Here is a 72,089-nt window from a genome sequence, read left to right as displayed (position 1 = left end):
GAGGAAGGACGTTATGCCAAGAAATGCCAATGATCACGGTCGTTTGGGTTAAAAGACAGGAGGTTGCCAGTGCAGGGCGACTGGTAACCGTGACACAGAGGAGGCCCCAGAAGCAAATCCAAATCTCACCAAACCCCAGAATTGCGCATGAGGTAAAATGGCTGTGTCAGTACTATCCCCAAGTGTGTTCCCGACTACAACAGCTGCAAGAGAGACAGAGGTATCAGTTACTTAATGCCCAGTGCGGAGGTCAAACGATGTACTCCTGGGAGGACAATTCCTTGGTCAGTAAAGATAGCCTCATCAGCCTAATCAGTGAAAGGTGCTCTATACAGTGCCATCTAGATGGACTCCTGGTAAAAGCACTGTGGGACACAGGAGCCCAAGCAAGCCTTTTAAATGAAGAATGGAGAAGGCGCTACCTGCCCCATACCTAACTTCGTTCGCTAAAAGAACTCTTAGGACCAGTGGAACTCCACGGCAAAGCTGTCAACCAGACCTAAATCCCTTTCATAGGCTGGATGGAAGTGATTTTCCAACTGAGGGCAACGAAGAACAGCAACACCATTGAGCTCTTGGTACCTTTTCTCGTGACCAGTGATTAGAACGTGGCAGAGGCTCCTATCCTGGGTTATAATGTAATCAGTAAGGTCATTACGAAACACAAGTTAGGGACACTGGTGGTAGATGCAATTGCCACATCGCTTTCCATACCCAACGCCATGGCGGAAAATGTGATTCATAGAGTAAAGAAAGCACAAAATACAATGGACCTAAAAGAAGTCAAGGTAGGCTGGCGCCCAACCATGGTGTGGTGTGGAGTCCAGGTAGAACCGGGAAGAAAAGTCCAGAAAAACTGTTCTTGCCAAAAGACTCCTCAGAACTTCCAGAAGGCCTAGTTCAAGGTGAGACTTTGCTTACGATTCCTACTGGTGGCTTTGCTTGAGTGACAGTACTGGTGATAAATACTACGAGACACAAAATTAGACTGGATCCAAAGACTGTGTTAGGTCACAATGAAACAGTTAAAACGGTATGTCCAGCCAGTGTGTGAGACCCGCCTAGGGGTCTACCGTGAATTCGGTCTCCCCACCAAGGAACAGGAGTTGCCCAGGGGAAGAAATTGCACGACCCACCTCAGAGTCCTTGGATCCCCCAGTACCCCTGGAACACTTGTGTGCTGAAGATCAAGCGGTATCAAAACAAATGCTGAGAGAAGAGTGTCATGCATTCTCCAAAGATGACTCTGATATAGGCTGTATCCCGTCGTTGCACTTGAAAATCAATTTGAAAGACACGACCCCAGTAACCAGAAGTTACACGTCTGTGCCGTAACCATTACACCGTGAAGTGAAAGAGTATTTACAAGACCTAATCAACAGAGGTTGGGTCCAAAAGTCAAAGTTGTCTTATTCCTCTCCTATTGTTTGTGTTAGGAAGAAGGACGGTACGTTGAGCCTCTGCTGTGATTACAGGGAACTAAACCGAAAGTCAGTACCTGATCGGCACCCGATGCCAAAGATCCAAGATATGCTGGATAGCCTATCAGGAAGTACCTGGTTCTCTGTCCTCTATCAGGGTAAAGCATGCCATCAAGGGTTTGTTGAACAGTTCAGTAGACCTTTGACAGCATTCATCACACTGTGGGGATTATACGAGTGGATCCGCATACCTTTTGGGCTCAGTTCAGCTTCAGAAGAATTCCAGAGGAGCATGGAAACATGTTTATAAGGATTGAGGGACGATATCTGCCAGTTGTACTTGGATGACAATGTGGTACACAGCAAAACCTTCCGGGAACATGTTGAACACGAGGACCGTATTACAGCGGTATCAACAACAAGGAGTTAAGTTGACCCCAAAGAAGTGTGAATTGTTCAAAAGGCAAGTCCGATTTCTAGGGAAAATTGTGTCCGGAGAAGGATATACCATGGACCCAGCAGAAATTGCTCCGGTACTGGCGTTAAAAGACAAGCGGCCCTCTACCGTTGGGGAGTTGAGGCAGATATTAAGATTCCTCTCCTACTATCGTACTTACGTTCGGAACTTCTCCAGGATTGCCGCCCCACTACACCTCCTCTTGGGGGGGATGACAGAGTCAACAACATCCACAGAGAAAAAGAAGAATGCTGGTGGGCCAGGGCTTAAAAGAAACAACGTTGTTTCATCCCAACAGCCAATTCTCTGGAAAGCAGACCACCAAGAGGTATTGGAAGATCTAGTAGACTACCTGGTAAAACCACCCATCTTGGGATATCCTGATTTCAACTTACCATTTGTTCTTCATTGTGACACTTCTTAAATAAGACTGGGAGCTGCCCAGTATCAGAATCATGGAAAATTGAGTCATCGGTTATGGTTCTAGAACTTTGACAGATGCCGAGAAGAATTACCATCTACATTCTGGAAAATTGGGGCTGCTGGCATTGAAATGGGCTATCTGTGAACAATTTAGAGATTGTCTCTACTACTGCATAGCATTTGAGGTATACACTGACAACAACCCTTTGACCCATGTCCTCACTACAGCCAAATTAAATTCAACAGATCAGCGATGGGTCGCTGACCTAGCCGACTTCAATTTCAGCATCAAGTACAGGGCAGGAAAATGTAATGAAGATGCTGACGGATTGTCGAGAATGCCACTAGAGCCTGAGGAGTTCATGGAAGAATGCTCGGAGGAAGTCAGTCTGGAAGCAATTGAGAGCACTACCCAACGCAGTACAAGCTTATCAGAAGGAAAACACACCATTGTGGTGTCCGTTGAGGTGGAAACCACCATAAGAGCGAGAGAACAAGATCACCCCCTGTCTATTCAACAACTACCAAAAGGGAAAATCCATAGAGCACAATGGGAAGATCAGATAATTGGTAGAATACTACATTATGTAGACCAAAATCGGTTTCCAAGTAAACGGGAGAGAGACAATGAGTCACCAGCAGTATCTGTTTTAGTTAAAGAATGGACGAAGCTCTACCTCAGTGAAGACGGTATCCTATATTGTAAAGGAGGAAAAAAAACATCAGTTGGTACTACCCAGAGTATTCCGTAGGTTGGTCTTCAAAGAACTCCATGAAAACATGGGACACCTGGGAGTAGAAAGGACAACAAATTTGATCCATGAACGTTTCTTCTGGCCGTACATGCAGAGAGATATTGAGAGGTACGTGACCAGGGAGTGTGGGTGTCTGAAAGATAAACGTCCCAACACATCAACCCGGGCACCTGTGGGCAACATCCAAACTACATATTCATTTGAGATGGTCTCATTAGACTTTCTACATCTCGAGACGTGCAAGGTTGGTTATGAATGCATCTTGGTGGTGATGGACCGTTTCACTCGATTTGCTCAAGCATATGCAACCATGAATAAATCAGGTCGAACAGCGGCAGAGAAGATCTTCAATGATTTTGCTTTGAGGTTTGGGTTCCATACGAGGTTACACCACAACCAAGGAAGAGAATTTGAGAATGAGCTCTTCGCCAAGCTAGGAAAGTACTGAAGAATTCAGAGATCCCACACAACGCCCTATCAGCCAGAGGGTAATGAACAAGTGCAACATTTTAAACAGACATTATTGTCGATGTTGCGCACTTTAACAGCTGATGAGAAGAAAGACTGGAAGAGTTCTCTGTCAAAAGTGGTACATGCCTAGTGTAATGGGTCTGGGAGGCGGAACCTCTGAGCTACTATACAAGGGGGCAGTCCTTGTAAGGGAGCGGGTGGCGACCAGGGAAGACGGGCAGGAGGTCACAGCAGGTGACCGGGACAGTCTCTGAGTGAACGGGCTGGAGGTCACGGTAAGTGACCGGGGCAGTCTCTGGATGAACGGGCTGATGGTCACGGCAAGTGACCGGGGCAGTCTCTGAATGAACGGGCAGATGGTCACGGCAAGTGACCGGGGCAGTCTCTGAATGAAGGGGCAGATGGTCACGGCAAGTGACCGGGGCAGTCTCTAGGTAAAGGGTTGGTACGACCTGTGGCGGCTGATGATAGATGTGAGCTCCCAGGTGAGCAGGCGAGAGTCTCTGGATGAACGGGTGGTCACAGCATGTGATGGCGGAGCCTCCAGGAAGACCAACAGACAGGCGGCAGATGAGCGCTCCCAGGTGAGCGGGCAGAAGTCTCTGGACAGGCGGGTGGTCACAGCACGTGACGGCGGAGCCTCCAGGTAGACTAGCAGGCAGGTAGCAGGTGTGTGCTCCCAGGTGAGCGGGCAAGCTGGTCCATAGACAGACTGACAGGAGTTGGAAGGCAGACCGTCGGACCTCAGGCAAGCAGGCAGGTGGCTGATGTGCGCTCCCAGGTGAGCGGGCAGGCTGGTCCTTAGACAGACTGACAGGAGTAGTAAGGCAGACCGTCGGACCTCAGACTAGCAGGCAGGTAGCAGATAATCAGGCAGGAATCTGGCAGGTAACTGGCAGGTAACTGGCAACGGGACCTGAGGGCTGAAGCAGAGTAGTGAACAGTGCAACAACATTGCTCGGGCACCTCCATTTTGGAGGAGGTGCCTTATATATGGTAAAGTCCTCCGGCCATTGGCTGGGGACTCCTTAGGATGGCGCGCGCGGCCCCTTTAAGAGGGAGGGAGGGCGCGCGCGCGCGCCCTAAGCACAGTGGCCGGGAAGGAGCGCGCGCTGCCAGCAGAGCGGGAGAGGGACGCCGGGCACGGAGCAGAGCGGTGAGGGGAACAGCGTCCCTGCCTAGCAGAGGGCAGGGACGCCGGCACTACAGTACCCCCCCCTTTAGGCCCCCCCTTTTTTAGGCCAGATAGAAATTTAGCTAGGATGAGAGGGGCATGGATGTTCTCCCGGGGCTCCCACGTTCTCTCCTCAGGACCAAACCCCTTCCAATCTACCAGAAAAAAGGTCTTTCCTCTTACCCTTTTGGTGGCAAGAATGTTCTCTACCTCAAACTCGTCCTCAGCAGAAACCGGAGCAGGAGGCGTACCTGTAGACTTGGAAAAAGAGTTAAGCACCACGGGTTTGAGGAGAGATACATGGAAGGAGTTAGGGATCCGTAAGTTGGCCGGGAGTTTCAATTTATAGGCCACCGGGTTGATCTGACTGATGACCTCCAGAGGACCGATGAACCGAGGCCCTAACTTGTAAGAAGGTATCTTGAGTCGAACATATTTAGATGAGAGCCAGACTTTATCTCCTGGACGAAATTGTGGAGGATCCAGGCGTTTTTTGTCAGCGTGTCTTTTCATACGCTCGGATGACAGAAGGAGTGCGGACCGGGTACTCTCCCATATGGAGGAAAATTTACTAACGAGAGATTCCGCAGCCGGGTTGTCCACAGAGGTGGAGACAGGAAAAGGAATCCGAGGATGCTGACCAAAGACTACAAAAAACGGGGATTTGGAGGAGGATTCGCTCTCGTGATTATTATAAGAGAACTCGGCCCATGGAAGGAGATCCACCCAGTCAGAATGGTGGGCATTAACGAAGTGCCGGAGGTAACTGGTCAGGTTCTGATTGATCCGCTCCACTTGACCATTGGACTGTGGGTGGTAAGCGGAAGAGAAGTCCAGGGTGACGTCTAGTAGTTTACAAGTGGCTCTCCAGAAACGTGAGGTGAACTGTACCCCACGATCCGACACGATGTGGAGGGGCAGGCCATGAAGACGGAAGATGTGGCGGATAAAGTCTTTAGCCAGCTCGGGTGCAGACGGAAGGCCTGGCAGGGGAATAAAGTGAGCCATCTTGGAAAAGCGGTCAGCGACCACCCAAATGACCGTACAACCGGCAGAGACGGGGAGATCAGTTATAAAGTCCATTGCTATATGCTGCCAGGGGGCAGCAGGTACAGGAAGCGGAAGGAGGCGTCCGGCTGGCAGATGTCTCGGGACTTTGTTGCGGGCGCAGGACACACAGGCAGAAACAAAGTCTATTATGTCCTTGTGCAGGGTAGGCCACCAATAGTGCCGGGCAATAAGCTGGAGGGTCTTTTTCTGACCGGCGTGGCCAGCTAGTTTAGACGAATGGCCCCAGTGTAGGATCCTCTCCCGATCAGGTACTGAAACAAACGTCTTACCGGGAGGGAGATGATTTAGACTCACGGGAGCCACCTGCATTACTCTGGCGGGATCGATGATATGTTTAGGTTCTTCCTCGAGATCGGACACCAGAAAGGATCGGGACAAGGCGTCTGCTTTGACGTTTTTGTCAGCCGTGCGAAAATGAAGAACAAAATCAAAGCGAGCAAAAAACAAGGACCACCGGGCTTGGCGCGGGTTAAGTCTCTGGGCATGCTGGAGGTAAGCCAAGTTCTTGTGGTCAGTGTAAATTATTACCGGATGAAGAGCCCCCTCGAGTAGGTAATGCCACTCCTCCAACGCCAGCTTGATGGCCAATAACTCTCGTTCTCCTAGGGAATAGTTGCGCTCAGAAGAGGAGAAGAGTTTGGAGAAGAAGCCACAAGTTACCATTCTCCCGGAAGATGATTTTTGAGTAAGTACCGCTCCGGCTCCAGAGGAGGAGGCGTCAACTTCCAGGAAGAACTGCTTGTTGCCGTCCGGGCGATGCAGCACCGGGGCGGAAAAGAAGGCCTGTTTTAGGGAAAGAAAGGCCTCCTCTGCTTCGGGCGGCCACTCTTTGGGATTAGTACCCTTACGGGTGAGCGCGGAAATTGGGGCAGTCCGGGAAGAGAAGTGCGGGATGAAGAGGCGGTAATAGTTGGCGAAGCCCAGGAACCGTTGAATAGCCTTCAACCCCTCTGGTCGGGGCCATTTCTCGATGGCAGACAGTTTCTCAGGATCCATTTGTAGGCCGGTCTGAGAGATAATGTAGCCCAGAAACGGAAGCGAGGTCTGCTCAAAGAGGCACTTCTCATATTTAGCGTAGAGATGGTTCTGCCTGAGCCTGAGCAGGACCTGACGAACATCCCTCCGGTGAGTCTGGAGATCCGGAGAGAAGACCAAGATGTCGTCCAGGTACACCACTACGCAGGAGTAGAGAAGGTCCCGGAAGATGTCATTGACCAACTCTTGAAAGACGGCAGGAGCGTTACAGAGGCCAAAGGGCATTACCAGATATTCATAGTGGCCGTCCCGGGTGTTGAATGCCGTCTTCCATTCATCCCCCTGACGGATACGAACCAGGTTGTACGCCCCACGGAGGTCCAGTTTGGTGAAGATTCTAGCCCTCCTCAGACGATCAAATAACTCCGGAATGAGCGGAAGGGGGTACTTATTCTTCACCGTGATCTGGTTAAGGCCTCTATAGTCTATACAGGGACGGAGAGAGCCGTCCTTCTTTTTGACGAAAAAGAAGCCTGCTCCCGCCGGGGAGGTAGATTTCCGGATGAATCCCCTGGCCAGATTCTCCTCAATATATTCGGACATCGACCGGGTCTCAGCAGCGGATAATGGATAAATACGCCCACGGGGAGGAGAAGTACCAGGTAACAGGTCGATAGGGCAGTCGTATGGTCTATGAGGGGGTAGTGTCTCTGCCTCCTTTTTATTAAAGACATCAGCATAAGACCAATAAGGAATCGGAAGTCCAGGTAGATTAGCTGGGGTAGGAGAAGGACGGACGGGATGAACGGGAACCAGACAGGTCTTATGGCAGCCCTGTCCCCAGCGAAGGACTTCTCCGGTCTGCCAGTCAAGAACGGGTGCATGTTTCTGGAGCCAAGGTAGGCCTAGCAAGAGGGCGTGAGAGAGTCCAGGCAGAACATGGAAGGAGATACTTTCAGAATGCAGCATTCCCACCTGCAGAGTAATGGATTCGGTGATGAGTTGGATGGGGCGTGGTAAGAGCCCCCCATCCACGGCAGCAACAGACAAGGGTAGAGCCAGAGGTTTGGTGGGGATGCGGTATTTCTCTACCAGGGACTGTGAAATAAGATTCCCGGCTGCTCCAGAGTCCAGTTGGGCTAGTTCGAAATAACGGTTCTCCCCGTAGACGATTGAAACTGACAACAGCAGGGATGGAGAGGATTTATTCTTGTCTAGGTGGACCTCTCTGAGCGAACCTAGACACAGGCGTTTCCCGACCTCTCCGGGCAGGCACGGATCCGGTGCTCCTTACTGCCACAGTAGAAGCAGGTCCCCTCGGCACGGCATAAATCCTGACGGGTCTTGACCATCTTGGTCTGGTCGACCTGCATAGGCTCAGGAGGGTGTACCTGGTTAGAGACAGAAGGAGTGACGGGTTTCTGAAAAGTAGGAGCTAGACGTGGTAACCTCCTCTCACGGGTGACCTCTCTGGCACGCTCCTGGAACCGTAGGTCAATCCGGGTGGCAAGAGTTATTAAGTCATCGAGAGTGGTAGGAATGTCCCGACCGGCAAGTTCATCTTTAATACGGCCGGACAGACCCTCCCAGAAGACGGAAACCAGAGCGTCGTTATCCCAGGCCAGCTCCGAGGCAAGGGTACGGAACCGTATGGCATATTGGCCCACGGTGAGACTTTCCTGACGGAGGCGCAGCAACGATGATGCGGATGAGGTCTTCCGTCCGGGTTCGTCGAAGACTTTCCGGAAAGCCGTGAGAAAAGCAGGCAAGTTGGACACCAGGGGGTCTCCTCTCTCCCATAGAGGATTTAGCCAGGCCAGGGCCTCCCCGGTGAGATGGGACATGATGAATGCAATTTTGGCTCGGTCGGAGTTAAACTGGTGGGACAATAGTTCAAAGTGCAGGGTGCACTGATTTATGAAGCCCCGAGCCTGGGCTGAGTCGCCTCCGAAGCGAGGAGGTGCAGAAAGCCGAGGTCCGGGGTAGGATATCATGGTGTTAGTGGACAGCGGAGCTGCCGGATTGCGAGACATGGCACTGGCGGAGGTTGTTGGTGGAGCAGTCAGAGTGTCCAGGCGAGTATTGACATTCCGCAGGTGACCCAGGATGGACTCCTGTTGGGACCTTTGACGGGACAGTTCATGACACAGGTCCGAGAGCGAGGGAGCTTGGGTGCCACCGGGTTCCATGGCCCGAGCAAACTGTAACGGGTCTGGGAGGCGGAACCTCTGAGCTACTATACAAGGGGGCAGTCCTTGTAAGGGAGCGGGTGGCGACCAGGGAAGACGGGCAGGAGGTCACAGCAGGTGACCGGGACAGTCTCTGAGTGAACGGGCTGGAGGTCACGGCAAGTGACCGGGGCAGTCTCTGGATGAACGGGCTGATGGTCACGGCAAGTGACCGGGGCAGTCTCTGAATGAACGGGCAGATGGTCACGGCAAGTGACCGGGGCAGTCTCTAGGTAAAGGGTTGGTACGACCTGTGGCGGCTGATGATAGACGTGAGCTCCCAGGTGAGCAGGCGAGAGTCTCTGGATGAACGGGTGGTCACAGCATGTGACGGCGGAGCCTCCAGGAAGACCAACAGACAGGCGGCAGATGAGCGCTCCCAGGTGAGCGGGCAGAAGTCTCTGGACAGGCGGGTGGTCACAGCACGTGACGGCAGAGCCTCCAGGTAGGCTAGCAGACAGGCAGCAGATGAGCGCTCCCAGGTGAGCGAGCAGGAGTCACTGGACAGGCAGGTGGTCACAGCACGTGACGGCGGAGCCTCCAGGTTGACTAGCAGGCAGGTAGCAGGTGTGTGCTCCCAGGTGAGCGGGCAAGCTGGTCCATAGACAGACTGACAGGAGTTGGAAGGCAGACCGTCGGACCTCAGGCAAGCAGGCAGGTGGCTGATGTGCGCTCCCAGGTGAGCGGGCAGGCTGGTCCTTAGACAGACTGACAGGAGTAGTAAGGCAGACCGTCGGACCTCAGACTAGCAGGCAGGTAGCAGATAATCAGGCAGGAATCTGGCAGGTAACTGGCAGGTAACTGGCAACGGGACCTGAGGGCTGAAGCAGAGTAGTGAACAGTGCAACAACATTGCTCGGGCACCTCCATTTTGGAGGAGGTGCCTTATATATGGTAAAGTCCTCTGGCCATTGGCCGGGGACTCCTTAGGACGGCGCGCGCGGCCCCTTTAAGAGGGAGGGAGGGCGCGCGCGCCCTAAGCACAGTGGCCGGGAAGGAGCGCGCGCTGCCAGCAGAGCGGGAGAGGGACGCCGGGCACGGAGCAGAGCGGTGAGGGGAACAGCGTCCCTGCCTAGCAGAGGGCAGGGACACCGGCACTACACCTAGAACTGTACAAAGAGCGATGCAGCGAGTTACTCACCCTTCTTCCTATTGTATGGACGATCGCCTAGACTGCCAATCGACATCATATTCGATACTCCGGTGTCAGAGACTTACAGAACGTATCCGGAGTACATTCGGAAGTGGAAGGAACGGATGGCAGAGGCATACAACATAGCGTCCAAAGTGGTTACGCAAGGACAGAGCAACAGTAAGGAGTACTATGATTGAAAATATTATGGAGCAGAATTGGCACCGGGAAGCCGGGTGCTAGTCAAGAACGTATGTAAGAAAGGTGGTCCAGGAAAACTTAGTTCGTACTGGGAAGACAAGGTGTATGTAGTCGTAAGGAGGAAAGCCGATGACAGCCCAGTGTATGAAATCCAATTGGAAACGGAAGACAACAAAACCAGAGTAGTCCATCGGAATTTATTACTACCCTGTGATTATCTCCCACCACAACAAGACTATTCCAGAAGTAGACCGACATCGTCCATGATCGACTAAGGGTCCACCACAGAATGAAGCTACGGAGGTGGATAGTGACCTTGAAAGTTCCGATGAAGAAGAACACACGGTTGTAATTCTCGGACCGGCGAGGCGAGGGATGTACCATCCTCAGGAAAGTGAACTAAATTCCGAGGCTCCAGAGTTTGTATCAAGGAGTACAGCTAAAGTCCAATTCAGATCTGATGATCGAACACCGGCCCCTGAAGAGACCAATTGACACTCAGGAGGAAAGGAGTTACCAGACCGTGCGGAAATAAGCCACTCAGGAAAAGTACAGGAACTTACAGAGGCAGCTCCAAGAGCATCTGAGGAAGCATGGGAAATGAGTATGACAGAAGAAACTTCTGTAACCAAAGAACCAGTGGTCTCTGAGGAACAACCCACCAGGAGGATGTCGACTCGAGAAGTGAGGAGGCTGGTGATGCTGACGTATGAGACACTTGATGAACCGAGTCAAGTGCCAAGGACTGTCGAGTGGAAACAAGTATCTCTGCCTGTGGACCAGGTAAGCCCATTTGAGTGGTATTTGTTAGAACCCTCCTGTTTGTTTTTTCCATCTTGTGTTTTGCGGTCATGTGACCATCTGCCTTTATATTCCAGCTCCGCCCTTTTGGCTGTGTTTGACTGTTTCTCTAGCCTGGTGCTTCGGTGCCTTTATCTGTCCGTTCGCTTGGTCCTTCTGGGACCTCTAGTACCTTTTGTCAGTTTGTCTTTTTGTGTTCTGCAACAACTTCTCTGTTTAGGAGGTGTCCCATTTTTGTCCCAGTCCTTAGTTCTTTTAGGGACCCATCCCTTAATGCTATAAGTCTTCGTTCAGACTAGTCGAGGACTAGGCGGGTCTGTTCGCTAGGAACAGGCAGCCCGCTACATCGTAGGGATTCAGCTTAGTCTTACTGTAGGGACAGCCTTCCCCTCTCTTTCCTTAGTTCATGTTGCACATCATAACAGTAAGTCCAGACCAAAAAAACTGAAAGGAAAGAAATCCAGGGATCAGTATGGTTTCCATCCAGGATTTGGCTCAACGCCTGCAGGGATTGTCTCTGGAGGTGGCCGAGCTTCAGCAACACGTGAGTAGCTGTTCTGGAGTGCATTTTGTTGAACCCAAGGTAGGACTGCCTGATGTTTTTATGGTAAACAGCAAGATTTTTTTTCCTTTAAAAATGCTTGTTTGTTATGTTTTTGTTTGAGACCAAGGTCCTCTGGGAATGAATCACAGCGCATTGGTTTTATTATGTCACTTTTGCGCAATGAACCACAGGGGTGGGCCTTTTCTCTCCAACCTAATGATCTACGTTTAAGGTCTGTAGAAAATTTTTTTTCTGCTATGGGTCTATTATATGATGATCCTGACTGAGTCTCATCTGCTGAGGCAGAACTCAGGTGTTTGAATCAGGGGTCAGGTGATGTTGAAAATTATTGTACACACTTCAGGAGATGGGCTTCAGAAGTCAAATGGAATAATCCTGCGTTGAAATGTTTATTTCTTGCTGGTCTGAGTGAAAGGGTTAAGGATTTGCTAATTGCATAACCCGCACCTGAGACTCTGCAGGATGCCATGCAGTTAGCTGTTTGTGTGGACAGGAGACTGAGGTCCAGGGTGAATGAGGTAAAGACTTCTGTAATGTCAGGTCCTAGTCCCCAGAAAATCTGCTCTGACGGCGGAGAACCGATGGAGGTGGGGGAGAAGTTGCTCTCCTCTTAGGAAAGAGACCGGATGTTCGCTGAGGGATTGTGTTTTTATTGTGGTAAAGCTGACCATTTGATTAAGTATTGTGAGCTTTGTTTAAGAAAAAAAAAAGTCAGTTACGCCCGTATAGCTTGTTTACGCTCTGCAGGAGTATTTCTTTCTGGGAGTACTACTTTGCAGCAAAATTTCATTGAATTTCAGGTATTTGTGGATTGTGGTTCAACACTTAATGTGATTGATAAAAGGTTTTTGGAAAACCTTAAATTGAAATCTAAACCTTTCTCATTACCTATTTCTGTGATTGCAATTGATAACACTCCCTTGAAATGTATTACTCATAAGGTTGCTGCATTTCCCCTCACTATCAATTGAGTTCACCAAGAAATTTTAGACTTGGTTGTATTGGATAATTTACCCTCTCCGGTTGTTCTTGGTTTGCCTTGGTTAAAACTGCACAATCCTTTACTGGACTGGTCTACTAATGTGATTAAGTCTTGGAGTCCAAAGTGCTATGATAAATGTTGTAATGGCCGCATTGTGGCTGTGGAATAAAGGGAATTACATGTATCTATTCAAGATTTTTGGAGGGTTTTCTCAGAGGAGGAGTTGCAAGTTTTACCTCCTCATAGGGATTATGATTGCGCCATTGAGTTTGTTCCTGGAGCTACTCTTCCCAAAAATCGCTTGTTTAATCAGACTATTCCTGAAAGAAAGGCCTTGGAGGAGTACATACTGACTAGCCTGGCTGCTGGTCACCTTAGACCTTTTAAGTCACCTGTGGCAGTTGGATTTTTCTTTGTTAAAAAAAAAGACGGGGATTTTCGTGAAATTACCATTCGCAATTCCTACCCATTGCCTTTAATTCCTGACTTGTTTAACTAGTTGGTGGGGGCCAAGTGGTTCTCTAAAATTGATCTCCGGGGGGCATACAATTTGTTACGAGTGAAGGAGGGTGATGAATGGAAAACTGCTTTTAACACTCCGGTAGGTCATTTTGAGAATCTGGTGATGCCTTTTGGTCTTACCAATGCACCTGCATTTTTTCAGAACCTTATTAATGACATCCTGAGACCTTTGATTGGTATGAATGTGGTTGTGTATTTGGATGACATTTTGATTTATTCACCAGATTTAGAGTCCCATTGACAGAGTGTACGTGAAGTTTTGCAGTTATTGAGTGATAATTCACTCTTTGCTAAGCTGGAGAAATGTGAGTTGCTGTGCAGAAAATTAGTTTTTTGGGCTACATTGTCTCCAGCGAGGGCTTTGAGATGGACCCGGTGAAGGTTTAGGCTGTGCAGGAATGGCCTAGGCCTATTGGTTTGAAATCTATACAGAGATTTTTGGGTTTTGTCAATTATTACAGAAAATTCATTAAGAATTTTTCTATAATTGTTAAGCCTCTGACCGATCTCACCAGGAAAGGTGTGAATACGGCCCAGTGGACTACTGAGGCCATTGAAGCATTTGAGTATCTCAAAGAGAGGTTCAGTTCTGCCCCTATTCTTATGCAGCCTGATGAGACCAAGTCTTTTTTGCTCGAGGTCGATGCTTCATCAGTGGGGGTTGGAGCAGTTTTGTCTCAGGAGAACAAGGGTGGAGTGCATCCTTGTGCCTTCTTTTCGAAAAAATTTTCGGAAACCGAACTGAATTATGATGTTGGAAATTGGGAGTTGCTGGCTATTAAACTCGCGTTTGAACATTGGCATCATTTTTTGGAAGGAGCTAGATTTCCTCTTCAGGTTTTCACAGATCATAAGAATTTGATCTATCTGGATGCTGCCAAGCGCTTGAATGCCCGTCAAGCTAGGTGGGCACTTTTTTTTTCTCGGTTTCATTTTTCTGTTACCTATATCCCTGGTACTAAGAATGTTAAAGCCGATGCTTTATCTCGCAGCTTCTCTCCTACGGTCGGTGCCGAGGAGGAGGAGAGCATTTTACAGAAAGGAATTGTGCTGGCGGCATTGGACTCTGTTTTGGAGAATGGGATTCTGAAAGCTCAAGATGAGGCTCCATCTAACACTCCCCATTGAAGGTTGTTCGTGCCTAGAGCCTTTAGGAGAGATTTGTTTGTGGAGTGTCATGAGTCTCGGCTGGCAGGTCATCCAGGAATTTCGGAGACTAAGAGACTTATCAGTCGCAGTTTTTGGTGGCCTGGATGGCAGAAGGAAGTCATCAAGTGGGTGCGTCAATGTACTGTGTGTGCTAGGTCAAAGGCTTCACATACTCCTGCTGCAGGGTTGCTTTGCCCTCTAGAGGATCCTAGTGCGCCTTGGACGCATCTCACTATGGATTTTATTACTGATCTTCCTGTGTCCGAGGGTTTTACTGCCATCTGGGTGGTTGTGGACCGTTTTAGTAAGATGTGGCATTTGGTTCCATTCATTAAGTTGCCCTGTGCCAAGACACTCGCTAAGGCGTTTGTTAAGGAGATTGTCAAGCTCCATGGCCTTCCCACGGATATTGTTTCTGATAGAGGACCTCAGTTTGTGGCTCGCTTTTGGCGTGCTTTTTGTGACAGGTTGGGAGTCCATTTGTCATTTTCGTCTGGTCATCATCCTGAGTCTAATGGACAGACTGAAAGAAAGAACCAGGATGTTGAACAGTTTTTGCATTGTTTTGTGGCGGACAATCAAGAGGTGTGGTCTGAGTTTCTGCCTCTTGCAGAATTTGCTCTTAACAATCATACATCCTCCTCTGCTGGGTGTTCTCCTTTTTTTGTTGTGCTGGGAGACATCCGTCTTTTGGTTCGTTCTCCAAATTGGGGTCGGCGGTGCCGGAGGAGGAGAATTTTTCCGGTGATTTGGAGAGCGTTTGGACTAATGTACGTTGTAACGTGCAAGAGGCTAACAAGAAGTCCAAGAAGTATTTTGACAGAAAACGTAAGGAGGTTTTGTTTTCTGTGGGTGACATGGTTTGGTTGTCCTCGAAGAACCTGCGGTTTAGGATTCCCTCTAAAAAACTGGGTACTAAGTTTGTGGGTCCATTTAAAGTGCTTCAGGTTGTTAACCCATCTGCTGTTAGGTTGGATGTCCCTACTTCCTGGAAGATTAATCCTGTTTTTCACGTTTCCTTGTTGAAAAAGGCTGTTGTATCTGATAGGGATGCCACTGTCACAGTTCCTCCTGTGGTGGAAGACGGCGAATATGAAATTTCTCGTATCTTGAATTCTAGATGGCATAGAGGGAAATTACAGTATCTTGTCTCCTGGAAGGGTTTCGGTCCCGAAGACAATTCCCGGGTAAGGACGGATGATGTCTCTGCTCCTAGGCTTGTTAAAGCTTTCCACAAGAGGTTTCCGGATAGGCCTGGGCCTGGAGGATTCGGAGGATCCTCATAAAAGAGAGGGTACTGTTAGAACCCTCCTGTTTGTTTTTTCCATCCTCTGTTTTGTGGTCACGTGACCATCTGCCTTTATATTCCAGCTCCGCCCTTTGGCTGTGCTGGACTTCAGTGTTTGACTGTTTCTCTAGCCTGGTGCTTCGGTGCCTTTCTCTGTCAGTTCACTTGGTCCTTCTGGGACCTCTAGTACCTTTTGTCAGTTTGTCTTTTTGTGTTCTGCAACAACTTCTCTGTTTAGGAGGTGTCCCATTTTTGCCCCAGTCCTTAGTTCTTTTAGGGACCCCTCCCTTAATGCTATAGGTCTTTGTTCAGACTAGCCGAATACTAGGCGGGTCTGTTTGCTAGGAACAGGCAGCCCGCTACATCGTAGGGATTCAGCTTAGTCTTACTGTAGGGACAGCCTTCCCCTATTTTTCCTTAGTTCATGTTGCAGATCATAACAGTATTCACAACCAAGAGGCAGTATGGAAGATGTTGCCTGGTGGAAAGACTTGTTTTCATGCTTTGATTTTCCTTAAAAGAGTTTGTAAAAACAAAGAACTGTTAAAGCATAGAGCGAGACAGCTGGTTGAAGACATACGAAAAGTTCCAGCTGAAGAGATGCTGATTGTTTTAATTGTGTTAATTGTTTATTTCTTACAGGCATCCTACAAGAAAAAGGTTGTAAGATTCGGTTGTTATCAATGTTTATGAACGTTATACCAATTTCACAATGCCAATTTGTATATAAAGTTATCCAACTTTCACCACTGTCTCAGAATTGGTCAGATCGACCAATTAAGACGAATGTCGAGGACGACATTCAAAAAGGAGGGAAGAGTGTGACATGCAGAAGTAGTGCTGTTGCAGAGTGTGACATGCAGAAGTAGTGCTGTTGCTTTAAAAGCATTCAGCAACTATTAGAAGTAACACAAGCACAGGAGACAGAAATTGTGCTCCAGAAGCATCCAGCAACTAGAGGAGTTAACACAGTCACAAGAGAAGGGGAGTGTTTTAGCAGAGCCCCAGGGGGATTGTGGGGAAGTTGTTTACTGTCTGGCTGAAGCCAAATAGAAAGGTAGTGTGTTATCTGTATCTCACAGAAGTGCCCCTGCAAGCAAAAAGGATTCAAGTCAGGAGTGAAGCTAAGCACAGGTCAGGTAGAGTTCCTGAACTAGCACTAGTGCAGAATATTGTCAGAAAGAAAGATAAGGACTGGAAGAAATGGTGACACAGGGATCATCTCCCTCAGCAAACCCTCCCCACTCCTCCATCTCACTGTGCTGTAAAGAATGCTGTGTTCATTAATGCGCATGTGCATTAGAACTGTGCTGTCCTGTACTACTGGGAAGACTTTGAATAGCTGTGCTGCTAAGGAAACTGTACTGGAGTCTGTTGCTCATAAGACTTAACTTGCACTGGCCATGCGTCTTCTTATTAAATGCTACTGTTCTACCGTTTATGAGGACTCTTGTCAAGTGTGTCTGGTCAGCAAGTGAAACAACCTACGTGTCTGTGCCTAAGGGTCAATACCCCTGTGTGCCTGAGAGAAGCTGCAGCATATGGTCTATGGTTGCTCTGAGTAACGGTTCCCCCAGGATTCCAAAGAATTCATGAACCCCGTCTCGCCCTATCTGAACCTAGCGGCGTGCGTGTAAAAGCTGTCTAGCATGAACTGCGCGCTTGAGATCTCCCCACAGTGGCTCAATGATATTGAGGTCAGGAGACTGAGATGGCCACTCCAGAATCTTCACTTTGTTCTGCTGTAGCCAATGACAGGTCGATTTGGCCTTGTGTTTTGAATCATTCTCATGTTGGAATGTCCAAGTACGTCCTATTCGCAGCTTCCGGGCTGATGAGTGTAAATTTGCCTCCAATATTTGCTGATAACGTGCTGCATTCATCTTTCCTTCAATATTTACCAAGTTTCCTGTGCCTTTGTAGCTCACACATTGTAGCATCGGCGTCTCTGCCTCCTGCCGGGCAGAGACGCCGTTCCCCTCACCGCCGGGGTCCAGGTCCGGCGTCTTCCCGCTCCCCTGCTGCTGTGGTGTGCACCATGTGCAGATTCCCGGGCACTGTGCTTAGGGCACGCACTCCCTCCCTTTTAAAGGGGCCACGCGCGCCGTCCTATAGAGTCCCCGGCCAATAGCCGGAAGACTTCCCCTATATGAGGCACCTCCTCCAAAATGGAGGTGCCTGTGAAAGGTTGTTGTTCCGTTTGCTTAACACTAGCTCCAGCCCTCAGGTCCCGCTGCCTGTCAGTCCTGCCTGCCAGCCTGTCTGTCAGTCCAAGCCTCCAGACTGGCTAACAGTTCTGTCCTCCAGTCTGTCTACAGTTGTGTCTGTCAGCCTGCTTAATTGGAGCACCTGTCCGTTACCTGTTGTGCCCACCAGCCGGCCTACCTGGAGCACCTGCCTGTTACCTGTCGTGCCCGCCAGCCAGCCTACCCAGAGCACCTGCCAGTTACGTGCTGTGCCCGCCTGCTTGCCTACCTGGAGCACCCGTCTGGCTATCGGCCGAACCAGCCTGCTTATCTACCCATACCACCCGTCAGCCTTCCTGCCATGCTTATCCGTTGTACCGGTCAGTTCCTGCCATCTGACTCGTGGGAGTCACCTGCTCTCACACAAGGCCGGTCCCAGAGTGGCACCTGGTCCACCTGTCCGGTCCCTCCCTGGTTCACGGAGTATACTAAGCCGCCGTGTGACCTCGGTCGGGCCGAGTAGGCCCTTAGTCACGCCCCTCTGGTCCTTCCTTGCATCGAAAGCACAGAGGTTCCACCATCAGGAGTTGTAACAGTTTGCACAGGCCATGGAACCCGGTGGCCCCCAGGCTCCTTCACTCTCTGATCTGTATCAGGAGGTCTCACGTCAGAGATCTCAACAGGAAACTATCCTGTCCTATCTGCGGACTGTCAACTCCCGCCTGGACACGCTGTCCACCCCGTCTGTGTCCGTCTCTAGCCAAGCGGCACCCGCTCCGGTGGCACCTCATCCCACTGACGCTATGGCACCCGGCTCTGGACCCTGGCTCTCTGCGCCTCCACTCTTTGGTGGTGACCCCGACTTATGTCGGGGCTTCTTGAATCAGTGCACGCTGCACATTTAACTCCTGGCACATCAGTTCCCCTCCGACCGGGCCAAGGTGGCGTTCATCATGTCTTACCTCACCGGGGAGGCATTGGCATTACTACACCCTCTGTGGGAAAGAGGGGATCCCCTGGTGTCCGATCTTCTGGCTTTCCTCGCTGCCTTCCGCAAGGTCTTCGATGATCCCGGACAAAAAGCTTCTACTGCCTCCTCACTTCTCCATCTCCGCCAAGGGAGTCTCTCCGTGGGCCAGTATGCCATATGTTTCCGAACCCTCGCATCTGAGCTTGCCTGGAACAACGAGGCCCTGGTGTCCACCTTCTGGGTGGGTCTTTCCGGACGGATCAAGGATGAGCTAGCCGGTCGTGACATCCCTTCCAACCTGGACGACCTGGTGTCATTAGCTACCCAGATTGACATCCGTTTTCTAGAACGTGCTACGGAGACTACCCGGGAGAGAAGATTTCTGCGTCTCGCTCCTGTATTCCAAAAGCCAGCCTCGCAACCAGCAATTCCCTGGGCATGTTCGCCTGAGCCCATGCAAATTGACTAAACCAAGATGGTCAAGTCTCACCAGGAGACGTGCCGAGCCGAGGGGAGTTGCTTCTACTGTGGCAGTAAAGAGCATCTGATCCGTTCCTGCTCAGTGAGGCCGGGAAACTCCGGTGTCTAGGACCACTCAGAGAGGTCATCCTAGGCAAGAGTAAATCCTCTCCGTCCTTGACTCTGTCTGTTTATATTTCCAGTGGTGAGACCCGCTTCTTCGAGATTGCCCATCTGGATTCCAGAGGCACTGGGAATCTCATTCAACAGGCTGTTGTGGAGCGGTATCAGATTCCTACTGTACGTCTGGCTGAACCGTTGGCGGTTGCCTCCGTGGATGGGAGGCTTCTTCCGGAGACCATCTTGCTCGTCACAGAGCCTGTAACCCTTCAGGTGGGAATGCTGCACTCGGAGAAGATCTCCTTTCATGTGCTGTGCGGTCTCTCTCACCCCCTCTCGCTTGGTCTACCCTGGTTACAAAGACATGAGCCTGTCCTGAATTGGAGATCTGGTGAAGTGCTCCATTGGGGTCAGGAATGCCATGAGTCAGGTCTGGTTCCAGTTCGTCCAGCTCGACCCCCGTCTACTCCGGCTAATCTACCTGGTCTGCCGGCACCCTACTGGTCCTATGCGGACGTCTTTGACAGAAAGGAAGCAGAGACACTACCACCTCATAGGCCGTATGATTGCCCCATCGACCTGGTACCTGGTGCTTCTCCTCCTCGTGGGCGTATCTACCCCTTGTTGCTGGCTGACACCCGGGCCATGTCTGAGTGCATAGAGGAGAATCTTGCTAGGGGATTTATCCAGAAATCCAGTTCTCCGGCTGGAGCAGGATCCTTCTTCGTCAAGAAGAAAGACGGCTCTCTACGTCCCTGTATCGATTACAGCGGTCTTAACTAGATTACCATAAAAAATAAGTACCCCCTGCCTCTCATCTCGGAGCTGTTCGACCATCTTAAAGGCGCGTAGATCTTCACCAAGCTCGATCTTCGTGGGGCGCACAATTTGGTCCGGATCCGCCAGGGAGACGAGTGGAAGACAGCATTCAACACCTGGGACGGTCACTACGAATACCACGTAATGCCCTTTGGTCTCTGTAATGCTCCAGCCGTCTTCCAGGAGCTGGTTAACGACATCTTCCGTGATCTCCTGTATTCTTGCATGGTGGTGTACCTGGATGATATCTTGGTCTTCTTTCCGGATCTGCCCTCTCATCAGAGGGATGTTCGTCAGGTTCTGCTAAGGCTCCGGCAGAATCGCCTATACGTCAAAATTTGAGAAATGCCTCTTTGAGCAGACCTCTCTACCGTTCTTGGGCTATATTATCTCCGAGACTGGTCAGCAGATGGATCCCGAGAAGGTCTCTGCCGTCTTAAAGTGTCCCCGACCGGAGGGGTTGAAGGTGATTCAGCGATTCCTGGGCTTCACAAATTATTACCGCATCTTCATTCCTCATTTCTCCTCCCGGACTGCTCCCATCTCCGCGCTCACCCGTAAAGGAGCAAATCCCAGGGAATGGACTTCTGAAGCAGAGGAGGCCTTCGTCTCCCTAAAACAAGCCTTCTCCTCCTCTCCTGTGCTACACCGTCCGGACTGCAACAAGCAGTTCTTCCTGGAGGTTGATGCATCCTCCTCCGGAGCCGGAGCGGTGCTCAGACAGAAATCCTCGTCCGGGAGAATGGTAACCTGCGGCTTCTTCTCCAAGCTCTTCTCCTCGTCCGAGCGCAACTGCTCCATAGGAGATCGTGAGCTGTTGGTCATCAAATTAGCGCTGGAGGAGTGGCGCTACTTGCTGGAGGGGGCTCTGCACCTGGTGGTCATCTATACTGACCACAAAAACCTCGCTTATTTGCAGAACACCCAAAGATTAAATCAGCGTCAGGCCAGGTGGTCTCTATTCTTTGCTCAATTCTGCTTCACTCTGCATTACCGCCCGGCGGACAAGAACATTAAAGCTGACGCTCTATCCCGCTCATTCCTGTCTTCCGACTAAGAGGAGGAGCCTCTACATATCATTGACCCCTCCAAAGTAATGACTGTGGCTCCGTTTGACCTGTCTCATCTTCCACCCGGTAAGACCTTTGTAGCGGTTCTGGATCGTAAGAAGGTTCTACTCTGGGTCCATTCATCCATACTAGCCAGTCATGCTGGCCAGAGGAAGACCTTTCTGCTCATCGCCCGACATTACTGGTGGCCTTCCCTGTGCGAGGATGTTGCGAACTTCGTCGCGGCTTGTTCCTCCTGTGCCCGTAACAAGGTTCCCAGGCACCTTCCATCCGGCCGTCTCCTTCCTCTCCCCGTGCCTTCCGCTTCGTGGCAACACATTGCAATGGACTTCATTATGGATCTCCCTATTTCTGCCGGATGTACTGTCATTTGGGTGGTCGCTGACCACTTTTCTAAAATGGCCCACTTCATCCCTCTGCCTGGTCTTCTGTCTGCATCTGTGCTGGCTAAGGACTTCATCCATCACATCTTTCGTCTTCACGGTCTACCCCTCCACATTGTGTCTGATCGCGGGGTTCAGTTCACTTCGCGATTCTGGAGAGCTACGTGTAAGCTGCTGGATGTCTCCTTGGATTTCTCCTCCGCTTATCATCCTCAATCCAATGGTCAAGTGGAACGTATCAACCAGGTCCTTACCAGCTTTCTTCGGCACTTTCTCAACGCTCACCATAACAATTGGGCTGAGCTCCTGCCCTGGGCCGAGTTCTCCAACAACAACCATGAGAGCGAGTCTTCTTATAAATCCCCGTTCTTTGTGGTCTACGGTTAACACCCCAGGATTTCGTTTCCCATGTCCTCTTCAGTGGACAATCCTGCCGCGGAGTCTCTGGTCAGCGCATTTTTGCCTATTTAGGAAGACACTAGATCTGCACTTCTTCAGTCCTCCTAGCGGATGAAAAAGCATGCTGATAAGAGACATCTAGATCTGCCTCAATTCTGTCCGGGGGACAAGGTCTGGCTTTCCCCCAAATATTTTTGTGGCGCCCCTGAGGGTTCGACCGCCACAGGAATGCTGCACTTCTCTAATGGAGTGTGGTGTTCCTCCTCTGAGGTAAGCCCGGTGTAATGGTTGTGACCTAACCTTTTGCATCCAACACCACATCTCCACCAGAGGGAGCTAGTATGCACTAGGTGCTGCTCCCCTGGTTACAGGGAGACTGGGGAACACAAAGTGGTAGGAACCAGTTAGTGGGTGTGGGTGGTGGAACAACTAGTTAGTGACACTTCAAATTTGATATTTAATAGAATACCATCTTTGATCTTGGTTCTATCTTGGTTCTTCTCTGGTCCTTCTTGCTAATCTTAAGTCATAGGATTTAGTTGGTCGTGCTGTGCTGTCAAAATACTGTGTGTAATGTGACTTCCCTTCAGGAGCGCAGATCCTGTGTGGGCCTGCACCACAAAGGGACACAGCCCTCGTACCCCGATCTTCGGACGAGAGGTAGGTTGCAGACAAGGAATGTCTCAACCCGGCCAAGGACCAGGATCAAGAAGGCCCGGGAGCTTTAGAGTGTGGCTCCCTAGCAAATGGGTCCCGGGGAGGATGCAGACGGAGCGGAGCACGCCACCTGTCCTCGCCTACCTGATCTATTCAGAGGGATTCTGGCTGCAAGAGGGGTACCGGCCCCCGACACCCGACCTTCTACTCCACGTCCAGGACGGGAAAGCCCGGTTAGGCCCTGAGGATCCCACCGGGCGTCGGATGGAGAGGAATTGCCACCCGAGCCCTACACCTGAGAGGAGCTCAGAGGGAGACCCGGCCTATCTACACACGCACAGACGGGAAAGGGTGAAGTCTGTAGTGCAGGAACACTCTGGTGTAGGGTCGCTGCCGAACACTGGACTTCCTCGGAGGTAGTCGGACCCCCGTCCCTGGTGGCCGCAGGACTCCGCGAGGAGCAGGGAGTTGCCTTCCCGCTAACATCTCTGAGTGAGTAAAGCCTTGGAAGTTCACCCCTATGGCCTCTGGACTGTTCATTACGCGCCATACCACGCGACTCGGTGCCCGTACTCCCCGCGCTACTGTTAAAGACGGGAGGGGATCTCACTTCTTCTCAGGTAGACAAAAGAGATTACCTATATAGATATCCTATAGGAATGACGCTTCAAATAAGACACTCACTACAGACTGTCTCAAGAGAAATGATATTGTTTATTTTAAGATGTAATGTAATTATATACCCCAATCAACGTGGGTTGTGCTTCGATACATGCGTATGAGATTATGTAAATAATATGTTGTCCTTGGCGTAAAATAATTAAATAACAGCTGCTTGTCAATACATCTGCAGGATATTCATGATGTATGATACTCCCAACCTTCTTTTCTCTCTGATAATCCTGAATACAGTCCAGGTCATGGTGAACTTAGGGAGTTTCCTGGTGGTGATATATTGGGACTTTATTTTGTGTACAGACATAGGACAAGTATGATAATTATAAACCAATGAGCCAATTCTTATAAAGGTCATGAGAACACTACAAGAAAACAGAACAAACAAAAGTATTGCTACATAAGGATTATCTGACTGAAAAACAAGTCTTCTTAAAGGCAATGATTTGAAGCTGAACCATTATTTTAACAATTCCCCTCTTTTTTTATCATCTTGTCATAATGTCTGTCCCTCGTGTCCCTACCTAAATTCTAGGCCTGCAAATTAACCCTACTTCACGACATCACGGGGCTTACCCTCCGTATGTAGTGGGATGCCAGTCCTGCTGTGCATCCGTTCAAATTAATTTGTTATCAGACCCACTGTCCCTTACTTTCCCTACCATTTTCTGAGTATAGTTGCTATATGTATAGAGGGATTGTCAGGTATATGTCTACCTTAATATAATAGATTGCTGTGTATATACAACTATAGGTTATATGTTCGGTATCTTGAGTAAATAGTAGCAGAGAGTTCAGCATCTATCAGGTTCCATCCTCTGCTGGTAGGATTTGTTTTTCAGACCAATGGTTTTGCGCAGAACATACAATCCGATAAGTCTGCTGCAGTCAGCTTGTTGCAGAAGATGCATTCTCGCTGTGCTGTGGTTATTATTGTAGTCAGGACTTGGGTTTGTTTCACTTCAGTGTCTGTATCAATTTTATGTTGGGATTTACCTGGAAAACACTTACAATTAGAAGCAAGAAATTTCTTTATCATTATTACAAAAAGTTTTATGATTATTGCAACTACCACTATTACAAACACAGCCTGGATCAAGAAGTGTATGACCCCACTTATCCATCCTCCAATTCCCCTAAATAAATTTAAAGGATTCATCCAAGCGAGCCACTCGGGTAGTGGTAAATTATCCAAGGCATTTGCCTTCCGCACACCTTCCTTGATCCGCTGTGCTTGTTTTATGTCATGTGTAACTTGCATTAAACCAGTGGGATTTATAAAATGGCAACATGCTGGACCTACTACCTGACAGAAACCTCCTTGTGAGGCAGTAAGATAGTCCAGCACCATAGAATGTTGATTGGTTATCATTATCAGTTGTTTCATGTAGGCAGATTCTACATTGATTGCATCAAATAAATAATCAGTTATATTATCAAAAACGTCCCCCAGTTCTTCTATCATCTGGGCATTTCTCATTGTGCCAAAGGTTACCCCCAAGGGACCAGTTAAAACCATTCCTGCCTTGAGATACCAAGGTGTTCCCATGAGATGTTTTCTTGGTGGGGGAGTTATACTTCTTTTTGCAAGCATATGGTTGGGCACATTTTTGTAGGGAAAGTCCTTATCTTCCCAAACCCATGTGGCAGGCTCTAATCTAGCCAATCTGCCAGGCAGAGACCCCGTTCCCCTCACCGCCATGGTCCAGGTCCAGCGTCTTCTCGTTGCCCTGCTGCTGTGGCGTGCACCGCACGCAGCTTCCCGGGCACTGTGCTTAGGGTGTGCACGCTCGCTCCCTCTTAAAGGGGCCGCACGCGCCGTCCTATACAATACCCGGCCAATAGCCAGAGAACTTCCCCTATATAAGGCACCTCCTCCAAAATGGAGGTGCCTGTGCAAGGTTGCTGTTCCGTGTGCTAAACACTAGCTCCAGCCCTCAGGTACCGCTGCCTGTCAATCCTGCCTGCCAGCCTGTCTGTCAGTCCAACCCGCCAGACTGGCTAACAGTTCTGTCCTCCAGTCTGTCTACAGTTGTGTCCGCCAGCCTGCTTACCTGGAGCACCTGTCCGTTACCTGTTGTGCCCGCCAGCCGGCCTACGTGGAACACCTGCCTGTTACCTGTCGTGCCCGCCAGCCAGCCTACCCGGAGCACCTGCCAGTTACCTGCCGTGCCCGCCTGCTTGCCTACCCGGAGCACCCGTCTGCCTTCCTGCCATGCTTATCCACTGTACTGGTCAGTTCCTGCCATCTGACCCATGGGAGTCACCTGCTCTCACACAAGGTCGGTCCCAGAGTGGCACCTGGTCCACCTGCCCAGTCCCTCCCTGGTTCATGGAGTCGACTAAGCCGCCTTGTGACCTTGGTCGGGCCGAGTAGGCACTTAGTCATGCCCCTCTGGTCCCTCCTTGCACCGAAGCACAGAAGTTCCACCATCCGGACTCGTAACACACATCCCCAAAACATCAGCAATCCACCTCCGTGCTTTACTGTAGGAATGTTGTTCCTTTCATCATAAGCCTTGTTGACCTCTCTCCAAATGTAACGTTTATGGTTGTGGACAAAAAAATCTATTTTGGTGTCATCACTCCAAATTACCTTGTTCCAGAAGTTTTGAGGTTTGTCTTTGTGCTGTTTGGCATATTGTAGGCGAGATACTTTGTGGCATTTGAGCAGTAATGGCTTACTTCTGGAGACTTGACCACGCAGCCCATTTTTCTTCAAGTGCCTCCTTATTGTGCATCTTGCAACAGTCACACCGCTAGTTTTCAGAGTCCTGAATTTCAGCTGATGTTATTTGTGGATTTTTCTTTGCATCCCGAACAATTTTCCTGGCAGTTGTGGCCGAAATTATTGCTGGTCTATCTGACCATGGTTTGGTTTTTACAGAGCCCCTGATTTTCCATTTCTTAATCACAGTTTGAATGCTGCTGACTGGCATTATCAATTCCTTGAATATTTTTTTGTATCCCTTTCCTGTGTTATACAGTGCAACTACCTTTTCCCGTAGATCCGTTGACAATTCTTTTGCTTTCCCCATGACTCGCAATCCAGAAACGTCAGTGGCTGGATGAAAGATGCAAGAGTCTGTCTGGATCCCAGAAACTCACTCAGCTTTTATGCACACACACTGACTACAAGCAATCAGGTCACAGGTGAGGATGTTACCTTTAGTAGCCATTCAAACCCATTTTTGTCAAATTCTGTGCATGTTATCATGCCAAAATCATTCGGGTAAGTGAACTTTTGATCAGGGTCATTTGGATGTTTTTAGTCATTAAGATTTAAAAAGAGAAAACACAGTAGTTTGACAATAAATGGCACCCAACCAAAAACCATGAGTGGAGAAAAAGTTTTTTAGTTATCATTCATATTCTCTGAAACAAGGCTAAGAAAGGAAACATTCTGCCGTGGTATGTGAACTTTTAAGCACAACTGTGGACAGAAATATAAAACATATCTGGTTCTGCAAAGAAGGTGAAGAAAAAATGAAAACGCAAAAATGAAAAGTGGCCATGTCGTAAAGGGGTTAAGTTTTTTTTTTTCTTCACCGGTTGAGAGATGAACTTAGCGCAATAAACTGGAACGATATCCTGAGATATAAAACTACACAAAGCAAATAAGAGACATTTATTAGCATCCTGAATAGCACCTGTACACAATATATACCATATGGGAATAAACATGCTAGAAATAGGAGGAAACCACTATGGCTAAATAGAGCTGTAAGGGGCGCAATAAGTGACATGACAAAAAGAAAGCAGTTAGAGAACTAAAGCAAGTAGGTAGTGATGAGGCATTAATTAAATACAGAAAATTAAATAAATTCTGTAAAAACCAAATCAAGGCAGCAAAGATTGAGACAGACAAATTTAAGACACCCTCTTGTAGAACCCCAACTACGCTGTTAATACACAAACTTTGGTGGGCAGTGAGGAAATTACAGGGGATACAAGGGATCTCACAATTTACATCACTGTTGGAAACGCCATGGCTCCCTAACCTATATAAATTGGAAGGGTTTAAAAATTGGAGTCTAAAAGGACTAGAAAGATTCACTCATGTTTTAGCGGGAGATTCACTCAAGGAGTTTTCACAGATACAAAATGAATATGGACATCCCAACACCGAATTTTATAAGTACCTTCAGTTACGACATGCATATCAGGCAGAGAGTCTTGTCCTAAGTAACGGAGTTCCTCAAAATGCTATAAACAGAGAATGGCTAGCTCACATAATTCTGGGGGGCTAATCTCATTGCTTTATAGGGGTCTGCTGAACCTAGTATTAGCAAAACACCCCATAAGATCAAAAGAAAAATGGGAGGGCATGATAGGCCCTATTGAAGAGGGGCTGTGGTCTGAAATACTGGAAAGAGTTCCCCAGTTATCTCTGAGTGAGTCCCATAGAATCTTCCACTTACAGGTGCTGCACCAGTCATATAGAACACCCCAATTTCTCCACGATATAGGGCTTCGACCAGACTCCCTATGTGCTAGATGTAAAACATCCCCGGCTAACATGCTTCACATGATGTGGACCTGCCCTGCTCTGGAAAACTTCTGGAGGGATATAATAGCGATCATTGATAGAACATACTCAGTGGATTCAGATCCCTCACCATTAGTATGTATACTGGGATATATAGAAGATCTGAGCACTGACGAACATGGCAAAATAGCGGTGGCCCGCATGTTATACATGGCTAGGAAACTAATAGCCCAACATTGGTTATTAGAGCAGGCGCCCATGGTGATGGAATTTATAAATAAGATTAATTGGTTATTAGATCTGGAAAAAAGTATATATCTGAAAAGGAAGGCCATCTCCAAATTTGAAAAAATATGGGCTCCATGGATTGACGGCTCCAGCCTAGCATCCAGAGAACTGCATAGATTTCGACTTGGTCTGCTATGATTGGTGTATAGATTACTTGACAGGTGCAAAATCCTACATTGGACTTCTTTAGGCACGTATACAACTGCTCCAAAGCAAGAGTTAGATACCCCTTAATACAATTGTGACTATTTATACTGTAAGATTGTTAATTTGCTGTGGACAGAACTGTGGAACATTTAACTCAAAATGTTTTGTTTGAAAGGGCGATGTGTTGTGGGGGGAGGGACAGAATAGGGACTGGGTCCCTTCTTTGGTTGGATTGTTTTATTTGTTTCGCTGTTGTGTTACAAAAAAAGTTTTCACAATAAAAAATATTTGATTTAAAAAAAAGATTGAGACAGAGAGAATCATTGCCAGAGAAAGTAAAAATAATCCCAAAATATTCTTTAACTACATAAATAGTAAGAAACTAAAAAATGATAGTGTTGGCCCCCTTAAAAATAGTCTGGGTGAAATGGTGGATGAGGATGAGGAAAAAACCAATATGTTAAATGATTTTTTTTCAATAGTATTTACACAAGAAAATCGCATGACAGAAAACATGATCAGTGATAACAAAAATTCTCCATTAATTGTCACTTGCTTAACCCAGCAGGGTGTACGGCGGCGTCTAAAAATCACTAAAGTTGACAAATCCCCGGGCCCGGATGGGATACACCCGCGAGTACTGCAGGAATTAAGTAAAGTCATAGACAATTATTTTTAATTTTTTAAGATTCCATAATAACAGGGTCTGTACCACAGGACTGGCGTATAGCAAATGTGGTGCCAATATTCAAAAAGGGGACAAAAACTGAACCTGGAAATTATAGGCCAGTAAGCTTAACCTCTACTGTGGGTAAAATCATGGAGAGTTTCCTAAGAGATGCTATACTACAGTATCTGAAGAAGAATAACCTCATGACCCAATCTCAACATGGGTTTACGAGGAACCGTTCCTGTCAAACTAATCTGATCAGCTTTTATGAAGAGGTAAGTTCCGGACTGGACCAAGGAAATGCAGTGGATGTTGTGTATATGGACTTTTCAAAAGCTTCTGATAGTTCAACACAAAAGGTTGATACCTAAAATGAGAACAATGGGGATAGGGGAAAATATTTTTAAGTGGGTTAAGAACTGGCTCAGTGATAGGAAACAAAGGGTGGTTAATAATGAAACGCACTCAGACTGGGTCACAGTTAACAGTGGGGTACCACAGGGGTCAGTATTGGGCCCGCTTCTTTTCAACATATTTTTTAATGACCTTGTAGGGGGCATACAGAGTAGTATTTCATTATTTGCAGATGACACTAAACTCTGCAGGGTAATCAATACAGAGGAGGACAATTTTATATTACAGGAGGATCTATGTAAACTAGAAGTTTGGGCTGATAAATGGCAAATGAGCTTTAATAGGGATAAATGTAAGGTAATGCACTTGGGCAGAGGAAATAAAATGTATAATTATTTGCTTAATTGTAAAATACTGGGCAAAACTGTAACTGAAAAAGACCTGGGTGTATTGGTGGACGACAAGCTCACGTTTAGTGGCCAGTGTCAGGCAGCTGCTGCAAAGGCAAATAAAATAATGGGATGCATTAAAAGAGGCATAGATGCTCATGAGGAGAACATAATTTTACCTCTATACAAGTCACTAGTGCGACCACACTTAGAATACTGTGTACAGTTCTGATCTCCGGTGTATAAGAAAGACATAGCTGAACTAGAGAGGGTGCAGAGAAGAGCGACCAAGGTTATTAGAGGACTGGGGGGTCTGCAATACCAAGACAGGTTATTACACTTGGGGTTATTTACTGTGGAAAAACGAAGGCTTAGGGGTGATCTTATTACTATGTACAAGTATATGAGGGGACAGTACAAAGACCTTTCTACTGATCTTTTTACTCTGAGGCCAGAGAGGGGGACAAGGGGGCATCTTCTACGTCTGGAGGAAAGAAGGTTTAATCATAATCACAGACGCGGATTCTTTACTGTAAGAGCAGTGAGACTAAGGAACTCTCTGCCGCATGATGTTGTAATGAGTGATTCACTATTAAAATTTAAGAAGGGCATGGATGCCTTTCTTGAAAAGTATAATATTACAGGTTATATATACTAGATTCCTTGATAGGGCTTTGATCCAGGGAACTAGTCTGATTGCCGTATGTGGAGTCAGGAAGGAATTTTTTTCCCCAATGTGGAGCTTAGTGTTTGCCACATGGTTTTTTCTTGCCTTACTCTGGATCAACATGTTAGGCTATGGGGTGAACTAGATGGACTTAGTCTTCCTTCAACCTTAAAAACTATGTTACTAAATACATTTAGAACCTATCCACAATTTTATAATTTCTCATTTTGTTGTTTTGTCATATGAATCCTCTTCATGCAAAATAAAAATGTGAAAATGTTCAGATGAAGATTAACCTCTTTCTGACGTGAGGCGTAATAATATGTCCCTGTGCCTTAATGACCAGGTATGTATTACTACGTCTTAGCAATCACCCCCACACAGAGACTGTACGGACTCGAGCGCCGCTGGTTGTCAGCTGATTCTGACACCTGGCACTCAGTGCCAGGAGCGGTGCCCACACTGCACCCGTCACTTAAAGTCCCTAAATGCTGTAATCGTTGCGATCGCAGCATTTAGCGAGCGAGCAGAGGGACAAAAGCTCCCCCTGCTCTTGGATCAGATCATTGCCATAGTGACCCAATGTCGTCCGGGTCACCAGGCACCAGCAAGTTAGTTAGCTCATGTGCAGTGCATGATCTAAGGCCACGGCCCCACTATCAGTATTTGGTCAATATTTTTTCTCAGGAGTGGGAACCAAAACCAGGTGAGGAACAATTAGAGAAAAGGTGTAATAGAAATATGTCACCAATTCTGCATTTATCACCCCCTACTCCTGATTTTGGCTCCCACTCCTGAGAAAAAATACTGGCCGAATACTGATAGTGGGGCCGTGGCCTAACATGCTTGCTTGCAGTGCAGCGCTGACAGCCCGCATAGCACAGGGATGCTCCTGGATCCCAATGCTATAGAAGTAATCAGCCTTCAAAAAATGAAAGTCCCATAGTGGGACAAAGTAAAAAAGTGACAGAAAGTGAAAAAAAGTGGAAAAATAATTGTAAAGATGTAAAAAAAAAATATATATATATATATATATATTTTACCCATAAAAAAAATTCCAAAATGGGGTCACTTGAGGGGGAATTCTGCTCTTCTGGCTCTTAAGGTCTCTGTATATAGATTCTGAATACTATTCTAGGAAAATATGCGCTCCAGGAGGCAAATAGAGCTTCGTCCCTCCCGAGTCTTGCCCTGTTGCTAAGCAATACTGTACAGCCACATATGGGGAATTTCTACATTCAGCAGAAATTGTGTGACACATTTTGGTGCCATTTTTACCTATTTTCCAGTGTGAAAATGTAAAATATGGAGCTAAAACAAAACTTTGGTGGTAAAAATGTAATTATTCTTTCTTCATCGCTCAATGGTGTAAAATTCTGTGAGGCACATGTTGTGTCAACATGCTCACTGCACCCCTAGATGAATTCATTGAGAGGTATAGTTTGTAAAATGGGATCTCTTATGGGAGGTTCTGCTGTTCTGGCACCTTAGGAGCTCTGCTAATGTGACATGGCACCATCAAACCAGCCCAGCAAAATATGAAGTCCAATATGACGCTTCTTCCCTTCTGAGCTTGCACTGTGCCTCAAAAGTAGTTTTCAACCACATATGGGGTATCAGTGTACTCAGGAGAAATTGCACAACACATTTTGGGGTCTTCTATCCTTGTGAAAATGAAAATATTGGGGGCTAAAACAACATTTTTGTGGGGAAAGTATATATTTTTTCATTTTTACAGATCCATGTTGTAAAATTCTGTGAAGTACCTGTGGGTTCAAGGTGCTCACTACACATCTAAATAAATTCCTTGAGGGGTCTAGTTTCCAAAATGGGGTCACTTGTGGGGGATTTTCACTGTTTAGGCACATCAGGGGCTCTCCAAACGCGATATGACACCCGCAGACCATTCAAAGTCTGCATTCCAAAATGTCACTCCTTCCTTTCTGAGCCCTGCCGTGCGCCCAAACAGTAGTTTTCCCCCACAAATGGCGTATCTCCGTGCTCAGGAGAAATCGCACAACAAATTTTGGGGTCCACTTTCTCCTGTTACCCTTGTGAAAATAAAAAAATTGGGGCTAAAAGATCATTTTGTGGAAACAAATATGATTTTTTTTATTTTCACAGTGCTACATTATAAACTTTTGTGAAACACTTGGGGGCTCAAAGTGCTCACCACACATCTTGATAAGTTCCTTAAGGGGTCTAGTTTCCAAAATGGGGTCACTTGTGGGGGGGTTTCCACTGTTTAAGCACATCAGGGGCTCTCCAAAGGCGACATGGCGTCCGCTAATTATTCAAATTTTACATTCAAAAAAGTCAAATGGCGCTCCTTCCCTTCCGAGCCCAACCGTGCGCCCAAACAGTGGTTTTCTCCCACATATGGAGTATTGGTGTGCTCAGAAGAAATTGCACTACAAATTTCGGGGCCCATTTTTCCTGTTACTGTTGCGAAAATAGAAAAATTAGGTCTAAAGTAAAATTTTTGTGAAAAAAAGTTAAATGTTCATTTTTCCTTTCATATTTCATTATTTGCTGTGAACCACCTGATAGGTTAATAAACTTCTTGAATGTGGTTTTGAGCACCTTGAGGGGTGCAGTTTTTAAAATGATGTCACTTTTGGGTATTTTCTGTTATACAGACCCCTCAAAGTGACTTCAACTGTGATGTGGTCCCTAAAAAAATGGTTTTGTAAATTTGGTCAGAAAAATGAGAAATCTCTGGTCAACTTTTAACCCTTATAATTTCCTAAGAAAAAAATTTTGGTTCCAAAATTGTGCTGATTTAAAGTAGATATGTGGGAAATGTTATTTATTAATCATTTTGTGTGATATATCTTTCTGATTTAAGGGCATGAAAATTCAAAGTTTGAAAATTTCTAAATTTTCTAAATTTTCACCAAATTTCAGATTTTTTCACAAATAAGCACCAGTCATATCAAATAGATGTTACCACTATCATGAAGTACAATATGTCAAGAAAAAAACATTCTCAGAATCAGTGGGACCCATTGAAGCGTTCCAGAGTTATAACCTCATAAAGTGACACTGGTCAGAATTGTAAAACTTCGCCTTGTCATTAATGTGCAAACAGCCTTCGGGGGTAAAGGGGTTAATGTAGCACATATTATAATCTATAAAAGTAACTTGTTCGCTTTCATTAAGGTGGAGCATTTTACGCTAATTGAATAGTGTCTGACCATCGTGACTAAATCCAGGTCATACAACCTATCAGGAACAATATCTAGGGACCTTTCATCTCAGAGCAGAGATGTTTCTGTTCTTTGAGTCGTGCGCTGTTTACTTTCATGTTTTATTTCTCCTGCTATGTTTCCATTCACATGTAGCCTCACAATAGACGTTTTGTTTCGGCTTGATTTTTGGTGTTATACACAAGCAGTGAGTCATACCCCTACTGTCATCACTTGCCGTGCCATTTCGTTCTGCACCAAGTCATCTAGTTGGTCTTTTATGTTTTATTACAGGAAATGGGGAGTCTAATGTAAAGGCTGGATTTTCATGAAAGGATGTTTGTCAGAGCAAAAAACACTTAATCTATATATAAAAATGTGTATGGTAGTATATAGTCCTGCCATAGGTAAGATACTCACATACACATAACGCACTGTACGTAGGAAACAAATACAGTACATTCATATTACGGACAAAGGTACATTACAGTTATGTACACATTACACATATATACATATTACATGTGACATAATTAAAACATGCCAGAAAACCCGCTATGTGTGTGAACATACCCTTGAAAGAAAACATATTTTCTTACCGTAAATCTTGCTTCCTTTAGTCTGAAGCAGCAACATCAATGGGAATTTTATCCTCATGGAACAAAGGACAGGTGATAACAATTAGTTTAAATTGTCTTCAGTCTCTATAAACCTACTAGTTCCCTTCCTTCCCTCGTGTAGTTATCACATATAATTCATATATTCATCACCGACCGCCGCTACCAGGGAGAGAGCAGGGGCCACAGCAAAAGCCATCGACCAGGTAAGGGGGCTATTCAGCACCCCCACCAGGCACCAGTTTGGGATCCATCCCAACCGGGAAAGCGACCCTGTCCCGCAGGCAACAACTCAGGGGATGACCGCCTCTGCCAGGGTAGCGAGAAGAACCCCTCCCAGCATCCGCTCAGCTTCCCACTGTTCACGCCACTTGCAAATCAGTGTCTATCTACTGTGGGGTGGTGTCTACCCCAGAAGGAAAGAAGTAATAAATGGAATAACATCACAGGAGTGTATCGTTGGGCCACGAAAAGTTGTGCTGGTTGCACATAATGTTTTTCTGGGATAGGGATCAGGTCCCTGGCCCATACACTACTACCATTCAAGGCTGGACAAGCCGTGGTGTAAGTTACATCAAAAGACTTTTTGTGGCTGTGTGTGTGATCTTTCTTCAAAGGCTGGTAAGCTGCCAAGGACTGTTACAGTAACAGGACGATTGTTGCTGCTTCGTTTTTGTTCCCTGTTTTGCTGGAAAGGCGCTTGTGTGAAAACTATTATTTAAATAGCTGGACAAGCTACAATTTATTTTTGTTTGCCTTATTTTTTTTTTATTTGCACCTGTTGTGCCCTTTTCTGCTGGATATGCGGGCACCTCAAGCGAGTTGTTGAGCCCTCACCCTCAACTTATGGATTGTGCCGAACCCTGTCAAGGGATTGTTACTTGAAGTTGCACTTTATGGACTGTGCCTTGAACTGTTTACAAGAAACAGACATTGTTTCTGCCCCTGTTTAAAAGACTATCCCCTTTGCCTGTTCCAGAGTCCTTACCTAGAAGGACCAAGGACCCCGTGCCTTAGAAAACAAAGGACTGTGTTCTTAAGCGGCACAAACCTTCTCAGGAACATTGAATGTGTTGAATATATGTGTTTTATCTCATGTCAAGTATTTTATGAAAGACTGTTGCAGTATTGATATATGTTGGCATTGAATTTGAGAAAAATGTTTAGCGGTAGTTAGGGAGAGCCGGTTGAAGATGGGTGAAAATCTCTGGCTGAAGAAGCCACTGTAGGTGGAAATTGTGGGATAAATGCTTTTCCTTGCAGGAGGACGACTGACAAGATAGTTAGATAGGGTAAATGGGTTGTTGTACATGTAAGTTGTTAAAAGGGGGTCCACAGTATCCAACCACCACCTCACCTTTAAATAAAGGAGCAGTATTGAGAGAACACTATCCAAAGATAGTTAGGGGAGAACTACCACAACTCCAAGGGGCTGGTTAAGGTAACCAGGTAGAAGGCAAATGTCGAGGACGACATTCAAAAAAGAGGGAAGAGTGTGATGGGTAGATACCACGCATGGTGTTGTTAAGCATCCAGCAACTAGAGGGGTTAACAGGGTGCAGCTAGGGGGGGAGTGGCAAGGCCTGCCTCAGAGAGACTGAGTAGTGTCAGTTCTGAGCTGGAGAGCAAGCTTAAAGGATGCAGACCTCTTCTCCAGACTGATGAGGGTTCTGGGACTGTCTCACTGCAACTGCTGCTTGGTTGCTAGTAGTATCTACAGGAGAAAGTAGTGGAGAAAGGCGTTAACTGTTGTTTAGTAGAAGCAAGGATTGAACACCACTTCTGAGGACTGGACTCATCCTTCCGTTCTAACCCCCCCTCGTACCTCACTGCACTAGAAGGTAAAGCCTGTGACACAGTGGACCGGGGACTACTGGTGGGAGATTTGCTGTTGTTGGAGCATAGAAGTGTGTTGCTAAAGAGACTTGATCTGTGCTGTACTGTGCTAATGAGGAAGACTGTTTAACAATGTGCCTTTGCAAGGAGAAGCCATTACTGTTAAGGAACCTGTTGCTTTAAGAGACTACTGTTTGGTACTGGCCGTGCTGTTTCATTAAAATCTGCTGTTCAACTGTTCATGAAGATTCTTGTCAAGTATGTCTGGTCAGCAAGTGAATCCATCTACGTGTCTGTGCCTGAGGGTCAAAACCCCTATATGACTGAGAGGCCTGCAGTCACGCTGAGTAATGGTTCCCCCAGAATTCATGAAACCTGTCTCGCCCCTATCTAAACTTAGGCAGCATGCACGTAACATTTAGCTAGGGGAGGTTAAAAGTGTAGAGTCATTTTGTTGGAGACTGCAATACAATACTGATATGTAGTCAGCATCACCAAGGACTGCTGGCAGTTCCAATTTTTGCTTTCCTACTGAGGCGAAAATTGAAATGGTGACCGCAATGCCTCAATTGCAGCATCACCCAATTTTTTGTTTTAATCCTCAGGTAGGTAAACCGGTGTGTAAAATCACTGATAAAGCATTCAATACCAAGGAGAATAATTTTGAATGGCAGACAACTGCTATGTTTGTAGTCGTTGTCTAGTGCTGTAAATACTAGACGGTTTCGAATGTAAAAACATTGCCATTTTACATCAACAAACAGTCCACATTCCTTGGAGACTTCAGTTCCATCAGAAGATACATAGAAACAATTGCTGGTATCATTCTGTTAAACAGTTCACAGAAAAGGACAAAAATGTAAAAAACATCACAGAGAAAAAAAAACAGCCTTACCATCATCATCAAATTACCAATGCATTAGCAGGATGCAGCAGACCATGATAAAGGAGGGTGCAAAATACTGATGCAATCAGACACTCACAGACCTACTAGTTCATGGAGGGGGTGGCTGTGTACCGAGTGGGACTGGGGCACAGGGACAGCGGAGAATTCTCCGGTGGGCCCAGGTCCTTGGCAGGCCCCCGAGCAGGACACATGAAGTCCACTTGTTAACATGGCCGCCGACCTACAGTGGCCGGTGGCTGAAGCAGGGGCGGACATTTCACTGGTGCACCTGCACGGGGGCCTGGAGGTAGAGGGGAGCCCTTGCAGGGCAGCTGATAATGAGGGCAATTTGGCCTGCTTCTCGGACCCCCAGGCTCCGGGGGGCTCCATGGCCAGATTTTCCTCATCATGTGCGGCGGGCAGGGAGCGATGCGATCCCTCCAGCTCCGCTGCTGACAGGAGGAGAATGGCAGCAGAGCTGAGGGATCCGTCATCTGCTTCCTGCCTGGCGCTTTCTCCCTGACACAGGCTCGCGTGGCTTGATGACGTCAGCAAGCAGCGTGGGCCTGTGTCAGGTAGAAAGTTGCAGACAATGACGATGTTGCGGGGAAACAGACGGCGAGGTAAGTGTTGTTGTTTTTTTAACTAATACATTGGGGATGAGGGAGAGCAATGATGATGGAGGAGGTGGGGGGAGATATGGCAATGATAATGGAGGAGGTGGGGGGAGATATGGCAATGATGATGGAGGAAGTGGGGGGAGATATGACAATGATGATGGACGAGGTGGGGAGAGATATGGCAATGATGATGGAGAAGGTGGGTGGAGATATGGCAATGATGATGGAGGAAGTGGGGGGAGATATGATGATGAGGAGGTGGGGGGAGATATGGCAACGATGGAGGAGGTGAGGGAGATATGGCAACGATGGAGGAGGTGGGGGAGATATGACAACGATGGAGGAGGTGGGGGAGATATGACAACAATGGAGGAGGTGGGGGAGATATGACAACGATGGAGAAGGTGGGGGAGATATGACAATGATGGAGAAGGTGGGGGAGATATGACAATGATGGAGAAGGTGGGGAGAGCAATGATGGAGAAGGTGGGAGAGAGCAATGATGGAGAAGGTGGGGGAGAGCAATGATGGAGAAAGAGGGGGAGAGCAATGATGGAGAAGGTGGGGGAGAGCAATGATGGAGGTGGGGAGAGCAATGATGGAGAAGGTGGGGGAGAGAAATGATGGAGGAGGTGGGGGGAGAGCAACGATTGAGGAGATGGGGGGAGCGCAATGATGGGGAATTATTTGGACGCTTTATGCTGTTAATTTCTGGTCTGGTCACGGTGTGGTGGTATTTCTCCCTTGTACAAAATGTCGTATTATTCGGTCACTATTTGGTGGTAATATGTGGTCTGGTCATGGGTGTCACTGTATTTCTCCCTTGTATGTAGTATTATTCAGAGAGTATTGGGGGGACATGTGCTGAGATTTAATTATCCCATTCAGCTCTAGTGTTGACACCCCACGGTACCATCAGAACGTCATAGATTTTAGTCTATTTATCTTTTTGGCTGATTAGGGATAATATTTTAATACCCTCTACATTCACATTTTAATTTAAAGATTAAAAGTTCAATTTTATAGCCTGTTTAGAGAGGAATAATTATATGGGTTTTCCCATTTGGTTCATTATTAGTATTATTCGGTCACTATGTGGTAATATCTGGTCTGGTCATGGTGTGGTGGTATTTCTCCCTAGTATGTGGAATTATTTGGTCACTATATGCTGGTAATATCTGGTCTGGTCACGGTGTGGCGGTATTTCTCCCTTGTATGTGGTATTATTTGGTCGCTATATGCTGGAAATATGTAGTCCAGTTATAGTGTGGCAGTATTTCTCCCTTGTATCTGGTACTACTGGTGTTGGTATAGTGGATTGTGTTGTGTATGGCGGTCATTTGTTCTCTCTGATATTAATTAGGAGAAGATTCTTTATTTCCATTAGTGATTAAATACTTGGAACAGAGCGGCAGAGATACACTTACAGGGGTTCTCTGGGGAAAACAAGTAATCACCTCTCCACAGGATGTGATAAGTTATTGATTAGTGGGGGTCTGAATGTTGGGACCTGCACCTATTCTTCCGATAGCTGCATTTTCCACTGTTCGGACCCAAACGATCAATAAGTTATCACCTATCCTGTGGAGCCCATGAATCGGTGATAACTTGTTTTAACCAAAGAACCCCTTTAATGCAAACTACCGTAATTGTACATCCCAGTTATAGTGGTGCACAGTAGATGTGCAGGAGCCGCCTGTGATTTACAGTCAACGCTCCACTTTAACAGGGATAATGGCTATCAAGTATTTGCTGTAGGGTGGGCCCCGAGGATCAATTCCTCCTGTGGGCCCGAGACACCCCAGTCCATTGTGTAGTATTAAAAATGTGCACAGATGAGGCTTGTGAAGAGAGCAAGCTTACAGCCTATTGATGTCGCCCATAATATTAGATCAGAAGGGTTGCCCATCACTATATTTATTTATTTTACTAACTGATATGGCGCCATTAACTTCACAGTGCTTTACAGACATTATCGGCACTGTCCCCATTGGGGCTCACAATCTAAATTCCCTATCAGTATGTCTTTGGAATGTGGGAGGAAACCAGAGAACCCAGAGGAAACCCACACAAACACGGGGAGAACATACAAAACTCCTTACAGATGTTGTCCTTGGTGGGATTTGAACCCAGGACCCACCAAAAGTAATTTTCAAATTAAATTTAATGAATATCAACTAGTGAAAATAAGACATTGCTTTCGAATTGTAGTTCAACAGAAAAAAAATTTAAAAACCAAACTGATGAAAATATACTGGACAAAAATGATGGTACCCTTAGAAAGGATTAAAAACAATTTGACAATAGGGACACTTTAGCTAAGGTGTGTCCTGTAATTAGCATCACGGGTGTCTACAAACTTGTAATCACTTAGTCTGCTTATTTGGAGAATGAAAAGTAGTCACTGTTCTGTTTAGAATCATGATGTGTACCACACTGAGCATAGACCAAAGAAAGCTAAAGAGAGAGTTGTCTCATGAGATTAGAAAGAAAATTACAGACAAACAAGTTAAAGGTAAAGGTTATAAGACCATCTCCAAACAGCTTGATGTTCCTCTTACTGCAGTCACACATATTATTCAGAAGAATTTTACGGTCTATGGGACTGTATCAAACCTCCCTGGACGTGGCTACAAGAGGAGAATTGATTACAGATTGAAGAGATGGATAATACAAATAGTAATTAAAGAGCCCAGAACAACTTCCAAAGATATTAGCAGTGAACTCCAAGGTCAAGGTACATCAGTGTCAGATCGCACCATCCGTCGCTGTCTTGGCCAAAGTGTACTTCATGGAAAATGACAGAGGAGGAAATCACTGTTGAAAGCAAATCACAAAAAAGTGAGAAAGGAATTTGCCAAAATACATACTGACAAGCAGTGGCGTACACAGGAACCATGGAGCTCCATAGCAAAAATCCTAATTGGGCCCCCCTTCCCTATCATTGTAGTAGGCGGGGTCAAAGAGCATAGGAGGAGTCACAGAATGGCATACATCATAAATTTAAAAACGGAGAGGGACATGTATTACGGAGTAATTTTGGTCCTATTGAAGCCCCTTGCTGTTCTCACCCACTACAATATCTCTTTTATGGCCCCAGAGTATGAGGCTTCCAAAAATGCATCGAACACATTGCATGATACCTCCACATGCATATTATGATGACCCCATTGTCCCCAAAACAGTATGATGTCCCCACAAGTAAATACGTCCGCACAATATGAGAGCCCCATATCACCTCGCACAGTCGCCATCGGCACTGAGTATGATGGCCCCTATATGTACTGTCTGATTAAAGAAAGGAAAAAACTACTTGCCTAGACAGGTTCCCCTCTTGCGCTGCTCCAATTTGTACAGCCTATGGACTGAAGCTCCATACAGCAGGAGACTCAGACGGAGAAGCTAAATGATGGAGAAAGGATCTGACAGCTCCCTGTTTCACCATTGTATTCATTGTCGGATTGACGTACCCACCAGGGCCCTCTTGGATTCATTGCAGGCCGCCATGTGGTTTGGAAAAGTTTGCAAAAGCATCAATGATGCCACCGTTCTACCAGACACACAACTGCTGCAGCTTGTGATGCATACAGTTCAAGTAACCTGACCGCTGCAGCCTATCACAAGATGCAGTGGTCTTGTGTCTGGTAGATCGCTGACACCACTTATGTTGGCATAGACCACAGATCAATCTGTGCTGGATCCAGAGGAGTGACAGCAGGTGAGTATGATTTATTTTGTTATTTGTACAAAATCTAGTTGCATTAGAACCTTTTGCCCAGACAATCTCTTTAAAGTACATGTATTACTTCTGGTGTGCAGCGCATTCATTATTTTGGACAACTCCTTTAACCCCTTCATGCTGCCGCCCTTTTCCGTTTTTGCGCTTTCGTTTTTTGCTCCCCTTCTTCCCAGAGCCATAACTTTTTTATTTTTCCATCAATATGGCCATGTGAGGGCTTTTTTTTTTGCGGGATGAGTTGTACTTTTGAACGACACCATCGATTTTACCATATCGTGTACGGGAAAACAGGAAAAAAATTCCAAGTTCAGTGAAATTGCAAAGAAAGTGCAATTCCACAATTGTTTTTTTTTTTTACCATGTTCACTAAATGTTAAAACTGACCTGCCATTATGATTCTCCAGGTCATTACGAGTCAGTAGATACAAAACAGGTTCTTTTTTATTTAAGTGGTGAAAATAAAAAATGGCGCCATGTCCCGAGGCCCGTAGCGTCTTTATTTTTCAGGATCTGGGGCCGTGTAGGGCTTATTTTTTGCGTGCCGAGGTGACATTTTTATTGATACCATTTTGAGGTAGATACGATGCTTTGATCGCCTGTTATTGCATTTTATTGTAATGTTGCGGCGACCAAAAAAACGTAATTCTGGCATTTTGATTTTTTTTCTCGTTAGCCGTTTACCGGTCTGATTAATTATTTCTATATATTGATAGATTGGGCGATTCTGAACGCAGTGATACCAAATATGTGTATTTTTGATTTTTTTTTTTATTGTTTTATTTTGAATGGGGCGAAAGGGGGTGATTTTAACTTTTAGATTTTTTTTATATTTTTAAAAACTTTTTTTTTTCTACTTTTTGCATGCTTCAATTGGCTCCATGGGAGACTACAGGCTGTGATTCTCTGATTGCCTTTGCTACACACAGCAGGCCTTCAGCCCTGCTATGTGTTCTCATCAGCTATGAGTGCCGACCTCTGGTAGTAGATCGACTATGACAACCACAGGGGTCTCCTGCAGACCCCGGGTTGTCATGCCAACCCATCGGCGACCCGCAGTCATGTGACACAGGCGTCGATGGGCGGAGCTAGTGAGCTTCTGGCGCGGCGATGTTAAATGTTAGCGTTCAACATATTAACAGCCACAGGTGGATTGCGATTCCACCCGTGACTGTTAGGGGCACATTACAGCTGATCAGATCAGCTGTCATGTGCCTGTAAATGTGCGGACTCATCCCTGGAGCCCGCACCAAAGGGAGAGACCTGAGATGTGTAGTACATATACAGCACATGTCATGAATGGGTTAACAGTTCACACTGGTGATCCATAGGCTGCAAGTATCAGGCACTGGCTGTATGATCCCAGACAGGTATGTCTGACTCTGAAACACTGCGGCATTTCAGAGAAAAACACTTTATTAGCAGCTGGGCTGTAGACTAGTCAGACAGGCGGGTGGCTTCCTGGTGGCTTCTCCCCACCTGCTGCCAGTGACTGACAGGTCTCTGCCTAAGTGCACAGTCACTGCCGCGGGCAGTGAGAAGTGGCCTGGGACCCGCCTGTCTGACTAGTCTACAGCCCAGCTCCGTCACCCGCCTGCTAATAAAGTGTTTCTCTCTGAAATGCTGCAGTTTCAGAGTCAGGCATACCTGGCTGGGGTCATACAGCCGGTGCCTGATACATGGGGCCCACCATTTGGCAGCATGTATCAGTTTCACTTTAAATGTATTTATTCACCTATATGTGCACATGCGGCACTTCAGCCTCATCACACGGGGGCCTTTTCGTAAACTTGTAATGGAGCTGAAATGCCGCATATGATCATATGTGAATACATGTATGTACTAAATACATGGGCATCAATCACATACACATATGTGGCGCCCCTGAGGGTTCGACCGCCACAGGGATGCTGCACTTCTTCAAAGGAGTGTGGTGTTCCTCCTCTGAGGTAAGGCCAGTGTGATAGTTGTGACCCAACCTTTTGCATCCAACACTACACTTCTCCACCAGAGGGAGCAAGTATGCACTAGGTGCTGCTCCCCTGGTTACAGGGAGACTGGGGAACACAAAGTGGTAGGAACCAGTTAGTGGGTGAGGGTGGAGGACTTACAAGTTAGTTACACTTTAGATTTCATATTTAATTCAAAGCCATCTGTAGCGTCAGCGTCCCTGCCTCCTGCTAGGCAGGGACGCCGTTCCCCTCACCTCTCCGCTCCGTGCCCGGCGGCTTCCTCCCGCTCTGCTGGCAGCGCGCGCTGCTTCCCGGCCTCTGTGCTTAGGGCGCGCGCGCGCTCCCCCTCTCTTAAAGGGGCCGCGCGCGCCGTCCTAAGGAGTCCCCGGCCAATGGCCAGAGGACCTCACCATATATAAGGCACCTCCTCCAAAATGGAGGTGCCCGAGCAATGTTGTTGCAAAGCCTTTCAACTCTGCTTCAGCCCTCAGGTCCCGTTACCAGATACCTGCCAGTTACCTGCCAGATCTCTGCTTGATACCTATCTGATTCCTGTCTATCTGCTTGCATTCCTGCGGTCCAACAGTCTGCCAACACCTGTCAGTCTGTCTATGGATCTGCCCGCCCGCTCACCTGGGAGCGCTCACCTGCTACCTGCCTGCTAGCCTACCTGGAGGCTCTGCCGTCACTTGCCGTGACCACCTGCCTGTCCAGAGACTCCTGCCCGCTCACCTGGGAGCGCTCACCTGCTACCTGCCTGCTAGCCTACCTGGAGGCTCTGCTGTCACTTGCCGTGACCACCTGCCTGTCCAGAGACTCTAGCCAGCTCACCTGGGAGCGCTCACCTGCTACCTGCCTGCTAGCCTATCTAGAGACTCTTTCCCTGCTGTCACTTGCCGTGACCACCTGCCTGTCTAGAGACTCTTATCCTGCTGTCACTTGCCGTGACCACCTGCCTGTCTAGAGACTCTTACCCTGCTGTCACTTGCCATGACCATCCGCCTGTCAAGAGACTGTCCCCGTCACTTGCCGTGACCTCCTGCCCTTCTACCCAGAGACTGTCCCTGTCACTTGCCGTGACTACCTGCCCTTCTACCCACAGACTGTCCCTGTCACTTGCCGTGACTACCTGCCCGCCTTCCCTGGGAGCCACCCGTTTCCTTACAAGGACTGCCCCTTTGTATAGTTGCTCTGAGGTTCCACCTCCCAGACCCGTTACACCATCTTTGATCTCGGCCCTTCGTCTTTTGTCGGTCTCTCTGTTCTTGTGGTCGTACTGTGCTGTCAGACTACTGTGTGTAATGTGACCTCCCTCCGGGAGCGCAGATCCTGTGTGGACCTGCGCCGGCAAGGGACACAGCCCTCGTACCCTAGTCTTGGGATGAGAGGTAGGTTGTAGACAAGGAATGTCTCAACCCAGCCAAGGACCATGATCAAGAAGGCCCGGAGCCTAAGAGTGTGGCTCCATAGCAAATGGATCCCAGGCAGGATGCAGACAGAGCGGTGTACGCCACCTGTCCTCGCCAACCTCATATATTCAGAGGGACTCCGGCTGCAAGAGGGGTACTGGCCCCCCGACACCCGACCTTGTTACTCTACGTCCTGGACGGGAAAGCCCGGTTAGGCCCAGCGGATCCCACCGGGTAACGGACGGAGCGGAGCTGCCACCCATGCCCTTGTTCTGAGAGGAGTTCAGAGGGATTGCACACACACGGACAGGAAAGGAATTGGTCTGTAGTTCAGGAACACTCTGCTGTGGGGACGCGACTGAATGCTGGACCTACTCGGAGGTTGTCGGACCCCCGTCTCTGGTGAGCGCAGGACTCCGCGGGGAGCAGGGAGTCGCCTTCCTTTGCCATCTAAGTGAGTAAAGCCTTGGAAGTTCACCCCTATGGCCTCCGGACTATTATTCCTGCACCGCACCGCATGACGCGGCGCCCGTCTCCCTCTACTGCCACCCAATCCTCCTGTCCCTCTGCCCTGAGGCCTTGCTCCGCCTGTGGGGAGTAGTAAGAACTTTGGACGCAGAACCACCAGGCCTCAGCGGACTGTAGCCGCACCACAGGTGGCATAGTCGTTAATCAGCCACTCAACCCGGACAAGCCCATACCATCTCTTTCTAATGTGACGGCCCTGAGCACGGGTCGGGCCCGGGCCACGGCTGCATCCCACCTCTCCATCACAGGGCCCGACACCGAGTCCCCCAACACCCAGGGTAAAACACGGGCTTTACGAGTAGAGGCGTCACACATATGTACACAGATACATAGACATGACACACATAGAAACATATTAGACACATACACATTACAAATGTACTTACCCCCTCTGCAGATGACTGCACATGATGCATGCGGCCCTGGACAGCAGTGAGGCCCTCACTTGCCAGCTTCTTCTTCCTGTATCCTGTACTTCCTTCTTCTTTATGCTGCAGCCCTCCCTCCTGGGGCCTGACTGCAGAGCTCCTCTTTTGCTGTAATTGCAGAGTGGGAGAGCTGAGCACTAACATACAGAGCAGGGGCCATGCTGTAAGCCACTCTGCTGTTCTGAAGCCTGGAGCTGGTGGGCAGAGCCTCCTCTCCTGCTGTAACAGAGCAGACACTGAGGCATAGTCTGCACTCTGCGCTGGACATAGCGCAGCCAGAGGTGAATCCTTCCCCTGACTCCCTATAACCTCTGGTGGATCTGAACCAAGCCTGGTTGTTTACAACAGTATCTGCATCCTAGGTGATGGTGGGATGGAGGGGTCTGATGCTGTTTCACATTGAGCTCCCCTGTCTTACGGGCCCCATAGCAGCTGCGTGGGCTGCCACTATGGACGGTACGCCCCTGTTGAAAAGCCACAAAGATTGAATATCTTTTAGACAGATGAGACAAAGCTGGAGTTTTTTGGCAAGTCACATCAGTTCTATGTTCACAGATGCAAAAATGAAGAAAATAAATGAACATTGTACCTACCGTGGAGGAGTCTTGGTTATGTTCTGGGGCTGCTTTTCTGCATCTGGCACAGGATGTCTTGAATCTGTGCAGGGTACAATGAAATCTGAAGACTATCAAGGCATTCTGGAGCAAAATGTGCTGCCTAGTGTCAGAAAGCTTGGTCTGAGCCACAGGTCATGGGCCCTCCTAAAGGCTAATAATGACTCAAAACACAGCTAAAACATCCAAGAATGGTTGAGAGCAAAGCATTGGAATATTCTGAAGTGCTTTCTATGAGACCTGTTATAAATCCTATTGAAAATCAGTAGAAGAAGTTGAAACCTGCCGTCTGGAGAAGACACCTTCACACCTGAGACACAAGGAACAGTTAGCTCATGAGGAGTGATCCAAAGTCCTGTGGACAGGTGCTGAAGTCACATTAAGAGTTACAGAAATTGTTTGTTTCATTAGGCCGGTTTCACATGTCCGTATATTTCCGGAACTAGAGATATCCGTGTGTGTCACACGTATGGCAACCATGTGCAGCCCGTGTGTCGCATCAGGATCACACATAACGTCGCTTGGGAATCAGTGCGGGAGTTAGCGCTGTTCCCAAGTGCCGGGTGCTGAACGCTGCCCTCATCATTGTTCCCTGCCAGCGCTGCGATCAGCACCAGCAGAGACAATGATGAGGGTAGTAGTGTCTGCTCCCACAGTGTCCACCTGTAAGAAAAAGAATAAAATAAAAAATCCATATACTCACCTAAGTGTCCGAACCGTAATCCATGCGACCGATCAGCAGAGGAGTCGGGGAGAATGAGCCGCTGCTCCTCTGCTGATCGTTCGCATGGATTACAGCCAGCGAGGGACACTTACTTGAGTAAATGGATTTTTTATTTTATTCTTATTACTACAGGTGGACACTGCAGGATCAGACACTACTACCCTCATCATTGTCCTTGCTGTTGCTGATCACAGCACCAGCAGGGAACCATGATGAGGGCAGCGTTCGGCACCCAGTGCTTGGGAACAGCGCTAACTGTAGTGCTGATTCCCAGGCGCCGGTAGGTGTCACACTGATGACACACGGAAGTCATCCGTGTGTGTTCAGCGTGAGACACTTTTGCCGACCGTGCATTCACAAAAAAATGGACATGTCAGCGTGTGGAGCACATGGACACATGGTCCATGGAAACACACTGACATATGCACAGACCCATAGATTTGAATGGGTCTATGTGTGTCAGTGTCTCCAGTACGTGTAGAAACTGTCACCATACGTACTGGAAACACGGACGTGTGAAAGACCCCTTAGTTTGGTTTTCTGTTGAACCACAATTCAGAAGCAATGTCTGATTTTCATTAGTTGATATTCAGTAAATTTAAATTGAATATTACTTTTGTCAGTTTCAAGTGTTTTCAGTGACCATTGTGAGTTTTTTTTACGTTACTAGAAGGGTACCAACAATTTTTCCCATATCTGTAGGATAAGTACACAAGTATTTGCAGCAGACATTTCTGCACCAAAAATGTGTCTCTTGGTAGCAAAAAAGCTGTATAAAATAAGCATATTTTCTGCTGCGTTTTTACATATGCAATTGATGCATTTTGTGGAAAAAAATCTGCCATGAAAAAATAAGCAGCATGTGCATGAGATTTTAGAAATCTCATTCAATTTGCTGGTACAGTGTTTTTTCACTGCAAAATGCAATATGTGAAAAAGCCTCTATATTTCAGGCCTTCCAAGGGAATATGTAATTGGCACAATGCAATCTATGCAATTTTTGTAAGAAGCTGCTCTACTAATCCTCTCAGTGGATGTACAAGCGAGACGGGAAAGGAAGAGCAGATGAAACATTGGACATAGATCCGGACATTTGATAACCATTGCTTGATAAATTGAAACCTTTTCACACCTTGGACTAATCTGTATTGTCACAAGTCTGCATTCCCAGACTTGTGATAATAGCACAGGCGACAGTGTGAAAAGATGTTTATGTAACCTGGGAAAAAACAGGAAACCACAGTAATGGATTTAGGAATTGTGAGTATGTAAATATAATAAATCTAATGAATGTACTGTAAAATGAACAAGTGGGTATTTTATAGGAAGAACATTTGCACAAACTATTTGAGACCACAATGCTACTATTTACATGGGGAAATCATTCCAATTGTTGTAGATCTTTTGTAGTATAGTGTGTCTTTTTGGGGACCTTTTTTTTTTAAAATGCATGTATTTTAGGCAAAAAAAAAAATTCAATTGTGTTTTAATTACATATTTTGCATCATTTGACTTTTACAGGTTCTTTGTTTCTTTGCACATTGCTGGATTAAAGGGACAACCTACTGTTGATGACACCAAGTGCTGCATGAATTTAAAAAGAATAATAAAAAACAGAAAATCTATAGTTTTTTTTTATTTTATTTATGCAGTACTTAGTAGTGGACAACACATTTAATGTAAACTGCACTTTAGAGTGACTTTTCAGGATAAGTATTAGTGTGTGTGACTCGCCCCCTGGGCCTAGTGTGGGATACCCAGAGCCGGGTCTCTGGGGGTTGTAGAATCCGTGGCAGTGACCCGGTCCCGTGGCTCAGGGTGGTCAGGCTGATGGCGGTATTTTGTGGGGGTTTTAGGTTAATTGTCCGACTACGCCACCCGTGGATTGCGGTCAGCGCGGACCGCCGCTGCAAGGCAGACCGCTGGGGCTGATGGTTTGTGCAGCTGAGGTAGTGTGACTCCCCACGGGAAGAGTGGAGCCCCAAGGCAGTGTAGTTGATGGTGAGGGTGATAGTGCACGGGAGTCCCAGCACTTGTAGTGCTGGTGCGGCGATGAAGCAGGAACGACTCAGAGTCTTTGCAGTGCAGTTCAGGGTCTTTATTGGTGATATTAAGGCAGACCCTCCCGGGAGTACTGGCTAACATAAGGGGCCTGGTCAGTCTGCGAGCAAACAGGAGTTCCCCTGGCCAGGTGGAGTTGTAGGCCTCCCCGTCTATCTGCACTCTTTCTGGCTACCTTGCTGTAAGCGGGTAGAAGTAGCCCACGTCCCTGAGTATACCCTGTGGTGCTCACCCATATGGCTGGTGACTTGGGGCCTTCTGTTAGCCTCCGCTCCTGGATGGCGGTGCTGGTCCCTTCCTTGTGGCTGAGCCTCCGGGCTTCTATGGCCAGAGGACCTGGAATCCCCTGCCGGCTGATTTCTGCTGCTGGGTGAATATCAGTCCCCACAGCCTCGGACTCCTGTGTCTGGTTCCTAGATTCTTCTGCCAGGGCGAGCTATATGTCTGCTTAGCTTCCAGCCCCTGGTCTTCTGCTCCTAGCTCCTACAGAGCTCCTGCTGTAACTCTCCCTGTATCTGGAACTGTCTCCAGGCTCTGACTCAACTCTCTAATCCTGCCCCAGACCCAGTTTATAAGGGCAGATTCCTCCCCTCCCAGGTCTGGGCAGGAGGTGTTGCATGCTTAAGGGCTCCTGACCAGAGAAACCTCCCACTTGCTCTCAGACGTAATATTTCTATTACTGTGGCAACCAGACCCCTGGGGTGCCACATGTGTACATAAAGAAACACATTTTCTGGACATTACATGGCTTGTATCTGCCATTTTTAGCAGTTGTAACACCATGCACTAAAAGCCTCAGCAGTTTCTCCTTTTGCCTTCTGCTTTTCTTTCCTTCCAGCTTTTTTACCCCTCCCTTCTCCATAGAGTTTTATGGCAACAGTTATAATTTGTTTGAATAAACAGATTTGTAGACAGATTTGAGCAGTTTTGAAAGTAAATGATAAGTGCTGGAGACAAAAAGTGACTGATAAGTTAGTGACAAAGGTATTTTTATTTAATAAGATATGTTAAAACATTCCCTATCTTATACTGTTGATTAATGAAGAAAAGAAAAGAAGAAGTTACTATTCAACTAAGAACCCATGAATGATCTTGTTCAAATCGGGCGTTAGGAACTCTTTTATCTGTCTTTTTCTGAGCTCCTCTCTGCTGATTTATGACCACATAAAAAAGCTCAACTTTAGCCTGTGTGCCCACGATGCGTTTTTTTAAACGTTTCCGCAGCGGCAAAAACGCTGCAGAAACGCTTAAAAAAAGCTTGGTAGAAGGCCTGCCATGTTCCCCAATGATAATCCGCATGTGCTGTGCACATGCTGCGGAAATTTCCGCTGCGGATTATCATTGCAGAAAAAAACGCAGCACTACCAATTATTTTGCGGAAGAGCTGCGTTTTCGCCGCCATTGACTTGCATTAGAACACATGTATTCCGCTTCACTAGATAAGGACATGCGGAATCCATGCGTTCTAATGTGCGGATGGTAATCAGGTCTAGAGGAGAGGAGACTCTCCTCCGGACCCTGGTACCCTAGAAACTGTGAAAAAAGAATAAAATAAAAAATAAAGATTATATTTACCTTCCGGCGGCCCCCGGTCTCCTTGTCTGTGCTTGCCGGCAGCTAGCGATGGACTGAAGGACCTGCGCTGACGTCATAGTCATGTGACGGGTCACGCGACGCTGACGTCGGCAGGTCCTTCAGTCTACCGCTGCCGGCAGCCGGGACGGAGGGAATCAAGACTGCGGGGGCCATCGGAAGGTAAGTATAGATTTATTTTTTATTTTTTACCATTCTTTAGGTCACAGTATATAAATCCATGCCGGTTGCATGGATTTATATAGTGTGACCAAGTTGTCAAGCACTTTCCAAGTGATGCTAAAATCGATTGGAAAGCGCTTGACAACCCGCATGCGGAAATGCAAGTGAAGAACGCTTCACATCCGCTTGTCCCTGGCAGGAAAAACGCATGTACAATCCGCATGTACAATCCGCATGTACAATCCGCATGTGTTTTTTCTGCCAGGGGAGATGCAGAAACGGTAAGGAAAAAATCCTGAGCATTTCTGCATCGTGGGCACATAGCCTTAGCGTTATCTGTATTCATAAATCAGCATAGAGAAGCTAAAAAATGTAAAAGTTATTTACATCCATCAGAATGAGTTCACGGACAGAATGTCAGTTAGCAATCAAAGTATTTGGCACCTACTGAGTTAATAAGTTCAAGTGGGTGGTTTACTCCCAGCTCTTTTTGATCATGCAGGATGTTAGACCATGAGATCAGACTGTCTGTCATTACATTTCACAAACTGAGAAACCTGCTCTAAGCTATGGTGGGGGTGTGTTCTTCTTTTCCATTAGTGTTGCTGCCTGCTTATGATTGGTCAGCATCATACAGGGAGAAGGTTTTTGGTAAATTGCTACCTGTGTAGGACCTTGAGACTTTCATGTTTTTTTAAATTTCATTTAATTTTTTTTTCCTGTGGAACAATAACTCAAAATGACAATCCTTGTGATTTTATTTTGACAGGTTCAATTATTTTATATTTTGATAGATCAACTTTTTATGGATGTGCCAATTATGTTTAAGATTTTTATGAAATAAAAAAAAACTAAAGAAGTTGTTCGACCACGAAATCCAATTTTTCTTTAACCTAATCTGTGCTGTATTGTAATATTCAACACCCCTAGACATTTTGATTTTTGTTTCTCTCTTTCAATCCTCCTTAATTTCACTTCATTCCCCGCGGCTCTATCAAGCTTGACAGCTCCCTGTGCTAACCTCACAGCCCAGCCTCGGAGTCCATCCCTGCCCTCTGGCCGCCCACTGCACACTCATTAGCTGTCAGTATTTGCCCCAGCAGTGACCTCTGTCATCACTCCAGTTTTGGAAATAACAGAGCAGTGTCCTGTGTAGTGATGGGCAGTCCGGCTCTTTGTGGTGATCTGGCTCATCTGGCTTCGCTCAGCAAAAAGAGCCGGCCCTTTTTGATCCTAAATAGATACCTATTAAATGTGTTCACGATTGGTGAACACATATTTAAAGTGACGTAGATACCGCCAAAACCCCCGCCCACCTCATAATACCCCTCAGCTTCTGCAGAACTTCATAATACACTCTTCAGCTGCTGCAGAACCTCATAATACACCTTGGGCCTTCTTCACATGTACGCGTGAAATTGTGGCCCTGTCCAATTTTACCATCTGTGTGTACATGTGTATCGTCTGTGTGACACGTACTGGAATAAAATGTGATGCGCCCCCAGAGCCGTGGGGTACTCGGGAGCCGAGCCTCTGGATGCCGGTGGGGGATATCACGGTGGCTTTCCCGGTCCGTAGCCCAGGGCAGTTAACGAAAAGAAAGGGGAAATTGGGTTTATATGGGGTTTTGGAATTATTCGTGACGCCACCTGTGGTGCCTGGTAAGGACTACCAGTGCTGCGACAGTCCTCTGAGGCAGATGTTAGGGCAGCTTATGATGGAACAGCTCCCCACAGGTGGAGCGGGCCTCAGGGCAGCGTGGGGGAATGGATGATGGTACAGGTGAGAGACGGCCAGGACAGTTCAGGGAGAAATGACAGACACTCACACGGAGGTTCGCTTCGGTACCTTTACTGGTGTAGATGCAGGTATGGTCCAGGGTACTCGGTAGGAAGGGTGCACTTCTGGACTCTCCCCAGTGAGCGGGTATAGGGCCTCCTCATCCGTTGCTTTCACTTGCTAAGCTTCTGACCTGCCTGGAGCTAGGCCTGGCTTAATTACTGTCTCTCTCTCTTGCACCTGCTGACCTGGTGGTAGGGCCTTCTCTTGGAGATCACTCTCCCTGGACGCTGGGGCTTCCGTGACTCTTAGCCCTGGTACGGTAGTCAGCGTTGGTCGACCTGGGACTTGTAGTCCTCCAGGTATCTGGTGATCCCTACTGGGTATAAAGGGACCCTGTAGGCACGGACCCGGTGTCCGGTGTATGGTTCGGGGTGAGCCTGGTACGCTCTTCAGCCCCCTCGTTACTTCTCTCCTCTGCTTCTTGCCTCTGGCCACACTCGGGGCCCCTCAGGCTTCTACTCATGCTGTAGGCCTTGGCTCGCCTAAGCACAGCAGCCAGCGTGCTGCATCTTCACTGATCTCCTAGCGTCAGCACACTCTGACTACCTAACTCCACCCTCCAGTTTTTATATCCCTAATGGGGCTCCCTCTGGTAGTCTGAGGTGGTAGGATGGAGGTGTGTGAATGTGTGAGGGCCTCTTGTGGAGAAGTCCATCCATGCATCCTACTGGGTTCTGTGGCACCTGTGCGCTGCAGGGAGCCACCAATGCATTCAAGAAATTACAGATTTTTATGTGTTAAAGGGAATCTGTCACCAGAAAAAATGCTATTAACCTGCAGATATGGGGTTAATCTGCAGGTTAATAGTGTTATTATGCTGTTCGGCGCCTGCATGTAGCCGAAGGCTGCTGTGAGGAAATGAACTGTATTCTCCCCGCAGCGTCCTGGTTTCAGTCATACAAAATACAGAGCAGCGGCTGTCATTGCAGGGGTGCAATTATATCCGCTGCTCTCTATTCTCAGAGCAGTGACTGAACCTGAGCCGGCGCCCCACCCCGTGACTGAACAATGCCGGGGGAATAAAGTTAATTTTTTCCCACAGCGTTCGGGTAAGTGCGGGCGCCGGGCAGCATAATAACGCTGTTAACCTGCAGATTGACCCCATAGCTGCAGGTTAATAGCGTTATTTCTGGTGACAGGTTCCTTTTAAAGATGTGCAAAGATAATAATACATCGATAACAAATAGATAGATGGATGGATAGATAGATAATAGATAGATAGATAATAGATAAATACACAGACACACACAGCACATTATGCTCGCCTATGAAGAAAACTTTTTCTTCCTGGGGTTTCATGAGAGCACTGGGTGTTTGGCACCTGGTCACATGAGGCTGTCATGTAACCCAAAGGTCCTGGCAGGAACTTCAGACTTTCCTGAGATTGAAAAGTGGAGAAAGCTCAACCAGTCAGCTGAGTCATTCCCCTGCTGCCTGGCACTGGTAGCTGCACAGGAGGCTGGAGCTGGAGGAGAGGGAGGGTCTGGCAGAGACTGGGGGTGGTGTCTGTTGTGACATCACTGACTAGTCTCTGCCAGATAGGAAAACTCTAGTCGGGAGTGAGCAGCTCCTCCATAATCAGGAGAGAGCTGCTCACATCACTAAGGCTATGTTCCCACCATCCGGAGCCTGCTGCAGCCCCAACGCTGCGGAAGAGCCGCCGCCGGCTTCTGCTCAATATACTAATGAGCGGCACAATTTTTTTTTTCCACACGCGGACTTTCCTCATAGAGGTTAGGTATATAGGGAAAGGCCGCATGCGGACCCGCCAGAGAAATTGACATGCTGCGGTCTGGAAAGACACTCCGCATGTCAGTTTCCGCAGGTGTACAGAGACGCATAGTGGACATGGGATTTCAACACATCCCATCCACTATGCTGTAACAGCCGGCCACTGCAGTTTGAACACAGCGCAAGTGCACTGTGTCCAATCCGCAGCGATTACTGATCATGTGCACATACCCTAAGTGTTATACCTAAGGACTCTATGCAGAATGCGGACAGGGAGTATAATACAAAGTCTCAACATTCTAGATACACACAAATTATCCAGAAAGCATGGACATCCCCTTTACTTTTTAATAAGGCAATGGAGGAGGGATTACATTTTTTGTTAAATATTTTTCAATATCTAAAAAAAAAAAATTTTTCACCTACTAAATGGGTGATTCCTTGCTCGTACTTCAATGTAACAGTAATAGAGAACGCTTTGGCCAACATATTAGAAAACTGACGGGTCAGTGGTGACAACAAGGACCTGTTCACCACTCATGGCCGTGAGTAAAAGGTGCCTACTCAGAGAACAGATTGAAAACAGCAAAAATGAGTAAGAATGGCATAAAACAGCAAAATTTTATTAATCAATTAAAAGTGTACAATAATGATACAAAAGATATATAAATACATATAAATGTAAAGACAATGGGTGACTATTGGATCAAAAGAAGAAAAATCCCCGTAACATCTTCAAACCCCTCATATATATATATATTCCAGGGTACAATAAGTACAAACAGAATCCACAGGAGATTAGGTAAAAAGGAAGAAAAGAAGAGAGGGGAAAGAGCAGACAAAAATACGCAGGGAGGGTGGAACCAAAGAGAGAGTATAAAGGCCCCGTCACACATAACGAGATCGCTAGCGAGATCGTTGATGAGTCACGGTTTTCGTGACGCAATAGCGATCTCGCTAGTGATCTCGTTATGTCTGACAGGTAGCAACGATCAGGCCCCTGCTGTGAGATCGCTGATCGTTACAAAGCTTCCTGGACCATTCCTGGGTCGTTGCGCTCCCGCTGGGCAGTGTGCATCGCTGTATTTGACACCTTATCAATGACCTCGTTAGCGATTCAGAACTGAGACATGTAGGCGTGCATGAATTGGACTTTTCCGCGCCCCTCGTCCCCGATTGGTGGTCACTACTGCGTCCTTGTTTTTCGGATCCCACCAGCGTTCTCCGGCTGTGTCTCCGCTTTGAAGAAATCAGACATCTTTAGCGAGGTAGGTATTGTTTGGGGTCTCAATTGAGTTTCCATTTTTAATTCATTTATAGGACATCTAACAATTGTCTGCTATAATTGCTCTTCAGGGAGGGAGGGCTTGGCTTCTATCTGTATATATATGCTTTTGCATGGGCAGATATTTTAGGGGTCTCGTGCACACACACCCACACAGCACGTTTTCTGACAAGCTGTCCTGGCCAACCGCTTCAGAGTTTTTCACACGCCAATTAACATGAAGCTTAAATCAATAGACTGTTGTTTTGGCCTGTTGCACGCTTCACAACTTTCTTCGTCGACGTGATGCAATTACGTACGGGGAAGTGGAGCTCGGTGAATGGCGTGCAAACGATCCTGCAATTGCAGGCCTTCAACCAGTGGGACATGGCAGAAACACCCATGATGCGAAGACCTGCCGCGACAACTGCTGCCAGTATTTTAACGGTCCTGGTGCTGTTCCTTGGCAGCATCAGAACCTATAGTGGGCAACTACTCATGTTTCTACACTGCTGACATTTCTGTACTGATGTGTCTAATAAACTGTGCGTTCTACTATGGAAAAGCTTTGTTTCTCATTCTTTCAGTAGTAGCAGTAGTCACCGCAGTAAGCAGTCCATATATATATATATATATATATATATATATATATATATATATATATATATAAATATATATATATATATATACATATGTATACACATGCGTATACAGATACATACATACATACATACATACATGCATATACATTCGTGTACTCGTATGTAAACAGATTCATCCATGTACTCATACATATTTTTAAGTACATAAATATATACACACACACTCATATACACATACGTATACAGATAACTATATATACACATACATACTCTCAAACATACAAATATGCATACACATAAATGGCCATTTACATCTCTATATACATATTCATATAAATATATGGACATCCATACATCTGTACAGGAACAATGCACACACCTGTGTTCCCGTCTGACTGGAGACGCATTAGCAATCCCATCTGGCCGGAGACGCAGTAGCGATGTTAAACCAAGGCCGCCCAATCAGAACGCAGTAGTGTCCACCAATCGGAGATGAGGGGGCGCGAAAAAGTGATTTTATGTACGCCTTTGTGACACAGTACAGTCTCTATCAAGGTGTGGATCGTTGAAATAGCTGCTGTGTGAAAGCGTCCCAACGACCGCCGAGATCGTTAGTTAGATCGCTGGGGCGGCCGAAATCGTTGGTAAGTTCTGCATGTTTGACAACTCCCCAGTGATCCCAAAACCGTGACGCACTAACTATCTTGCTAGCGATCTCATTATGTGTGACAGGGCCTTAAGGTATCAATCAAATAAGCAGGATGAGATAACCCTTAATTCTAATCCCCAAGTGGGAGACCATAGTAATAGATAAGTCAGGGCACTCACCAAACTGATTGATGACTCTCACAGATATAGAGGGCACAGGGAGGTAGTCAATGGACATCCACTAGGGACTTCGACGCGCGTTTCGCGTTTAGCTTTATCAAGAGGCCTCTTGATAAAGCTAAATGCGAAACGCGCGTCGAGGTCCCTAGTGGATGTCCATTGACTACCTCCCTGTGCCCCCTATATCTGTGAGAGTCATCAATCAGTTCGGTGAGTGCCCTGACTTATCTATTACTATGGTCTCCCACTTGGGGATTAGAATTAAGGGTTATCTCATCCTGCTTATCTGATTGATACCTTATACTCTCTCTTTGGTTCCACCCTCCCTGCGTATTTTTGTCTGCTCTTTCCCCTCTCTTCTTTTCTTCCTTTTTACCTAATCTCCTGTGGATTCTGTTTGTACCTATTGTACCCTGGAATATATATATATATGAGGGGTTTGAAGATGTTACGGGGATTTTTCTTCTTTTGATCCAATAGTCACCCATTGTCTTTACATTTATATGTATTTATATATCTTTTGTATCATTATTGTACACTTTTAATTGATTAATAAAATTTTGCTGTTTTATGCCATTCTTACTCATTTTCGCTGTTTTCAATGTAACAGTAATGCAGTATATTGAAAAACAAAATCATGGTCTCATATGACTGGGCTTCAAAGGATAATATACTTTTCAACTTGAGGGTAAAGGCTATGGACACTTTTGATAAGGAGGGGAATATTTTTACAATGTCAAAATGGATTTTGTTAATCTAATGTAATTAAAAAGGTAGCCACTAAGCTTCAGTAACCCTGATATGCAGTTTGCAGCCTGGTTAAAGTTTGGGATTTTTCTTTTGTGGAAGTATTTCTACTACTAATATAGGCTGGATCTGATCTCTGGGTGTGTCCAGGGTATAGTTGTCTTCATTAGCTCATATATCAGCACAGCTTCTATCCTGCACTTATTTCATCTCTATGTGCGGTCCTTATCTGTAGCCTGTTTTCTTTGCAGAATGTAGACACTTTTTCCTCTTGAGATCTGCATGGAGTGCAGAGATCTGTCAGAACTAGAGCAGGATCTCTGGCAGATTTAGATCAGTTTTGCAAAAGCACTCATCTAGAAAAAAAACACTCTGCAGCAGCAAAATGATAGAGCATTTTTGAAACCCATTAGAAAGTTTTTTAATATATGCACTTAGGAAGCAAATAAACAATACAAAGTCTATTTGTGATGGTGGACATAGCCTTTAATTTCGTGTGCACAAAGTATAGCATGATCCTCCACAGTATGTATCTACAAGTGTTGATTGTGCTGTCCCTTCCGACGGCCCACTGCTAGTTCTAGGATGGATCACGGCTCAGCAGAGAGCTTATCTGGGTACTTTCCCTTCACACGGTCTCAACCCAACCACGGATTTTTCCCTTGTCACGTCTCCCTGTACACAATTCATTCAATTTTTACAGTCACCATTTTAGTAAATAAATATATATACAGTACAGACCAAAAGTTTGGACACACCTTCTCATTTAAAGATTTTTCTGTATTTTCATGACTATGAAAATTGTACATTCACACTGAAGGCATCAAAACTATGAATTAACACATGTGGAATTATATACTTAACAACAAAGTGTGAAACAACTGAAAATATGTCTTCTATTCTAGGTTCTTCAAAGTAGCCACCTTTTGCTTTGATGACTGCTTTGCACACTCTTGGCATTCTCTTGATGAGCTTCTAGAGGTAGTCACCGGAAATGGTCTTCCAACAATCTTGAAGGAGTTCCCAGAGATGCTTAGCACTTGTTGGCCCTTTTGCCTTCACTCTGCAGTCCAGCTCAACCCAAACCATTTCGATTGGGTTCAGGTCTGGTGACTGTGGAGGCCAGGTCATCTGGCGTAGCACCCCATCACTCTCCTTCTTGGTCAAATAGCCCTTACACAGCCTGGAGGTGTGTTTGGGGTCATTGTCCTGTTGAAAAATAAATGATGGTCCAACTAAACGCAAACCGGATGGAATAGCATGCCGCTGCGAGATGCTGTGGCAGCCATGCTGGTTCAGTATGCCTTCAATTTTGAATAAATCCCCAACAGTGTCACCAGCAAAGCACCCCCACACCATCACACCTCCTACTCCATGCTTCACGGTGGGAACCAGGCTTGTAGAGTCCATCCATTCACCTTTTCTGCGTCGCACAAAGACACGGTGGTTGGAACCAAAGATCTCAAATTTGGACTCATCAGACCAAAGCACAGATTTCCCAAATGGGCGTTTTCTTTCTTCCTTTGGTGCTCATATTTGAATTTCTGTACTATTTAAGTCTATTCCTTGCTACTATGTACAATTATTGTGGCTCTCCTGTAGTAGAAGTCTGAGAACTTCGAAACACGTTGAGAATAAACAGCACTGTCACCAAAATATGTTTTCCTATCATTAGACCAATTTTTAGTGTGATTATATGAGATCATCCTGAGTAATTGTTACAATTGACTAACCTGCCTTAGCGATATAACAACTAGAGATGAGTGAACCCGAACTGTATAGTTCGGGGATAGTACCGGACACCAAGTGCTCAAATCCAAACACAGACCTCACAAAAGTCAGTTTTAGTGTTCAAAGTTCGGATGCTGAATAAAGTTTGTTGAAAGGCTGCAGCACAGCCAATCAACAATCTTTTCAGCTGTGGCACTTCCTCAGCCATCACAACCATGCCAAGTATTGACATGGCTGTGATTGGCCTCCGGATCACAGGTGGCGCCACTATTGTGCTCTGACTAACAGCTCAAGTGAGGGACAGTGTTAGGTTTTGTGGGGGTACTTTTCAAAACAGCCTTTGTGGGGATACTCTGCAAAATCGCCCCATTGGGGAACTCAGCAAAACAGCTTTGTTTGGGGTACTCTGAAAAACAGCCTCGTGGGGGTACTCTGCAAAACAGCCTCTGTGGGGATACTCTGCAAAACAGCCCCATTGGAGGTATTCAGAAAAACATCCTCGTTGGTGGTACTCTGAAAAACAGCCTCTGTGGGGGTAGTCTGCAAAACAGCCTCAATGGAGGTAGTCTGCAAAACAGCCTCAATGGGGGTACTTTGCAAAACAGCTCTGGTGGGGGTACTATGCAAAATAGCCTCGGTGGGGGTACTCTGCAAAACAGCCTCGGTGGGGGTACTCTGCAAAACAGGCCCATTGGGGGTACTCTGCAAAACAGGCTCTGTGGGGGCACTCTGCATACAGGTAGTGTAATATTCTGCTGGCCACTCTCTCTCTGTATACAGGCCGAGTAATACTTGGCACTTTTTTGAGGTGCAAAGAATGAAGAGAGCATCAAATAGGGGACGTGGCCGTGGTGCTGCTGGTGTTGATGTAGCTGCTGTAGGGAGAGGAAGAGGGCGATCTGTGCCTGCTACGCGCCCAAATGAAACACCGTCCTCTGCTGCACGTAGGTAACAGGATGTTCTGCATAATTTCATAAGCCCGATACCACTGGACGAATGGTGAGGCCAGAGCAAGTAGAGGCGAGTTTAGATTTGATGGCTGAGAGTGCCTCCAGTTCCTTCTCTTTGTCTTCCACCCGGTCCCCTGCGGAAAGCACAAAGTCTGCACCTGCGGCCCATAGGCATCTGTCTTCCACCTCAGCCTCTTGCAAATCAGGTAAGCAGTCTGAGCCCCAAGTCATGCAGAAATCACTTCTGCTTTTTGATGACTCTGCTGGCTGTGGTTCCATGAGCTATCCACCTGGCCCTGCCCCACAAGTGCAATGATGCCCAACCACTTGTTATGTTGGAGGATGAGTACGTAGGAGGGGTAGTGCAATTGGCCAGCGGACCACCGCAGCACATCTCTGATGATGATGACAAAACACAGTTGCCAACTACTGCCGCTTTCTGCAGTGTGCAGACCGGCAAGGTGGGCAGGTGTGAGAAGTGGGTGGAAGATAATGCAGGTGATGATGAGGTCCTAGACCCCAAATGGAGTCAAGGCCATCCGAGAGATGTGGGCAGTTCGAGTTTGGAAGAAGAGGTGGTGGTCACGCTGCCCCAGATGCTCTGCAAAAGAGGAAGCAGGGTGCAAAAGCACAGCATCCAGCCCCTAGCCAGTACGTCGGCTGTTACTGCCCATCACTCCGATGAAGTGAGCACACTAAAGTCAACTGAAAGGAGCTCCCTGGCATGGCCTTTCTTTAGGCAATGTTCTAACGACAAGACACAGGTGGTTTGCACGCTGTGCCATCAGAGCTTGTAGCGAGAAATAAATGTTCTTAACCTGAGCACCAGCTGCATGATGAGACACCTGAAAAACCAGGAAAGATCTGAGGCTCCTCCTGCTCCCTCTTCTGCTGCAGTCTCGGCTTCTTCCTCCCACTCCTGAGCAACAGGACCACCTGGCTCCCTGCAAAAGAGGATGTGACAGCACCACCACCAGCAGTGTCACCATCCCATTGAAGCATTCAGCTGTCCATCCCCCAAACACTGGAGAGAAAGAGGAAGTATCCCCCTACCCACCCACGAGCTCTGGTCCTGAATGCCAGCATTTCAAAATTCCTGGCCTTTGAAATGCTGCCATTCTGGCTCATGGAGACGGACACTTTTATAAAACTTATGGTGGTGGCTGTCCCACAGTATGTGGTTCCCAGCCGCCATTACTTTTCCAGGTGGACCATCCCTGCCCTGCACGAACATGGTGCTGACAAAATCAGGTGTGCACTGTGTACCACCGATACGTGGACCAGTAGGCACGTACAGGTTCGTTATATCTCCTTAACTGCCCACTGGGTGAATGTAGCGGTGGCTGGGCCTGAGTCGGAAAGTGTTTTGGTGCATGTCCTACAACACCGAGGATTGCTGGATGTTTCTCTGTCCATGTTGCCTCCTCCTCCTACTCCGCTTCCTCCACCACATCCTCATTCGGTCAGCATAACACATGCACCAGCAACTTCAGCACAGCCAGGGGAAAATGACAGCAGGCTGTTCTAAAACTCATCTGTTTGGGAGAAAAATCCCACTTCAGAGGTGCTGTCGACAGTGATCAAACAACAGACCAATGAGTGGTTGATGCTGCTGAACCTCAAGCCTGGTGGTGTGCGATAATGGGCGAAATATCGTAGCAACTTTGGTCCTAAAACCGGCATGTGCTGAATTTGGTGGTGCAACGTACCCTGAGATGTCAGAGCTGCTGCAGAAAGTGTGGTCCGTCTGTGCCCGCTTTTGCCGTTCTGACCCTGCTGCTTGCCTTTCTGCACTGCCGAGTTATTTCTGCCTTCCCGCTCACCGCCTCATATGCTATGTACCCACAAGGTGGAACTCCACCTTGCATATGCTGGATAGATTGTGTGAGCAGCAGCAGGCGATAGTGGAGTCTCAGCTGCAGTACACATGGGTGAGTCGCTCTGCTTAACAACACCACTTCACGGCCAACGAGTGGGCCTCCATGCGGGACATGTGTGCCGTGTTGCACTGCTTCTAGTACTACACGAACACCATCATCAGCATTATTACCCACTTATATGCCTCCTTGAAAAAACGGTCCAAGCGTTGATGGATTAGTTGGTGACACAGGAGGAAGAGGAGGAGCAACAGGGACCATTCACACCATTATAAGGCCAGTCATCCACACACGGCTCGGGGTGTGGGTTCCTGTAAGAACAACGGCCAGGTACACAACTATCCAGCTCCAGTTTTGGAGGATGAGGAGGAACCGTGTTCACAGCAGGTTGGCACTCAAAGCAGCTCACAGACATCAATGCAGCATGGCTGGGGGTATAAAGATAGAGATGATACAGAGGACAAAGACGATAGAACTCCCACCCAGGACAGCTTGTCGGTCCCTCTGGGCAGCCTGGCACACATGAGCAAATACATACTGCTGTGCCTGCGCAATGACAGCTGAGTTGCCCGGATTGTTATCAATGATGATTACTGGGTGGTCATCCTGCTGTATTCCATCCTTAGCATCCTTACTTCCGTCAGAGAAGCGGGATCGGAAAATGCCGGAATACAAGCGCACGCTGGTAGACGCACCCAGACATTATTATACTCCACGGCAGTTAGTTTGTTCTATTTGCCATTCCCAATGTTTTGGGGCCTCCCTAAATTAAAAAATAACCCCACCCACAAAAACAGTGCTGGCTACCGGCTCTTCTTCAACCTCTTCCACCTACACCGCCATGTCCACCTCCACCTCCTCCTCCACTTGGACCTCCACATCTTGGTCCAAGATTATTATTATTTTTTTTATTCTTTGTTATTTTAAGTCATTTCCCTATCCACATTTGTTTGCAGGGCAATTGTCCTGCTCTTACCCCATTTTGCTTCCTTTTGCATCCCCTTAGCCCTTAGTACGACCATTTTAAAACCATTTTACAGCATAAAAATTTGGGTCCCCATTGACGTTTATGGGGTTTGTGTGACGTGCAGAAGTAGTGCTGTTGCTTCCAAAGCATCCAGCAACTGTTACAAATAACACAATCACAGGAGACAGGAAGTGTTGTGCTTCAGAAGCATCCAGCAACTAGAGGGGTTAACACAATCACAGGAGACAGGGAGTGTTTTAGCAGAGGCCCATGGGGATTGTAGGGAACTTGTTATTGTAGTCTGGCTGAAGCTGAAGAGAAAGGTGGTGTGTTATCTGTATCTGAAAGAAGGCAACTGAACAGGATTCAGATCAGGAGACAAACTAAACACAGGTCGGTAAACTCCCTGAACTAACAGTGCAGAGTATTATAGGGCAGGAAGATAAGGACTGAAAGGAATTGTGTCACAGGGATCATCTCCCTCATCAAACCCTCCCCCTCCTCCATCTCCCTCATCAAACCCTCCCCCCCTCCATCTCCATGCAGGAGAAAGAGAGCTGTGTACTATTGTGTCCTTGTGAAGGAAAAGCCTGTGGTTGTGTATGCATATATGCATAGAAGTGTGCTGCTAATCTATGCTGAATTATGCTACTGAAGAGACTGTAATACTGTGCCTTGTGAAGAAACTACTATATTGTTACTGGAGCCGGTTGCTCAAGAAACTCAGACTGTACTATAATGAAGATTGTTGCTGTAATATCCCTGAATTGCACTGGCCGTGCTTCAGATTAAATTCCACTGTTAAACTGTTGAAAAAGACTCTTGTATGTGTCTGGTCAGCAATTGAATCTATTGTGTGCCTGAGAGAAGCTGCTGCCTATGATCGCCGTGAGTAATGGTTCCTCCAGGATTCCAAAGAAGTCATGAAACCCGTCTCGCCCTATCTGAACCTAGCGGCGTGCGTGTAACATTTGGGTAGAGTTCTGGTACCCGAACTGAACTTTGGACTACAGTTCGGTCGAACCCGAATATCCACGAGTACGCTCATCCCTATTAACAACCAGCAATACTGCTCACGAATCGATAGTGCTCAGATGAAAGTCCTGTATTCCAATTTAGAAGAAACTGATCCCTCACAAAAATTAAGCTTTTGCTTCAGGGGAGTGATGTAATTAGTTTAGCCTTAGCAGAAAATTCTACCATAGACTTTTGTGGTATGAGGCTGAGTTCACACGATGCGTATTTAATGCGTTTCCGCGGCGTTTTTGCAGTTGCGTAAACGCCACGGAAACGCATGAAAAAACGCATGGTAGAAGGGCAGCAATGTTCCCCAATTGAAATCCGCATGTGCTGTGCCCATGATGCGGATTTTTCCGCAGCGTAAATGCTGCGCTCAAAAGTCCGCAGCATGTCAATTAATTTTGCGTAAATGCGGCGTTTTCGCCGCCATTGACTTGCATTAGAACGCGCCAATTCCGCAAGACTGCATCTGTACTTGAGTTATTGGCGCGTTCTAATGTGCGGATGGTACCCGGGTGTGGAGAAGAGGAGACTCTCCTCCGGACCCAGGTACCATTTAAAAAGCTGTAAAACAAGAATAAAATAAAATATATATATATACTTACCATCTGTCGGCCCGCGCAGCGCTTCTGCTTGGTTCCCGGCACTTGCAGTGAGTTGAAGGACCTGCGCTGACGTCAGAGTCATGTGACGGGTCACGTGACACTGACGTCGGCAGGTCTTTCAATTCAAAGTTGCCGGCAGCCGGGAGAACGGAGTGAGCAGGACAGCGCGGGCCATCGGAGGTAAGTATATACACTCTCTCGGGTCACACTATATAAATCCATGCCGTTTGCATGGATTTATATAGTGTGACTTAGTTGTCAAGCACTTTCCAGGTGATGCTAACATCGCCTGGAAAGCGCTTGTCAATCTGCATGCGGAAACGCATGTGAATCCGCATGTGGATCCGCATGTATTCTGCAGGAAAAACGCATGCACAATCTGCATGCGTTTTTTCTGCCAGGGAGATGCAGAAATGATGCAGAAATTTTCTGCTTCATTTCTGCATCGTGTGCACATACCCTGAGACTGATTATAAAGAGATCAGCAAATCGAGTGCAGCTCATTAGCCAAATGCTTCAGTAACGTCTCCAATATTAGGACAAGACAAATAATGCCACATTAGTTTCAAATGAAATAAGTGCACACAAAGCCTCGGACATTTTTTTCTAAATCTGTTTCTAGACATTTCATTTTGCATTATTGTGGTTCAGCGGTTGACACTTGATTTACAGAAGCAGGGCTGAATCGGGCTTGGACATCACATGTATAGCCTCAGTCACTCAGGGTGGGGTTATTATTTATAGTGTCCCCAAATCAATTGAATGGAAGTGAACTGCACTAGAAGGCCCAGCATATGTAAGGAGCTCTATAGAGAGACCACAAAAACCCTGCTTGTTGGGTTGAGAGGAATAAAACATGACATTCCTCTGCAGGCTGGGTGACCTGTTTTGTGGCCAAAGATCACTCTGTGTTGTTACATCACAGCAAAATGCAGGTGAGTGGATGTCACTGTGATTTGCAAAGGTGACCCCACTCACAGTATACAATCTAACTGCAGCATACTGTAAGTGTGTGTCTGGGACAAACATGCTCTTCTTCAAACTACTAAAACGGGTGCACTTTTTGTGTATTTTGAGTGCATAAAGTATTTTGAGTAGCATTAATGTAAACGTTTTTTGTGTAATATTGTGACTAACATAGTACATACAATTTTATAGGCATTTAATGTGTGAATGACTCAAATGTATTTTGATAATGCTGTAATGTGTATAGGTAATGAGTATAGGGACAGTATAAGGACATAGGTATAGAAATAGGATAAAGTGTTAGATATAGATAGAAATGGAAAGTGAAGTGAAGGGCACACTAGAACTAGGAAATAAGTATAGCATAGAAACAGTTAAAGTATTTAGGAACAGCCCCAGTATGGAAGGGTCAGGGGTAGTTAAAAGAGTGAGGCATTCCTGGTTGTGGTCAGCTGGAGATGAGATGAGAAATTACTGTATTTTTGGACTATAAGATGCACCGGACCATAAGACGCACCTAGGTTTTAGAGGAAGAAAATAGAAAAAAATTTAAGGAAAAAATGTGGTCATGATGTCCTGTTAAGGGGGAGGGGGTCTGCTGCTGACACTGTTATAGGGGTAATGTCTCCCAATTCTGTTAATATCCCCCATCCTGGTAGATATGGCCCCTCCTTCCTGTTATACGTGGCCCTCATCCCATCCCGGTATGCATGGCACCCCTCATCCCCATCCTGGTATGCATAGCACCCCTCATCCCCATCCTGGTATGTATGGCACCATTCATCCCTCATCCTGGTATGTATGGCCTCCCTCATCTCCATCCTGGTATATATAGCACCCTTCATCCCTCATCCTGGTATGTATGGCCCCCCTCATCCCTCTTCCTGGTATGTATGGCACCCTTCATCCCTCATCCTGGTATGCTTGGCACCCCTCATCCCTCTTCCTGGTATGTATGGCACACCTCATCCCTCTTCCTGGTATGCATGGCACCCCTCATTCCTCTTCCTGGTATGCATGGCACCCCTCCATCCTGGTATGCTTGGCACCCCCTGATCCCCATCACGCTGCACACAAAAAAATAAACAATTATATTCACCTGCTCTCTCCTCCAGCGCTGCGTCCTGCTCTGCTGCCAACAGGAATCTCACTGTGTGAGTCGCATGGCGTAACTGCCATGCGCCCTCACACTGGGAAATGGTCTGCCGGAATAGTCACTGCTCCCCACGCTGAAACTATGGGCATGGAGAGCAGTGAATATTAATTTTCCTTAATAGCGCGCACACTGTACCCACAGCGCGGCTCCTTCTGCTGCTCTGCAGTCTGTGTGCCTACTATTAAATTTCATGAATAGTCACTACAACCCACTCCCATGGGTGTGGGGAGTGGTGAATATTCATGGTCTTTAATAGTGGGCACACAGACCACAGAGCAGCAGCAGGAGCCGCGCTGCGGGTACAGTGTGCGCTCTATTAAGGAGAATGAATGGTCACTGCTCCCCACGTCCATAGTCCCGGTGTGGGGAGCAGTGACTATTCCGGCAGACCATCTCACAGTGTGAGGGCGCATGGCAGTTATGCCACGCGGCTCACACAGTGAGATCCCTGTCGGCAGCAGAGCAGGATGCAGCGCTGGAGGAGAGAGGAGGTGAGCATAATTGTTTATTTTTTTTGTGTGCAGCGTGATGGGGATCAGGGGGTGCCAAGCATACCAGGATGCGGGATGAGGGTGGCCATATACATACCAGAATGAGGGATGAAGGGTGCCATACATACTAGGAAGAGGGATGAGGGGGGCCATACATACCAGGATGAGGGATGAAGGGTGCCATTCATACCAGGAGCCGCACTGCAGGTACAGTGTGTATGCCATTAAGGAAAATTAATATTCACTGCTCCAAACGCCCATAGGCATGGGAAGCAGTGAATATTCATTTTCTTTAGCAGTGGGCACCGTGTTGGTTGTGGGAGAGCAGCAGACCTTCGCCCATGACTACAGCTCTGCGCACCTTACAATACAGAAATCTTTGTCCACATGACCTGTGCTGTGGCCAAAGTTGTCTTTTATCCCTGATCTAAGACACAAGTCAGGGATTTTTCTCACACATTAAGGCCACGTTCACACATTCAGTATATCATTATATCAGCATTTGTATGCCAAAACCAGGAGTGGGTGAAAAATGCAGAAGTGGTGCACGTGTTTCTATTATACTTTTCCTCTGATTGTGCTGTAGAGATGTGGACTGTCTTACCCTGTTCCTGCCTCCGAAAACAACAACCGCATTGTGTGTATAGTGTCATGCAATTTTATAAGCAATAGTGATGGGCGTCTTATTCAATGTATTATGGTAATGTACAGTATATAAGTCATGTAAAGTGTTAGTGTATAATGTGAGTAGCGTATAGTGCAAGCTAAGCATAGGATAACAATAATAGGTTCAGTCTATAGGATAGGAAAGTATAGGAAGTAGTTAATGATAGAACTAGACCAGTGGGTGGGAACTAGTGTTCATAAAAAGGAGGGCACTTCCAGGTAGGGAGGGAGTTAGGAGGAGTTAGTGAAGTGAATAGAAAAGGTCAAGTTTGGGTGCGTTGGTTTCCTAGGGGCAGCTTGTGTCGCTTGTTCCAGGAAATGGAAGGCGTTACTGGGATCCTGAGCGGTTGCTCCTGTCATGTCCAGAGCCCAAAGTCTGGCATAGGGGCTGTTGGACACATTGTGTCCTCTGGCATACAGTGGAAGATTGACAGGGACCCACATAGACAGAAGATGATGGGTGGTCCCGGGCGGAGGCCTATCTAGGGGTGGGCAGGCGGGGCATCTACTTCGTGCACAGCCAGCAGGGAGGCGCTGTCGGGCCGCCTAATGTGGCGTTCCAAGTTGTCTTCCACGGCAGCTGCATTTTGCCACCCGCCAGACTGTGAGTCGGATGTTCTCTGAGCCGGCACAGAAAGTGCAGTGTGCCAGCTCCAAGTGAACAAATGTCTTTCAGACGAGAGTACAACTGAAGTTCTGGTTGACAGATCAGGCCGATCTCAGCAGCGTGATCAGGTGATGTGATCACGCTGCTGACGTCACTCGCCGAAGCTCCAGAGAAACGCATTGGTGGTAAGTGCTCCTGTGGAGCTAAAGACTCCAAAGATATATTGTAAGGGAGGGGAGATTTAGAGTCGGGGGAGATTTAATGTGGTTGTGAAGAGATTTAGTGTGGGAAGAGGGGTGGGGGAGATTTAGTGTGGGGGGATGGGAGCAAACACAGGATAGTGAGTGGGGGATTGGTGCAGACACAGAATGGGGAGCGAAGGAGGGGAATGTATGCGGACACAGTATGGTGAGTGGGGGAGATGGGTGCAGACACAGAATAGTGAGTGGGGGGATGGGTGCAGACACAGTATGGTGAGTGGGGAGGATGGGTGCAGACACAGGATGAGTAGTGAGGGGAAAAATATATGCGGACACAGTATGGGTAGCGAGGGGGATGGGGTGGGTGCGGACACAGTATGGGGAATAGGGGGGAAGTGTGACAAGGCAGTATGGAGAGCGAGGGGGTAAATATGTGAGGAGACAGTATGGTTAGCTGGGTGGATGTGAGGGGAGACTGTATGAGGAGGGAGGGGGAAATGAGTGAGGAAACTATTGAGTGGAATAGTGTGGAGACCCAGTATGTGGGGGGAAGAGTGAGTGGGCACAGAATAGAGACTGAGTAGTGTGGGGGGTTAGCATGAGGGGACAGTGTAAGGGCACATCCAGGAGGAAACAGTAAGCCAAGGAGGGGGAGTATGATGAAGCGGCATATTATAGAGACTGGGCCCTATAGGGGAGACACAGCGTCAGAGTATAGTGTGAAGAGGGGGCCCAGTATGGAAAGGAAAGGGCAGAGTGGAGGGCATGTACCATAAAATTGACAGTAGGTGGTATATTTTGTGCAGGGAACAAAGTGAAGGGCAATTATTTGCTCAGGGGCTCAGCGTAGGGCAGATATTTTTATTCAGGAGCATTAAAATGACACTGCTATTTTTAAGGGCATTGTTTGGGGATGTGCTGCAGAAGAACGGTGAAGATGAAAGTCTGCAGAGATGAGCTGTGGATGAAGTTGAATTGGACAAGATGAAGAAAAGAAAGAGAACGACTCCAATCAGAGACAACGTCACCTATCAGGTACCTGGATGTAAATGTTTTTTGTGATGCTGACTAATTCTCATATTTTTATGTTAGGAGCATTAAAGGGGTTGTCCAAGTTTGTGATGAGTCTGCAGTCATTCTATGTGACTGCAGACTTCTGGATCCTCCCAGTGTGCACTGCAGCTGTCAGGATTCACTGGTGCTGGTAATTTGCATACATGCGGTCACGTGATGACTAGACATGCGTGCCTTCCCTCAATGAAAATGAATTGAGCGAGGCTGGACACATCTAGCCGGAATGTGGCCAGAAGTATACAAATCACATACAGGTGCATCTCACTACAATTAGAATATCATCAAAAAGTTAATTTATTTCAGTGCTTTAATACAAAAAGTGAAACTCATATATTATGTAGAGTCATTACAAAAAGAGTGATCTATTTCAAGTGTTTATTTCTGTTAATGTTGATGATTATGGCTTACAGCCAATGAAAACACAAAAGTCATTATCTCAGTAAATTAGAATACTTTTTAACAACAGCTTGAAAAATGTTTTTAAAATCCGAAATGTTGGCCTACTGAAATGTATGTTCAGTAAATGCCCTCAATACTTGATCGGGGCTTCTTTTGCATCAATTACTGCATCAATGCGGCGTGGCATGGAGGCGATCAGCCTGTGGCACTGCTGAGGTGTTATGGAAGCCCAGGTTGCTTTGATAGCAGCCTTCCGCTTGTCTGCATTGTTGGGTCTGGTGTCTCTCATCTTCCTCTTGACCATACTCCATAGATTCTCTATGGGTTTAAGGTCAGGCGAGTTTGCTGGCCAAGCAAGCACAGTGATACTGTTGTATATAAACCAGGTATTGGTACTTTTGGCAGTGTGGACAGGTGCCAAGTCCTGCTGGAGAATGAAATTTCCATCTCCAAAAAGCTTGTCGGCAGAGGGAAGCATGAAGTGCTCTAAAATTTCCGGGTAGACGGCTCCGCTGACTTTGGTCTTGATAAAACACAGTGGACCTACACCAGCAGATGACATGGCTCCCCAAACCATCACTGATTGTGGAAACTTCACACTAGCAGCTCAAGCAGCTTGGATTGTGGCCTCTACACTCTTCCTCCAGACTCTGGGACCTTGATTTCCAAATGAAAATTGGAACTCTGGGACCTTGTGGAGTGTGTCAATGACTGCCTTCTGGACATATGTCAAGTCAGCAGTCTACCTCATGATTGTGGAGCCTACTGAAACAGACTAAGGGACCTTTCTTAACGCTTAGGAAGCCTTTGCAGGTGTTTTTTGTTAATTATTTTAATTTACTGAGATAATGACTTTTGTGTTTTCATTGGCTGTAAGCCATAATCATCAACATTAACAGAAATAAACACTTGAAATAGATCACTCCGTTTGTAACTCTATATAATATGAGTTTCACTTTTTGTATTGAAGAACTGAAATTAACTTTTTGATGATATTCTAATTTTGTGAGATGCACCTGTACTTGTGCTCACATGACTGTCCACTCTTGCCAGTGGCATGGGAGAATCCTAAAAGTGTGCAGCGCATGCGCTGTGAGAATTCAGAAGCCTTAAGTCATCTAGAGTGACTGAAGACTTTCATCTCAAACCTGGACAAGCCCTGTAATTATAAACTGAAGCCCTGTAGCATTCCAATCCTAACGTGTAATATACTCCCTGTCAGGATTCAGCTCTGCTTGCAGGTTCTATCAGTCATCACATGGCTACTTCTCTCATATGCGATTTTCATACTGACGCTTACGTGACTGCGAACTTCTCTTCCTGCTTCTCTCAGTTTTACACTGAACATTGAGAGAATTAGGAAGAGCAGCTCGTCGGCACGTGACTGTCAGTGTGTAAATCGCATATATGCTGTGGGTGGGGGTGGTGGGGGGGCGCCAACTGAGTTATTGCCCCAGACGCTGGAAAACCTAGATACACCTCTGGTCCCGGGTGCACTGCTGAAGTGGACGGGAAGTCCCTGAGGCTGACAGAGTCAGTGGGCTTGGGGTAGTCCAGGACGAATGAGTGACAGGACTGAAGAGAAGTTGTACTAAGGAAAAAAACTTGAATTGCTGTGCCCTATCCCACCTGTCACCACCTGATGAACTTGAACT

General features: G+C 47.0%; 1 long non-coding RNA gene across 1 annotated transcript; it reads right to left on the bottom strand.

Annotated features, from left to right (window-relative positions):
• Window positions 1–23,455: 23,455 nt before the first annotated feature.
• Window positions 23,456–45,978, bottom strand: LOC141253036 (uncharacterized). The gene is made up of 3 exons (XR_012314199.1): window positions 45,516–45,978; window positions 34,145–34,197; window positions 23,456–24,349 (listed from the first exon to the last, which is right to left on the bottom strand). It is a non-coding gene; the product is annotated as an uncharacterized lncRNA (long non-coding RNA).
• Between the last annotated feature and the right edge of the window lie 26,111 nt (window positions 45,979–72,089).

The sequence above is a fragment of the Phyllobates terribilis genome, unplaced genomic scaffold, assembly GCF_046119375.1.
Source record: "Phyllobates terribilis strain yellow unplaced genomic scaffold, ASM4611937v1 Scaffold_2__4_contigs__length_985480577, whole genome shotgun sequence".
Taxonomy (NCBI): Eukaryota; Metazoa; Chordata; class Amphibia; order Anura; family Dendrobatidae; genus Phyllobates; species Phyllobates terribilis.
The sequence above is the reverse complement of the archived record's forward strand: the minus strand, read 5'-3'. Positions and strand labels throughout refer to the sequence as shown.